Consider the following 72,089-nt stretch of genomic DNA (forward strand, 5'->3'; position numbering starts at 1 on the left):
AGTTAAGATCTTCTTTAAGATATACCCCAAGATATTTAAAACTACTCAACCTTTCAACTGTGGCCCCATCGATCTGTAATTCCTAACTTAAATCCTCTCATAGTCAACGATCATCTCCTTAGTCTTAGCAACATTCAAAGAGAAATTATTAATGTGACACCATGTGGAAAGAGCATCCACTTCCTCAAGCCTTCTCATCGTTTTTACTACCCTGCTAAAAAAAAAACAATAGAACCCTGCCCAAAACACAATAGAAAATGTAATGGTTTTAATGGTTATAATGGGAATTGTATTGGTTTTAATGGAAACTATGATGATGTCTACTGGTATGTGGTGAATTCTATTAGTGGGATGTTAAAACCTATTGGAAAAATGCCCAAAACACACTACAAAAAGGAATTTTGTAATGGTTTCACTGGAAAAAGCTAATGGTTTATAATGGTATTTTAATGGAAACCATTGGCATTTCTGTGATGGTTTCTATCGTTTCATCAGCGCCTCATCAGACTTCACCAGTTTGTTAGAACTGTGCTTGCTTAGCTTAGGGAGTAAAGAAAGGGACTGAGGACACAGCCCTGAGGGGCTCCGGTGTTGAGGGCAAGTGTAGAGGAAGTGTAATTTCCCTTTCTAACCACTTGGGGGCGTCCTGCAAAAAAAAATCCAAGATCCAGTGACAAATAGAAGAACTCAATGCAAAACATGGTTAATAGCGTCATCTGTAGACCATTAGGCCTAAATGCATCCAGACCACTTTCATCACTATGGAAGTGAATGCCACATTCAGAGAGGCAGGACAAGGGGTTTTAGAGACTGGTAAAATAATTGAAGATTGTATGAAGCCATTTTAGTCGTTCATGTTACCGGACTGCAATCCTACATTTAGAGGCTTCCTTATGGATCGATCTCCCCATGGCTTCTGATTAGGAAACAACTTTACAGAGCGAGTGGGAATAGTCCCTCCTGTAAGAAACTCTATATAACCAACCAAGCAGTGCTGCTGCTGTATACATGCTGATATCTTTAGAACTCCGCTGAAATCTCCCCAGTGCGTCTTTTAAAACCGCTTGTGATTGGTCGGTCCAATGTCTTTATTTTTGATAAACTCACTGGATACCTGTATGCTATTTTAAAGAATTCAGCTAAAGCAGGTAATCACAATGCACAAATCAGCTGACTTAGCAACAAGATGAATTCTGCAATAATATTAGATCATATCCATACCCAACAACAGATCCATTACGTAACTAAGCCTAACTTTCTATAAAGAGTAAACAAATCAGTCTCCCCTGTTATTTCCATCTTTTGTTTCCTTTGATATCAACATAATAGTCGCATCACATGTTGGAGTGGAAACTATGAATTTTTGCTCTAGATATTTATTACAAAATCTTGTTGAAGGAATGTTTATGTTCATGATTTCTGTAAATAAAAATCAATCAAAAATCAGTTCCCTTTTATCCACAAGGGGTCATTGTGTACCATCAAGCGTACAAGACCTTTCTCATACAGAATCTGATGTTCAGTGTGGTGCAGTGTTCGAATTGTGTCAAAGCTCTTGGGGGTTACCCCCCAAAAAGAAATAATTAAAACCTTATATAAATAAGATTAATATATATATATATATATATATATATATATTTTTTTTTTGTCTTGTCTTTGTTATCGTTGAGAAAATCTCATTTAAAAGCGTATTTTATGATAATCAGTGAATTATGTGTACTAAACAATCACTAAGCAAAAAATAATTAAATATCTAGCCTAGGGGTGTGACGATATTTTCCTGAGTGTGTCGCGCTGCAGGACTGCCGTGGACAGCTGACTCCTATAGTTTTTTATATTCTTCATATTCTGTGTGGTCAGTTCACAGCAGTGACAGAAATTAATCTTTTCCAACAAGTTTAAAGTGATTTTTATGTTTTATGGGCATTTCAAAGCCTTTTTTTCTAGAAATGTGCATTATTGTGCGTCAAATTCTTATATTTAATCAATAAAGTCAATTAGAATAAGACATTTGGGGCTGTTACCAAACAAATAAGATCATTATCAACAAAATTCATCTTTGCAATGCAGAGGAAACAGAAGCTGCATCTGAAGAGGCGTTTAGATGTATTTATTTATACACACACACTGTAGGACATGAGTGCATTTAACCTGCAGTTTACAACTGCATAAATAATGTTTTGATATTTTAATCCTAAAACGTTGAATACTGATATTTGAAATTATAATTTTTTTAAATGAAAAGGTACTTTAAATATGAAGTATATTATTTTAGTAGGTGTCAGTAAGTCAGTGTTAATAAGTGAGTCACAGCGATTGAACCGAATCATTTAAACAGTTGATTCATTCAGGAACGAAACACCTTCATGTTCCTCAGAGACCGAAACCGTGCTGTGTTTGGAACCATGTTTGTTGGCGAAATAGAGCAAAAATAGGCAATATGGTGTCTAAAACGTAAGTCAATTAATATTAACTTCTTGTTTATTGAAATCAGTATCACATTTGTGATCCCATATCTTGAATTTTGGCAGCATTCTAAATGCATTTCATTAGACTGAATCATGCAGTGAAAGAACACACTCTAAGTGAGCAGTTAGTCTAGTTAAGCACTCAACTCCTCTTATAATCTTTATGATAAATGAATCTCTTTTATCGTACATACATCTGCACTTTTGTTGCTTATGAGGGAATTCGCGAGTTTCAGTCTAAACAAAATCCAGCGATGACTAATCTGAACGCCTCTGATTGGCCACTGCATTCCTAAGCTCAACAGAATGGTGTGTGATTGGTTATAATGAGCAACGCTGTAAAAACGCGTAAAAATAAAATATGATGTAACACGAGCTATTTTTCGTCTAAATTTAATCCTTTCATTTTCACTAGTTTCATGTTTCAAGTATTATAGTTTTATTGAAGTATTTTTTTTGGGTGTTATGGGAGGTCCGGGAAATGCAACAATTAAACTGATGTTTCTTATGCAGAACTGGTTAGATTTGGAGTTACAAAGGTTAAAAACTACTGATCAAAACTGCTGCTTTGAAACTGAATAAAGCTATTCAAATAATTCACAACTCAATCTCCCAGCACTTTTATTATTATTACACAAAATGTATTGTTTGAAAACTTGTTATAAACAAACAACAACAATAATATACAGGTGCTGGTCATATAATTAGAATATCATCAAAAAGTTGATTTATTTCACTAATTCCATTCAAAAAGTGAAACTTGTATATTATATTCATTCATTACACACAGACTGATATATTTCAAATGTTTATTTCTTTTAATTTTGATGATTAGAGCTTACAGCGCATGAAAGTCAAAAATCAGTATCTCAAAATATTAGAATATTTACATTTGAGTTTGAATAAATGGCCATCCCTACAGTATAAATTCTGGGTATCTCTTGTTCTTTATAACCACAATAATGGGGAAGACTGCTGACTTGGCAATGATCCAGAAGACGAACATTTACACCCTCCACAAAGAGGGTAAGTCACAGAGGGTCATTACTGAAAGGTGTGGCTGTTTACAGAGTGCTGTATCAAAGCATATTAAATGCAAAGTTGACTGGAAGGAAGAATTTGGGTAGGAAAAGGTGCACAAGCAACAGGGATGACAGCAAGCTTGAGAATACAGTCAAGCAAAGCAGATTCAAACACTTGGGAGAGCTTCACAAGGAGAGAACTGAAGCTGGAGTCAGTGCATCAAGAGTCACCACGCTCAGACGTCTTCAGGAAAAGGGCTACCAAGCCACTTCTGAACCAGAGACAACATCAGAAGCATCTTACCTGGGCTGTGGAGAAAAAGAACTGGACTGTTGCCCAGTGGTCCAAAGAACTCTTTTCAGATAAAAGTAAATTTTACATTTCATTTGGAAATCAAAGTCCCAGAATCTGAAGGAAGAGTGGAGAGGCACAGAATCCATGTTGCTTGAAGTCCAGTGTGAAGTTTCCACAGTCAGTGATGATTTGGGCTGCCATGTCATCTGCTGGTGTTGGTCCACTGTGTTTTCTGAAGTCCACAGTCAACGCAGCCATCTACCAGGAAATTTTAGAGCACTTCATGCTTCCTTCTGTTGACAAGCTTTATGGAGATGCTGATTTCATTTTCCAGCAGGACTTGGCACCTGCCCACACTGCCAAAGGTACCAAAAGCTGGTTCAATGACCATAGTGTTACTGTGCTTGATTGGCCAGCAAACTCGCCTGACCTGAACCCCATAGAGAATCTGTGAGGTATTGACAAGAGGAAGATGAGAGACACCAGACCCAACAATGCAGATGAGCTGAAGGCCACTATCAGAGCAACCTGGGCTCTCATAACACCTGAGCAGTGCCACAGACTGATCGACTCCATGCCACGCCGCATTGCTGCAGTAATTCAGGCAAAGGAGCCCCAACTAAGTATTGAGTGCTGAACATGCTCATACTTTTCATTTTCATACTTTTCAGTTGGCCAAGATTTCTAAAAATCCTTTCTTTGTATTGGTCTTAAGTAATATTCTAATATTTTGAGATACTGATTTTTGACTTTCATGAGCTGTAAGCTCTAATCATCAAAATTAAAAGAAATAAACATTTGAAATATATCAGTCTGTGTGTAATGAATGAATATAATATACAAGTTTCACTTTTTGAATGGAATTTGTGAAATAAATCAACTTTTTGATGATATTCTAATTATATGACCAGCACCTGTGTATATACATATATATATATATATACACAGTGAGGAAAATAAGTATTTGAACACCCTGCTATTTTGCAAGTTCTCCCACTTAGAAATCATGGAGGGGTCTGAAATTGTCATCGTAGGTGCATGTCCACTGTGAGAGACATAATCTAAAAAAAAAAAATCCAGAAATCACAATGTATGATTTTTTAACTATTTATTTGTATGATACAGCTGCAAATAAGTATTTGAACACCTGAGAAAATCAATGTTAATATTTGGTACAGTAGCCTTTGTTTGCAATTACAGAGGTCAAACGCTTTCCTGTAGTTTTTCACCAGGTTTGCACACACTGCAGGAGGGATTTTGGCCCACTCCTCCACACAGATCTTCTCTAGATCAGTCAGGTTTCTGGCCTGTCGCTGAGAAACACGGAGTTTGAGCTCCTCCAAAGATTCTCTATTGGGTTTAGGTCTGGAGACTGGCTAGGCCACGCCAGAACCTTGATATGCTTCTTACAGAGCCACTCCTTGGTTATCCTGGCTGTGTGCTTCGGGTCATTGTCATGTTGGAAGACCCAGCCTCGACCCATCTTCAATGCTCTAACTGAGGGAAGGAGGTTGTTCCCCAAAATCTCGCAATACATGGCCCCGGTCATCCTCTCCTTAATACAGTGCAGTCGCCCTGTCCCATGTGCAGAAAAACACCCCAAAGCATGATGCTACCACCCCATGCTTCACAGTAGGGATGGTGTTCTTGGGATGGTACTCATCATTCTTCTTCCTCCAAACACGTTTAGTGGAATTATGACCAAAAGTTCTATTTTGGCCTCATCTGACCACATGACTTTCTCCCATGACTCCTCTGGATCATCCAAATGGTCATTGGCAAACTTAAGTCGGGCCTGGACATGTGCTGGTTTAAGCAGGGGAACCTTCCGTGCCATGCATGATTTCAAACCATGACGTCTTAGTGTATTACCAACAGTAACCTTGGAAGCGGTGGTCCCAGCTCTTTTCAGGTCATTGACCAGCTCCTCCCGTGTAGTTCTGGGCTGATTTCTCACCTTTCTTAGGATCATTGAGACCCCACGAGGTGAGCTCTTGCATGGAGCCCCAGTCCGAGGGAGATTGACAGTCATGTTTAGCTTCTTCCATTTTCTAATGATTGCTCCAACAGTGGACCTTTTTCACCAAGCTGCTTGGCAATTTCCCCGTAGCCCTTTCCAGCCTTGTGGAGGTGTACAATTTTGTCTCTAGTGTCTTTGGACAGCTCTTTGGTCTTGGCCATGTTAGTAGTTGGATTCTTACTGATTGTATGGGGTGGACAGGTGTCTTTATGCAGCTAACGACCTCAAACAGGTGCATCTAATTTAGGATAATAAATGGAGTGGAGGTGGACATTTTAAAGGCAGACTAACAGGTCTTTGAGGGTCAGAATTCTAGCTGATAGACAGGTGTTCAAATACTTATTTTCCTCACTGTATATATATATATACAATATTAAGTAGCCTACATGACTTAATAATAATATGAGGAGTGCTGAAGTTTTTAAATGCTTCACTGTGTTCGCTTTATAGAATTCTTTTGTAATGTTTTCAAACAAAACAGATACTCCATCGTTAAACAATGCTGTTGGGCCGATTTTATTGAGTTAACCTACATCAGAGTTACAATGGTCAAAGCCCTGTCGTCAAATAGCTTTGTCACGCTTCCACAAGAAATGTTTATTTGCTTTATTACGCAACTCGTTTGCTTTATTACGTTTGAACCCTCGGGAGGGACGGCCAGTTGTCAGAGGAGCAAACAATGTAACTCAATAACAATACTCCACCCTCACGAGAATACTTTGTTCTCTGAAAATCTGATACGTTCACTTGATGATAACAGAGCCACAAACGAGCCGCGTGCGCGCGCAGACCAGCAGAACCGGTTCACCCGCCTCACTGTGTTTGACCATCAATCAATGTTACTGTACTTCACAAACAAAATGAGCAGACAAACATGCTGCAAATATATTTTAATACAAAAAGAAAAGAAAAAAAAAACCCTTAACAATGCACACAAAATTTACTTAAAATATATCTTATCAGTTATTACGAAATTAAGGCTGGTTCACACCATTACAAACATCTGTACTGAAAATGTAAGTGTTCCCTCTTCATATTTACATATCAAACTTGGAACAGGAGATGACAACATTGATCATCCTTTGCATGACTATCAAAGGAAAGCTCTTATTTCACAGTGATATAAAATCAAGTTTTAAGTCATCCAAAGTATTTGAGATTTGAACGCAGATGCTTTTTTAGAGCCCATTTATATATTTTTATTATTACCATGTATAGTTATATCAATTTTCTCTTTGGGAAGGCGATTCCTGTTACAGAAAAGCTCTTAAGGCAACCCTGGAAAAAAAAAAATTAGTTGGCAAGTTTCAGATACAGAAAACTGAAACCTTACATTATTAAAAAATAAAAAATAACAGGAATATAATAATTAAAAAAAAAAATAATAATAATAATTTATTCACCCTAATGTTCCAAACCTGTATTTTCTTTATTTAAAAAACAAAAGGAGATATTAGGAAGAATGTTCAAGCCTCCATCTTCCACACTGTAAAAAAAAAAAATAAAAAAAAAAAGTTGAGCCAACTTAAAATTTTAAGGCAACCAGCTTCAGCAGATTTTTGAGTTTTCTCAACTTGTCGTTTTAAGTTTATATAACAAAAATTTGAGAATCTCCCACAAAAATAAGTTGAGCAAACTCAAAAATCTGCTGAAGCTGGTTGCCTTAAAATTTTAAAGCAACTCTCAGCTTTAAAATCCCATTTGCAGTCACATATTTTGAAATGTCCCATATGTTGTTGGTCACAAAACATAATATTAACCACGTTCAGTGTCAAAAATGTCAATCCTGGTGCAAGGCATCTAATGGCACCCATTTTATAATTTAATATAAGCATGAATGAAATTTGTCAACTCTGAAAGAGATGTACTGTCTATATTTTCTTGTTGAGAAAATATGTGACAGGAATGACATTAGGGTGAGTAAATGTCAAAATGATTGTTTCTGAGTGAATTATTCCTGTAAAGTATTGATGTTAAAGCAGTGGTGCCAGTGAACACTAAAATTCCTGCTCATCCACGCGGCCTAAGAATTGCGCTAGTCGATGCTAACTGAATCTGAAAAGCTTGAGGGAAGGGAGGTGCTGGTGTTTATTGGCAGGCCTTTACTCGTCCTGTGAGGCACCGGTGAAGTCAAGAAGAGTGCTGAGGCATGTTCACCTGATATTTCCTTCGCTGATGAGTCTAAAGTGCTGCTAATCAAATTTCTGCAAGAAATCTAACACAGACGGAGCTGAAACACCTCCACACTGATCACTGGCAGCGCATTGTGACACGGCGTGCGGTTTGAGGCCCATCCGGCCGACAGCTGATGGAGCGAATGACTGTCATGCCAGAGAGGATTCCTCTACCACATGCCATGCTCGCACGCAATGAGCTAACAGCACTGCAGAGGCCGCATACTGAGCGTTCCCTCTGCCTAAACTAAGTTCAGATGGGATATTCATTCATAATCAAAACCATCTCTCAGGAAGGGGCTGTTCAGACTGAAGCCTCCGCCATCAGCAGTCTGAAAGGCAACTGTATATGAAATTCCCATGAAACCAGTCAGATCATATTTCTGTGGAGCCCCGCACATGATATGTGGACAAAATTATATTCATTGTGGCCACGAATGAAGCACAAGGTAACAAATGAGTACAACATGGCCACAAATTACTAAAACGAGGCAACAAATTAGTACAAAGTGGCCACAATTTACAAAAATGAGGGAATGAATTAGTATGACATGTCCATGATTTACTAAAAAGAGGGAACAAATTAGTACAACGTGGCCACAATTTACAAAAACAAGGGAATTAATTAGTACAACGTGGCCACAATTTACAAAAAAAAGAGGGAACAAATTAGTACGACGTGGCCACAAAAGACTCAAACAAGGGAACAAATGACTACAACATGACCATTATTTACTAAAAAGAGGGAACGATTTAGTACAACATGGTCAAATTTTACTAAAAAGCGGGAACAAATTAGTACAAGGTGGTCGCAATTTACTAAAAAGTGGTACAATGTTGCTACAATTTACTAAAATGAGGGAACTAATAGTACTAAAATTGACTAAAACAAGTGAATGAATTAGTATGATGTGGCCACACTTTAATAAAAAGAGGGAACTAATTCGTGATAAAATTTAGCACTAAAATTGACTAAAACAAGGGAACGAATTAGTACAACAAATACAATATTTTTTCCTCGCATATCATGTGTGGGGCAACGTATTGTTCACACCAAAAAAGAAAAATTTTGGATAAAGAAACTGATGTTCATTTGTTGGATCATTCGGGTTTTTCTGCATTAAAACATTTTCTTGACAGTCGTTTTCCTCACGATTTTGATTGAGACAGGTTTCGTGAGATTCATTAAGTTGAAGTTGGACAAGGCACCTTTGACCTTCTTGCACGTAACTGTCAGTAATTTAGACTATTTGCATTCGCTCATGTGAGATGAATCAACAGACTTAAGATCTGATAAGACTTGTGTGACAAGTCTCATTCCTGTTTATTCCTGTACATTTCACAGTGTCAGTCTAGATGGTGGTGGAAGATTAAACCCGAGATCCAGTATTTGGGTTTTTAAAAATAAAGGATGATTAAAAAAAAAATATGAGTAGAAATTAAACAGGTGTGTGAGAAGCACTAGGCCAGTGCATTGCGAGGCACTTGTGTGCTTTCAGAAGATGCTGTCTGTGTGTGATCATATGATCCTTTCATTGTGGGAAATGGCAGAAACAGGAATTTAAAGTTGCATTGATTTGTGTCAACAAACATGTGACATAATCCCATGATCAAAAATAAAGCTTCCTCTTTAAAACATCCAGAAGGCACACTTTGAAGTTACTTGAAGAATGAAATCTGAAAACTGAATCCAGTACAGTTATTGCTCGGAGATCTGCACATCTTATTCGCTGTCGTTTAAAGTGCCGCAAGATAATTTTGCGAGAATTAAAGGCCACCCGACAGTTTTCTAGAGTATCCGTTGCTGGAGGGAAGGACTGTGAGATAGCGGTGAGTTGTTAATGGAAAATGGATCTTGTTGTTCAGGATCTGAACACGTGCACTGCCCGCACCACATACTGCCGGCAGATCGGACATTCATTCATGCGCTTGCCGCACTTTGTGCACGTGACCATGTGTCCGCACTCCAAAAGAACACAGTCAATGGGTGAGTCCATACAGATCTTACACAGGTTCTCCTCCACGGCTGTCCCAGGTCCGGCGTCTATAAAGAGAACAAGAAGTCATCACAAAACAAGAAGAATGACAATCTTGAAAAGAAACTAAAGTGTGCACGTGTCAATATCATGACATTTTGGTCAGGACATTAAAAATGCAATTTATAACATTCACTTAACAGCATCTTAATTCTTTTTAAACAAGTTTTGATATTTTTTTGGATGGGTTAAGTCAGAATGTCAATTTGGTTCAACTGTGTAGCTAGGCATAATTTTTTTTATAATTATTTCTTTAAAAACAAACAAACAAAAAAAAATCAGCCAAGTTTAGCTTTTAAAGTCATGTGGTGCAACCAACTTGTAAAAATGCACTGGAGAAAGAAAGACCGAAGTCATAACATTTATTGACCTTGACACAACGTGTCAGATAATTTGATCTGATAGGGCAAGTTGTAAAATGTCACATGGTAAAACTCCCAAATTATTATTTGGGGACAAAATATATAATGTATAAACCTTTTGAAAATGATTGAGATTGCAATTATGGTCACACCACATGAACATTTTAGGTCAAAAGTGGTTGAAATTGTTGAAAATGGTATTACAGTTTTTCAAAACATTATTGAACCAACATGAAAACCAATTATATTTCTATTAATTTCTATGAATTGGACACATACATATTCATGAATTCCACCTGCAGGCTTACCGATTATGTGCACTGTTGACTGATTAAATTATTCATAGCTTCACAGTAAAATGGACATAAAACTTGACAAATTAAATGAACACTTAAAATATTAAACGAGGTCATAAGAAATAAACCCACCTGTGCCTTCTGTGGCGATAGACACTGTAAAAATGAAATACAGTCCATGTTAATGTAATCAACAGAAATAATACATTCAACTTTTATATTTAAGCCTACTTTAGAAAATGTGGTCATGTTTGCCCAGGGCACTAACTGCAATACCACATTACCCTTTAAAAATATGCCAAACCTACAGGTTGCACTGGAAAAACAGCGCAAACCAAACTATAAAAAAATAACACATCACTGTCACAGTGCTGAGCTGAACACTCAACACTGTACACACTGAGCCCTCATTCTCATACTGATGCATCGGATCACACAGAACTCTTTACCCATGTTCTGCAGGCCCTTCTGGTCGTGGTACAGACGCGTGACTCGCTCCATCAGCTCCCATTTCTCACAGCAGCCCTTATAGTCGACGAAGTTCCTGGCGAGGATCTCCTTCAACTGCCGGACACTCAGATCCTCAATGTCCTCCACTGACCGGAGGTCAGAAAGAGATGCCCGTCGCCCTGGAGCCAGCACTTCCTCAGAGTCTGAGGACTGACACAGAGAAAGACAGCATGCAAACATCTGTTTATCTAGGCCTGAGAGGTAAATGATCTCTTGGCATCCCAAATACATGCAAATATCACTCCACTAAGAGTCAAAGCCGACTTCAGAGAACAAGAATCCGCCAAATCAAGGACAAATTCTAGAAAATGAAAGCGTGTCATTTTACTTTCACTTTGCTGATTTAGAAACCGGTTTAACCCCAACCACAACACAATCCAGAGATGAGCAAAAAGCCGTGGTCTAAATTAGTTTAGCCGGCATAACAAACTGACACTATGAACAGAAAGATGTGACATGCCAAGATAGATGCAGAAGGAGATACACAGATTAATCGATTAATGCAAGGCAGTGTAAGGACAGTGTCTGACTCCACATCCTGTTATTATGGTCAACATTATATGTTAATACTAGAGTACAGATAACATGCTGAGTGATGATTAACATCATGGTTTAAAGGTCATGTTTAGATTACCTCTAAACGTCAGCCTTTTTATGATGATAAGGAGAGGTATTGTGTGTCAACACTGGTAAATGTTGCGCTTATCTTTCTTATTGTAGCATTGAAAGACAGAGCATCCGTATTTGACCAACAGAGAGACTGTACATCAAATTCATGAAAGAAAGAACAAGGGGAGCCACCTTAGGGTTGTGCTGATAGACGATAGCATCGACGATAGTGTGGCTGAAGCCTTTGACGATATCAAGACTATTATTATTTTTATTATTGTCCAATTAATATTAGGGCTTACTTGTCTCATCATATTTCTTTTTACGCTTTTTTTAGAGCTTATGAATGCAATGGCCAATCAGAGGTGTTCGGAACGAGTCATCGCTGAAAGAGTGGAGTTTTGTTTTGTTGCTCTGATTGAATTCTGCTCCCTTGTGAATTCTCTCATCATAAACCACAAAGCGCAGATGTATGTGCGATGCAAGAATAGGAGATAGCTTCACTGATTATAACGGGAGTGTTTTTTAAAGTGCATAAACTCATGCTACACTGAAGTCAGTATATGATAATGATAATGTAAATGTTCTTTGCTCGTTTTCTGTAGCTGCTGTTTGAATAACAGGAATTGTAAGCATTATAATTAGTAACTTGCAATGTTTTTATTAAATTGTGATCTTGTTAAATGCAGGCATACTAAATATATTTTATGACATGACATCCACATGCTACAATAACAGGGTGCAGCAGGCACAATATTACGCAGCGCTGCTTGCACAGGCAGCAAGCCTTGCAACCATGGAGACATTTGTGAGAGACGCTGCGTAACATCATTGCGCCTGCTGCACCCATGGTACGGCAGCAAAGTTCCTTGTTTATTACTCCGGAATGAGAGTATAGTTCCTAGCCATATCAGCCTAGAAAATTGCAACTTTTAATTTTCCGTCAGTCTTAGTACACAATGAAACCACAGAAGAGTCAAGTTTTAAATAGGAAAAATATAGAAACTCTTTGGTCATTTTTGAGCGAGATGCTAACGGTCTAATCAGATTCAATGATCTATGCTAAGCTATGCTAAAAGTGCTACCGCCAGACCCAGAGATCGGCTGAATGGATTCGAAAACGGTAAAACTCAACTGTTTAACTCTTGGGGAGTTGGAAAATGAGCCTATTTTCAAAAATAGTGGAGTGTTCCTTTAAGGGTTTATTTATTTGAACTTGAACTGACTGACTGAGCCGAATAATGACACTATTGTCTTCTGTAGAGCTGCTTTACCGCTGAACCGACTTTGTTTCATAACTGAAGAACTCGACATATTTGTTGAACTGAATGGAACCAACCTGCACTGAAACAATCAGTATTGTATAAAGAGCTATAGAAATAAATGTGACTTGACTTCTCCAATCATTTAGTCAAGACCCCAAAAAAATCGACTGCAAGCACGCATTCAGTTTTAAGTGCAACACCCTCATCGATGAGTAGAATCAAATCCCAGACCCCCCTTTTTTTTTTTTATAACCCATTGTTTGTCACAAGATCTGTTGCTACTTTTCACACTAGTACTTTTCACCCCACATGTGAAAGATCAGTTGATCTGATTCACAAAAAAGGTCTCAATGGCTTCATTCACTGGGGATGGATTAATCCCGATCTTTACCTAGTTGAAAGAATCTTGACAGAGTCTTAATTTATGCATGAACTATCACTTTAAGATGTGAAAAGAGTAGACTTGAAAACAGACTTTCAAAGAAGCAGTGATTCATCCCAGCCTGCAGCCAAGCTTTTTCCCACACTCGCAGCACCCACATGGAAGCAGAAGACATTCTTTAAACGGACTCTGCTGAGAACAGCATAAATCATCTTTTCATTGCAGAAGAATAAGAGAGAGATTCCTAGGCATTCTGAAGTGTGACAGGTAACTGTTCTGTCCTCTGCCCCATTTAATGCCACAGACAGCGCAGTAGCAAGAAGAAGAGTAGAGGTGAGGAGTTTCAGGAGGTACCTGCAACTCCTGCTCCACCTGCAGCTCAGCGTCCATCTCGCTTTCAGCTGTCGCCTCAGCCAAGCTCTAAGGGTCAAAGGTCACAGCCAACACAGTTTAACACAGCTGTGCGCCCCATCTAACTCACTTTAAGTTACAACAGATATTTTGCACACTCCGTAGTGTTCTTAAGAGACCGTCTGTGTCAAAAGTGAGTCACACAAGTCATTTTAAAGCTGTGCTTTACCGTGCTGTGTGAACCAAACCGAGAAGTGAAGCACATGCAAGCGGGCTGTGTGCACAGATGAATTTTAAAGTTCAATTCAAAAACAGATGAATGCTTTCCAAAAAAAATATTGAGCAGCAAAAACTGTTTTCAACATTGGTAATAAAAAAAATGTTTCTTGATCAAATTAGCATATTAGAATGATTTCTGAAGAATCATGTGACAGAAGACTGGAGTAATGATGCTGAAAATACAGCTTTGATCACAGAAATAAATACAATTTTATAATATAATCACATTAGTGCTGTCAAAATTAGCGTGTTAACACAGACGATTAATTTTTCCAGTTTAACGGTGTTAAAAATTTGTAACGCAGTTAACACAGGGGTGGAGCTAGGTTTGGCCACCCCGCTCACAACTGCTGCTTCTGTCTCTTTTTTTCTTGACAAGGATAGCGTTTATTTAGACGCAGAACGTCTTTATGAGCACATCAAACAGAAGACTTTTCAGGCGCACGGTCCACTCCACCGCAGCGCCAGGCGCTAGTCAGACGAGTGCGGAAATGTACAGGTGACGAGGAGCTTCATTAGAACAACAGTGAACTACAGTCAGATGAAATGCTGTTAGTTATACGTCAGTAAAAACTAATTTTCCTGTCCTGTCAGCTGTTGTTATACTGTGCTCATAGCGCAAGCTCTTCAATTGCACGCACAAATATGGCAGCATGCACTGTAGCCTGTATCATTTCATAAATCATTAAAGCGCAAGTCAAACTATGAGCATGCGTGTCAGATCTGTGTCACATTCAGCAGTGGCAGCTCTTAAAGTTATAGCAGCCAAATAACCTAATAACCCAGCTGCTGTGAGGTCTGTTGATCAAAGAACAGAAGAAAAAAAAAAAAAAAAAAAAGAGGAAATCAATAACTTCTGTAGCTTTAAGGATTCATCTATATTTAATTTTGGATTAAATGTTGGATAACTTTATTCAATTTCTGTACATTTCATACTTGCTGAAGGACAGGTAAATATGACATTTATAATAATGGGTTTATGTGAAGATTGTTTTAAGTTCACTTAAATTGGAAGCTGTCATTTTTAAAAGTCTAATAAATGCTCAAATTGATAGCTTTCAATTATACTGTAATGTTGAATAGCTATAGTCAATGGTTAAATATTAGGAAAAAAAGAATTTCCTAGAGACATTTTTATGAAGAGTCATAAAAAAAGATGTCATTAAATACTAAACATATACTGTCTTCATGTTGTTTCTACATTAATTTGAAGACTGAAATAGTGGTTAATTTCAGAAAAAAAGTGTGCGATTAATTAGTAATTTTTTTTAATCGATTGACAGCACTAATTCACATGGAGATTAATTATTTTAAATTCTTATAATATTTCACAATATTACTGTTTTTACATTATTTTTCATTAAATAAGTGCGGCCTCTTTCAAAAATATATATAAACAATAAGTTTTCCTAACCTCTGACCAGTAGTGGAAGTTTTTTTTTTTTTTTTTTTAATTATTTGTTTACCTGTCCATCTTCTGTTGCTTGAGACTGAGGCCCCAGTTCTGTTGTGCCGTTGTTCGTCGATGGGCTCACGGTTATGACTGGAGTGTTAGGTTCCTGTGTGGTCACTGGGGGTGGAGGAATGTGCGTGTCAGATGTAGGTGTCTGCTGGCCGAGAACCAGCTCGACCAGCTCCTCCTTCTCGCGGCACATCTGCGTGGGGATCTCGTGCAGGTGGAGGTAGTCCCTCAGATCCTTTACCTTGAGCTTCATCAGCTCGGCTCGCTCGAACAGGATGCCCCGGAAACGGTGGCAGGTGTGGCACAGCCATGGCTGGAGGTCCTGCTGAGTGGAGCAGTGGCTACAGTAGTTTTTCTTGCAGTCCATGCACATGTGCTGCAATGAAAAATGGGAGGGTTTAAAGCCAGGTTAAGACTGGAACACAAGGTCTAATCTTACTTAAGGAGTGTGTAACACCATTGAGAACATTGCATTTTGTAACTGACAAGGGCATTTGCTGGGTCAAAAGCTACATTCTATTGCATCATTCTAAGCACATCCTCCGTTTACGACATTATGTCTGATAAACAATGAGCTGCACTGGATAATGCCAAAGGAGTCTGGGAAGTCTCTTCAGGAAATATTGACACAACAGAACTCAAGTGTAGTGTTCTGGAAGTCACAATGCCATTCAGTCAGAGCTGTGGAGCTCTGCACACAATCTCATTTCCTTCCACTCACTACTACTTTACTGCCTAAAATCCATATTCCTGTAAAATAAATGCACCCCAAAATCATCCACTCTCATTCAATATTCAGATTCACTCTGAAAAAGTAAAGTCAGTCGCAACTAGGTGCAGTAAGTGAATTATGAGAAACACTGTTTATAAAATGATCACACTCCTATCCATCTTTTTGCGCTACGAATGCTATAATAAGCATTTTCAAAAACTGGGTACAATGAGGTTTTTTTTTTTTTTTTTACTCACCCTTCAACCATCGATCATTAAAAGGAAGTTTATAAGTATAAAAGCATTAAGAACAACATACAATGAATAAGTCCTAAATTATGGACGTGTTAAATAGATATCATTATAGTAATGTCTATATTTTGTAAAAATCACATTTTACAGCAACCGTGTGAAAACTAACCTGGAAAGAGATGTGAGGATTTGGGGAGAAAAATGAAAGATTCATTCCAGGGAATTATTCAGTGTTTATATCGTAAATTAAATCGGAAGAGTGTCTTCTTTCATTTACTTAAAGCAGAATACAAAGGAAACATAGAAATAATCAGGAGGAAAATGCTGCAGCCGGCTAAAAAGAGCTATTCTATAGGCTAGATGTTGTTATATCACGTCACATTAATATACCAAACGTAATTTTATTCTAACTTCTGAAAATAGAAAACGAATGAAAATTTACAGCCCATTCAGTCAAAATGATGGATAAGGATTATTTGTAGCACAATCTTATGATCTGAAATGATTTTGAGTGGAACCCCAAACCGGAAGTGCCTCCCACAATTTAAAACACAGTAGGAAAAAGGTGGATACAACAAGCACCTCCCACGTCACATTGGTTACAAGTGTGTTTTGGTGCTCTGTTCGATCCACTTTGAACAGTGTTTCTGTTCTCAAATCGTTTGCTGCACCTTTAAGGCCATGACACAAGTCGGCCAAACTTTTGCTGTCACTAAGCATCAGTCGGCCTAGTTTTTGCCACCAGTTCTTTCATGTTGGTTTGGTGTGTCACAGCCTTTACGTAGGTGAAAGATTTTCTGAGGTCTAAGCCTGGTTTCTGTAGAAGCAACACATCAATGCAATTCCAGCTTAATTTATGAGAAACTCTTTTCATTACCAAATTACTGGTGAAGCATTACACCACCAACAATTTTAAAGTGAAGAGAAAAAAAGCCATTAGTTTTCTCAACAATAGGGGAATTGATTTTTAATGATCACCTATAGTATAAACTTTTAAAGACAAACTTACTGTGAGTTTCAAGGTTGTTAATCAATGGTATATGCTTTTGTTGAAGCCATGATGCCACATTATTTAATACTGCCAGTGAAAACTACATTGCCCATGATTCTGCATATGAAATGAAATCTCCAACAATCAAGCAAATCACAAAAAAAAAAAAAACACTTTAGCCTCCGCCCACTCCCATGAAGCAAATGACAGAGTCAGTCTTGCTACGTTCTCAAGTCTCAAACTACTTAAATGTGTGTGTGTGTGTGTATGTATATGTATATATGCATATTTTAGAACAAACTTAAAATATATTTTTTTTCTAAATGCATAATTAACATTTTAAAATCAATAGTTTTATATTTATCCATTGGTTTTTATTGCAATGCTTCATGGGACTGTAGTCCTTTCCCTCATTAAAGCCATTAAGATCACAGTGTTGAACCTTCATCTTTTTGTCCAATTTTGAAATACGTTTGTTTTAAGCTTTAAATCAAAGTTTGTAATGTTGTGATTCATCTCCAGCTGCTTGGTTTAGTTAATGGCTTATTATGTGTCATGGGATGAGTAGTTATCAAATCAGTTGTTGTAATACTGATTAATAAATGGAACTACCTGGTTTGGTTCAAGGCTTGGAAACTTTTTTCCCCCTTGTTTTTTAATGCGTATTATTGACATAAGAAAAAGCTTCTGCTGGAAAAAAAAAAAAAAAACTGTGTGGTCACTACTGAGCTCTGTTCAGATAACAATACTGGATGTGCTTTGTAGAAGTCCTACCCACTAGTAGGTCTACAAACAGCTTGCGTTCAAACATCAAAACCTCCCATATCTTCAAACAAATCTATTCAGGAAACCAGATCCCAATGTTACTCTACTCTTACGTAAGGTGTGTGTGCAAGGAATGCCATGAACGTGGCATGACAATGCACTACAGTAAAGAAGCGGTACAATGGCTGTGACATCGATATGCATCATCGTACTGTCATTCGAGCCACAGTTTACAAAGTGCATTCTGGATAATTCACGCTGGATGAGGAAGCTCACACAATGACTCCAGTCACTCACTCAAATGTGAAACAGACGATGTATGGCAGCTGTAAAGTGCAGCTTGATTAATGTTAATAATGGTGGCTATAAATTGTAGCTCAAGCCCTTTCCTTGACATGAGGATGATGGGTAACACTTTAGTATTAGGGACCAATTCTTACTGTTAACTAGCTGCTTATTAGCATGCCTATTATTAACATTTAGGCTCTTTATTAGTACTTGTAAAGCACATATTCTGCACGACCGTATTCTATATCCCTAATCCTTCCCAAAACCTAAACTTAACAACTACCGCACTAGCTATTAATAAGCAGCAAATTAGGAGTTTGAGGCAAAAGTCCTAGTTAATGGTTTGTTAATAGCGACAATTGGACCTTAAAATAAAGTGTGACTGGATGATGTTAATACAAATCATCAAGAGGAATCCAAAAGGCTCTAGTAAGTGCAATATATATTACCAATAATGCATATTTGATCCCAAATTTGGCAAAACTTAAAGTGCAGCTTAATTTTAAATTTAGCAGATAAGTTTATTCAAAATATTAAAAGAAAGTAATGGACTTTTAGAGTTCTCTCTGGTTGTCTTTGGTTTTGAACTCTATTTAGGTCAGAAAGGCCCCTTTAGTGCTTTAAAATGCTGCCTTAGTAAGCAGCTCACAAGGTGTAGGATATTTTGAGTGTCTAGCAAAATCGAATTCACCTGCATATGGTTTTCAGTAGCTTAAGACAGTTTGTGGTTTGTATTAACATTAAACACGGGGGAATCTCCAGTGAAACGACTTGATTATGATCTTAAGCAGCACGGCCAGTTAGAACTGGAATAAACTCAACTAGACATTCTGACCTGAGTAACTGTGAACCTTCACTTGTGAACATCTAAAATAGTGTTAAGATCTGTTCACAGGAATGTTAAGGCTTGCTTCGGTGTGTTGCAACTGGGTTCAACTTCAAATTTGATTACAAATAGACTTTCACACATTATATAAATCACGGTCATAAGTAAGCGCAGTGGCAAAACTGTAGTGTGCCATCTGTCGCTGTGTTCTGTGTTTACTTTTGTATTTTTGGTATATGCTTAAATTTTGTACAGCACTTTGGCCAACAGCTGTTGTTTTTAAATGTGCTTTATAAATAAATATGACTGACTGACTGACTGACTATAATCAGTGCAATTTATGTGTCAACAGGATAAAAGTTCATCCGAAAATGAACATTATATCATTGTTTACCTTCCTGTTGTTCTGTGGAACCTAAAAGAAGATGGTTTTAAAGAATGGTTTAAATCTTTTTGTACAAATACAATACTACAATTTCACTGACACTTAAACTGAAATTTTGTAACCAACATAGACAATCACAAACATTGTGTGTTTATGCGATCCATTTGAAATAATTAAACTATGTCATTTTAATTATTAACAGTCAAATAATTCCTGATAGCTTATCTGAATTGTTCTTATTTTTCATCAAACAGTTACTAGATTAGTCTTTAACGAGCCAAAAAAAGCACACGTCACACCTCTCTTTATCAGTTTGCACTGTCTACTAGTGTTGTCACGGTACCAAAATTTCTGTATTCCGTACCAATACCAGTGAAAATCCACGGTTCTCGGTACCAATTTCGGTACCAAAGCAATACACAAAAACATGCTAATTAAAAAACACACTATTTCACACTATAAGTCAAACAAAAATAAAATGTACAAAAATCAATGCCATTCTTTATGCTTATTTAAAATTGTGTTTCAAGTTTTTCCACAAGTAATAAGAGTATGGAAAACTGTAAACAAGATTCACCCAAATTTAATTGGTCTTTTAATTAATGAAATTTAAACATTTTATTTTTTGGTAGGCCTAAATAAAGGGGGTTTACTATTAAAATTAAAATATGGAAGAAATATTGTGTGATTATTTATTTAAAAAATTAAACAGTAGTAGTAGTAGTAGTATGACATACATTCTACTAATAGTAGCCTAATATATTTCTGTCTAAATCGAACTTTTATTTTGACGGGTTGCCGTGAATACCTTTACCTTTTTGTGTGTGTATATGATATGACGCTGGTTTTACTAAAATGAAACCGTAAAATGCTCGTGAAGTGACTCTCAGAGCAGTTCTGGAGATGTTGTTTATGTATTTATGTCCTCATTTAGACGGCAGACGCTGAAATCACCTCGACAGCGTATGTAACAAAACCGCACGTCTCTGCCATTCATTCATTCACACTGAGACTCGCAGAACATGCGGGACTGCGGGATTCATATTTGAATCGACTTTTGCGGCTTAATATTTACAGATACTAGTCCATATCGCGATTTGATTTAAGTGTAATGACCTACTTTGACAAATTTCATGACATTCCGTGTTAAACTGTAAATTCCGTTTTTAAACTAGGTTCCGAGATTCCGTCCGCGTTTTCTGCATCGCGGAAATCATCGGGCGTACGCGTCAAGAACCGGGTTGACCGGCTACTCGGTACCACCGGTACTTAAAAAAACCTGGTACCGTGACGTTTTCATTTTTTTAGTACCGACTTGGTACCGAAGTACCGGGTCTTTTGGCAACACTATAATGTTTGCCTACAAAACCACCTCTGGCCTCTGCACCCTTTTACCTAAATTCATTACTTCAGACCTATGTGCCCTCTATAAGCTTGCATTCTACAAGTGAACGTCACTTTATTGTTCATCCCAATGAGGCACAGAATCATTTCACAGACTTTTACATTAAATGTTCCCTCCTGGTGGAATGATCTGCCCAACTCAATCCGAGCAGCTGAGTCCTTAGTCATCTTCAAGAATCAGCTAAAAACACATCTCTTCCATCTTTATTTGACCATCTAACTCTAGCTCTCTCTATTCTAATTCTATTCTACTTGTTAAAAAGAACTGACCCTTTAACACTTGCATTTTCTATTCTATTTTTATTCTAACTACTTGTTTTCTTTTTATTTATAAAAATGGACCCTCTAATGCTAGTGTTCTCTATTCTTTTGACTGTTTACTTTTTATTTATTTAAAATAAATTTACCCTATACACTTCTCTATTCCTTTGCTATTCTAACATATATATATATATATATATATATATATATACACATATACACACACACACACACACACACACACACACAGAGAGAGAGAGAGAGAGAGAGAGTGGGTACGGAAAGTATTCAGACCCCCTTAAATTTTTCACTCTTTGTTATATTGCAGCCATTTGCTAAAATCATTTAAGTTCATTTTTTTCCTCAATGTACACACAGCACCCCATATTGACAGAAAAACAGAATTGTTGACATTTTTGCAGATTTATTAAAAAAGAAAAACTGAAATATCACATGGTCCTAAGTATTCAGACCCTTTGCTGTGACACTCGTATATTTAACTCAGGTGCCGTCCATTTCTTCTGATCATCCTTGAGATGGTTCTACACCTTCATTTGAGTCCAGCTGTGTTTGATTATACTGATTGGACTTGATTAGGAAAGCCACACACCTTTCTATATAAGACCTTACAGCTCACAGTGCATGTCAGAGCAAATGAGAATCATGAGGTCAAAGGAACTGCCTGAAGAGCTCAGAGACAGAATTGTGGCAAGGCACAGATCTGGCCAAGGTTACAAAAACATTTCTGCTGCACTTAAGGTTCCTAAGAGCACAGTGGCCTCCATAATCCTTAAATGTAAGACGTTTGGGACGACCAGAACTCTTCCTAGAGCTGGCCGTCCGGCCAAACTGAGCTATCGGGGGAGAAGAGCCTTGGTGAGAGAGGTAAAGAAGAACCCAAAGATCACTGTGGCTGAGCTCCAGAGATGCAGTCGGGAGATGGGAGAAAGTTGTAGAAAGTCAACCATCACTGCAGCCCTCCACCAGTCGGGGCTTTATGGCAGAGTGGCCCGACGGAAGCCTCTCCTCAGTGCAAGACACATGAAAGCCCGCATGGAGTTTGCTAAAAACACCTGAAGGACTCCAAGATGGTGAGAAATAAGATTCTCTGGTCTGATGAAACCAAGATAGAACTTTTTGGCCTTAATTCTAAGCGGTACGTGTGGAGAAAACCAGGCACTGCTCATCACCTGTCCAATACAGTCCCAACAGTGAAGCATGGTGGTGGCAGCATCATGCTGTGGGGGTGTTTTTCAGCTGCAGGGACAGGACGACTGGTTGCAATCGAGGGAAAGATGAATGAGGCCAAGTACAGGGATATCCTGGACGAAAACCTTCTCCAGAGTGCTCAGGACCTCAGACTGGGCCGAAGGTTTACCTTCCAACAAGACAATGACCCTAAGCACACAGCTAAAATAACGAAGGAGTGGCTTCACAACAACCCCGTGACTGTTCTTGAATGGCCCAGCCAGAGCCCTGACTTAAACCCAATTGAGCATCTCTGGAGAGACCTAAAAATGGCTGTCCACCAACGTTTACCATCCAACCTGACAGAACTGGAGAGGATCTGCAAGGAGGAATGGCAGAGGATCCCCAAATCCAGGTGTGAAAAACTTGTTGCATCTTTCCCAAAAAGACTCATGGCTGTATTAGATCAGAAGGGTGCTTCTACTAAATACTGAGCAAAAGGTCTGAATACTTTCCGTACCCACTGTATATATATATATATTTATACACACACAGTGGTGTGAAAAAGTGTTGGCCCCCTTCCTGATTTTTTTAAATTTTTTTGCATGTTTGTCACACTTTAATGTTTCAGATCATCAAACAAATTTAAATATTAATCAAAGATAACACAAGTAAACACAACATGCAGTTTTTAAATGAAGTTTTTTTATTATGAAGGGAAAACAAAATCCAAACCCACATGGCCCTAAACCTAATAACTGGTTGTGCCACCCTTTGCAGCAACAACTGCAATCAAGCATTTGCGATAACTGGCAATGAGTCTTTCACATCGCTGTGGAGGAATTCTGGCCCACTCATCTTTGCAGAATTGTTTTAATTCAGCCACATTGGAGAGTTTGAGCATGAATGGACCGTTTAAGTTCATGCCACAGCATTTCAATTGGATTTAAGTCCAGACTTTGATTTGGCCAAAACCTTCATTTTGTTTTTCTTGAGACATTCAGAGGTAGACTTGCTGCTGTGTTTGGAATCATTGTCCTGCTGCATAACCCAAGTGCACTTGAGCTTGAGGTCACAAACTGATGGCCGGACATTCTCCTTCAGGATTTTCTGATAGAGTGCAGAATTCATGGTTCCATCAATTATGGCAAGTCATCCAGGTTCTGAAGCTGCAAAGCAGCCTCAGACCATCACACTACCACCACCATGTTTGACTGCTGGTATGATGTTCTTTTTATGAAACGCTGTGTTGGTTTTACACCAGATGTAATGGGACACACACCTTCCAAAAAGTTCAACTTTTGTCGCATCCGTCCACAGAATATTTGCCCAAAAGTCTTGGAGATAATCAAGATATTTTTTGGCAAATGTGAGACGAGCCTTTGTGTTCTTTTTGGTCAGCAGTGGCTTTTTCCTTGGAACTCCCCCATGGATACTGTTTTTGCCCAGTCTCTTTTTTATTGTTGAATCATGAACACTGACCTTAATTGAGGCAAGTGAAGCCTGCGGTTCTTTAGATGTTGTTCTGGGTTCTTTTATGACCTCCTGGATGAGTCGTCTTTGTGCTCTTGGAGTAATTTTGGTAGGCCGGCCACTCCTGGGAAGGTTCACCACTGTTCCAAGTTTTCTCCATTTGTGGATAATGGCTCTAACCATGGTTTGCTGGAGTCCCAAAGCCTTAGAAATGGCTTTATAACCCTTTACAGACTGATATATGTAAACTATTTTGTTTCTCATCGGTTTATGAATTTCTTAAGATCGCAGAAAGATGTGTTGCTCTTTGGCAGTAATCAGGCCTGGGTTTGGCTAGTGAAATTTAACTTACTGTAGCTTTCTAAAATAATGTGGTTAATCACAGTTCTTTCATGATTTAATAGGAGGGGGCAATTCATTTTTCACGTAGGGCCAGGTAGGTTTGGACAGCTTTTTTCCCTTAATAAATGAAATCATCATTTAAAAACTGCATTTTGTATTTACCTGCATTATTTTTGTGTAATATTAAAATTTGTTTGATGATCTGAGTCTTTTAAGTGTGACAAATACGCACAAAATAAAAAAATCAGGAAGGAGGCCAACACTTTTTCACACCACTGTGTGTGTATGTATATATATATATATATATATATATAATGTTTTGGATAAAAGCATCAGCTAAATGACAATGTAAATGTAGGTGGCACTTTTGGACAAGCAGAAATATAGCAGTTACCATGTTTACTCCTGTAAACACATGAAAAACTGTCAATAAAACCTTTTCTGAAGATGTTTCCCCCTGGTAACTGGTAAATACACTCCCACACTTTACTCATCTTCCACTGTGGACATTTCTCTGAGACTGCAGCGAGCATCATGAAGAAAATGCATGCATGCAAGGTCTGAGGTGAAATTAAATGATTTTATTTTCGCTCCAGATATCCACTTTTCAAAATAATATATTATTTTTTAAAACATGACTACATTTTGACTTGTTTACTAGTATTCCCAATGTCAACTAGCATGATTTATATAGTATTTTACGTTTTAAGTACAGGAATCGATTTTATAAACTCTTTTTGGGGTCAACTATCCCCTCAAAGACTTTTTAATCAAATGAACTTCCACGGCCTTAACGGTCATGTGTGATTGGATAAGGATCAAGTTCGAGTTCAAGTCAGGGCCTGAATTTCGTTTTTTAAACTGGGGGGGAATTCCCCCCTTACATGGGTCACATGGGGGGGGCCTAAATTGACATCGGGGCTAAATTAATCGTCTTCATTTATTTATGTCTACAAATTTTAATGTATGGTTTTTAAAACAGCTTAACAAGTTTTGATGCTCTCCTCCAAATTGACATTAGGAACTGTATTAAAACTATTTATGAATGCCTTTCAGAATCAGTGTATTTCATATATTCCAGTTCAATTACTTTTTTTTTTTTTTTTAGTATTTTTTAAATTTTTATTTTATTTTATTTTATACAAAACACATCATGATCTCCTTCAAACTGACATTAAGAACTCAACTAATATATGTCACTTAATGTTTCATTATTTTGAGTTGCTTTCAGTTTTATGCCTTCTGAATGAAGGAATGTCTCAGCTTTCTAAGATATGGGCTAATTATTTTTTTCTAATGTTTAATCAAAAATTGTGATCAAAAATTAGCCATCCCATTACAGGGTGATATTTGACTCCTTAAAGTGATTTACAGAATTTTATTTTTATGGCATTTTTCTAACTTTATTAAAAGTATGTCATCTTTTTTGTTAAATTTTTAAAAATACATATTTATAAGCTTTTTAAAATTTCTAATTAGAATAAGAATAATAAGATATCAATCAAATTAATCAGTATTAACAAAATTAATTTGTACAGAGGTGGAGCAGAAGAACACAAAAGTGGCTTGTAGGTGTATTTTCAGACGTTTAATGAGCCTCAGAGTTGGTATGAGTGCAATTAAATTTATAAATTCATGTTTAAATATACAATTTGAATAGGTTATAGAAATATTAAATTATTTGAATAACTGAAAGATACGTCAAAATTTAAACAAACTGCCAGCAGGTGGCGACAAGTCACTGGTTTGATCACTGAATCATTCATTAAATTGATTCGTTCGAACGGCTGATTCATTCAGGAATCAAGGAAGTGACTGTCTTTATGAATGGGTAATTGAATCATTGACTCACTAGATACGTTTAAAAACGCCTGTTCATTCATAAAGGAGACACCGCTGTGTTTGAATGGAGATGCGCAGCGGCTCAGCTGTGGCTATGATTCAAACTATTTTCATCGAGGAAATAGAGCAAAATCAGGCAACAGTGTTATAGTCAGACAATGTAAGTCACTTAATATTAACTTCTTGTTTACTGAACTGTTGTATTAAATCAATATCACATTTACAAACTCCCTTACTAATCATTAAATCTGTCACTCTCCTTAGTTCATCGCGATCTCACAAAGTTCCATTATAATCAACGAAGCTCTCTACACTGCATAATGAATCTCTTATTTACATTGTGTCTACTTTCTTCGTTTATGAAAGGATTCATGAGATATGTCTGTGACATTACTCAACTCTGCAAAACTAAAATAAATATTTTTTCATAGTCGCACGCAGTAGTTTTCAGTCGCATTTGCGTGCGGCTCAGAATATTAAGAGCGCGTCACACAGCATTGTGTGAATAAGATCAGAGCGACGCAGGCCGCGGAGAGCACGCCGATGCTGCAGGACTCAGCCACAGTCAGAGAACACCGGTGCAGCGCTGTTTGTGGAATTAAATTCTAAATTAGAGACGGACTGTTTGAACCGGTGATTTCTTTTTTCGCTGCTGTGGATGTATTTCATAATTTGATCTGAGATTAAGCAAATATTGTGCGGGAATTTCTCGCATTATAAAAGTTAAATTTGCGGGAATGGTTTAAATTATGCGCAATCCCGTGCCGAAATTCAAGCCCTGCAAGTTCAAAGTTTATTATAAGCCCAGAGGGCAATTTTTGGTGCAGCATCAAGTTTGTTGACATATCATACAGAACACACAAACAAAAACAGCAACCACAACATTCTGACATCCTACAAATTTAAAAGCCTTACAGCAGTGGGAATAAAATAATACCTAAATCGGTTACTTTTAAGTTTAGGCATACTATAATGCCTACCAGAAGGAAGCATTTTAAATTCATGGAACAGTGGATGAGTACAATCAGCAACAATAGCTCAAGCTTTCTGTAAGACAAACCGATCAAAGCATTATGATAACCCAGTCTGCTTAATGCCTATTATCTTACTACCTTGGTTGACAATGCCATTCAATGAATTTCGGTGTGTAACATTTACATTTACCATACCAACAACATATAGAGAAGCAGAGCACCGATTCAATATAAGATTTATATAATACATGGTCATAAGAGTCCTACTGATATTAAAAGTAGAGAGCCTCCGAAGACAGTGTAACCGTTGCTGGCCTTTTTTACATACTGCTTCAACATGAGTATCAAAACGTAATTTATCATCAATGATAAGCCCAAGGTACTTGTAACTACTGGCCCATTCCACCATTTGACCATTTACACTAGTTGGTTGAGGAGACGAAGGACTGGATCTAAAATCAATTACCATATCTTTAGTCTTTTTTATGTTTACTTGCAAAAAGGCACTGTCGCACCATGTCATAAAATCATTCACCACCGGACCATGACAATTTAAACTCTGAAATTAATTTCTTTACTAAAACATGGGGCTGAATAGTATTAAAAGCTGACGAAAAATCTACAAAGAGCAATCTAACTTGGGTTTTCCTTCCCTCCAAATGTTTCGTAACCATATTTAACAGGGTGGATGAGGCATCCTCAACTCCCCTTCTGGCCTGGTAAGCAAACTGCAATGGATCTAAAAGACTTTGAGTTTTTAATAAAAGTTCATCCCTGACAAATTTCTCAAAACTCGCTAAATGAAAAAAATCATTCACATACAAACTGATTCTCTTTCATTTTTATAAATATCCATGACTTTTCCAGCTCAACATCATTTTAAAATTCCCTGTTATTTCCAGTGTTTCCATGACCATGTGAGACATGTACTACAACACTAAACTTTGAGAAACTGCCATTCACAAGCACTTGATATCATCATTTTGTACTAACGTCAGTATAAAATTGATTACCTTTCTGGCTAGGCTGTCGAAGCGACCTCCACAGGCCTTGCATGTCTGTTCTGGAGCGGTGGGAGATGGGTAACTGCTGAAGCCTGAGTTGGTGAAGGCCTGATGACGTGTGCTACTTCTGGTGTCCTCCACGGTGGAATCATCCAGACAGAGCCAGCCGCAGCAGCTGGCCCACATACTCCACACCTACTACTGTTCGAGAAAGAGACTCTTAGATTACAGCTAATCGCACCACAAATTCAATCAACTCAGTCTTCAAATACAATCAAACCACCTTAGTCTGAGAAGACAAAGGATGTACTTTCTTAAAAAGTAGATCAGTCTGCTCCAATCAATACCCTCAGAAGTGAATTAGCAGCATGAAAAAGTTCTTCCAGCATCAGTCAGGACGGCCGGCAAGCTCTCAGCTGGAGTCATTTGGCTGAAGAAGTAGGACTTCCATCATTTATTCAAAGGCTTGGTGCCTAAACCACAGGAGCTGTGCAATACTCCTAATAGGATGACACTTTATCCGTCTCTCTCTCTCTCACACACACACTCCCTATCTCACTCACAGCCAAATAAAGGCTGGCTGATCCAGTAGCACTACCATGGTTACACCTCTCATGGTTTGGACACAGTGTTTGAATGAGCTGATAAGATGAATCATTCAGGATTGTAAAAACAGCAGATGTGGGTAACTCCCTCCATACACCACTGTCCAAAGGATATTACCATGATAGCAATATTACTCCAGTAAGATGTGCTGGTATAAAACGGCCTTGACCGAAAGTCACATGCAAAAAAAGTACTGAAATTAAAAACCTGTATGACTAGCATTCACACAATACAATGTAGTTATTGTCAACATTGAAGCAAAACTGACACCTCTTATTTTTTTGTCTTATTGTGCAGTGTTTAATTAAAGGACATTCTTCCTAAAAAATAAATAAACAAATAAACATTTGTTTTTCTAATTTTTCATCAAAGCTGCCCGACCTCAAAAATGATTTTTGGTAATCTGATGGTGCTCTAAACATGCATCATATTGAAGTCTTGTCATTAAAAAGTTCAGAAATGCTGTTTTTTGGTAATACAATATAGTATGGGTAACGAACATGGACGGTGTTGTTATAGGCACCTTAAAAAAGGTGAATAATTCAAGATATATTTTCTCATTTTTGCACATCAGGTTTTTTTTTTTTTCTCCATCAACTGGTTAAAAAGCTGGTTGTGGTGGTGTGCAATTTTCTGTTTCTGACACAGGCCATGTTCATTTCCATGTTCTTTATTCTCAATGGTGCTTATTAAACGACACCTAATACTTAAAGACTATTATTTATTAAGACTATATTTAATTCTAAACATTTGTTTACACTTACACATTTCAATCTGGACTAAAACATTTGAGTCCAAAAAAAAGAAAGATGATATCTAGATATTGGTTTAAAATGTTCTGATTCTTTGTTATTGTTCTTCATAGTTGCATTCTTTTGCACTTTAATCTGTAAACATTTGTTTTATTTAACTTTTGTATTGTGTTTTATCTTATTGTACTAATTGACCTTATTCAGTTATTTTTGTTATTTGAAAAAAGTTATTATTTGTTTTTAAGAGGACACCACTCTTTTCAACCCATTTTTGTAATGCAAAAATCACCAGGATAATACAGTTATTGTTTCAAACAACATCAAGACCTTCAGTTCCATTCATCTGCAATCTAAATCTAATCATCTTCAGAGTGCTGACCGCAAACGGCAGACTGAAAGTCAAGCGTGAACAGTGTTGATGCAAATTAGTGTCTGATGAACAACAAACAAAAACAAATGAGTTAAATCATGTGATTGTGTTTTCATGATTAATCATTGCCAGGTACTCATGTCCTTCTCTAGTTTTGCCAACAGTGGCCGATAAAGAGAGAATATTAAATAATATATTACTTTTGGGACATGCTGCAATGCTCTTTGGTGATTGTACAGACAATGTCATGCTGCAAAACTTAAAAACATCAAGAATCATGAAGAGACTACAAAGCAAAGCCAACTGAGATGTCAAATAACAAGGAAGTCAAGACACCCAGCAGGACTGGCCAGACTCCCCTGTGGCGCTCTATTCACGGCCTACAGTGCTAACCGGTGCATTACACACAGTTACTGTCATGGTGACCCAGCCAGATTCTCCTGGCACTGAAGGAACAAGCAATCAGGTTGATATCTGCCTCAAAAAGCAACAAAGCCCTAAGAAAGAGACTAGCTAACAGTAGGATCCTGTTACTCTGACAAAACCTGGGGAAAAATAAAATAATCTCCCTTAGAGCAACATCCAAAACCTTTCTTATCAGCCTGAAGATGCTAACAGAACCTCCACAATGACAAGAAAACTCTGAGGTCAAGTGGTGCAACCATCAAGTAAAAAGAATTGTCATTTTGCTTGAACCTCATGCAAGCTTACACATCTTGAGAGACTTACTGGTTTCGACATGCATCATGAGTCTAAGATAGCAGGATATGAGGGTTTTATTTGTCACAAGAACAAACTGGTTTCCTGCATGTTGGTTGCACCACAATGACTTAATGATTTTAAGACAAAGTTTGTTGTAAATTGTTGTTATCTCAGGATGGTTATACCACCATAACATCTTTGACAAATAAATAAATCGATATACCCATCTACATTTTCCAAATCTCTTGCCCTATGCGTTGGAGGGATGCTGGAGCCTACCCTAGGTTAAGTAAATAAATGTCTACAGTTAATGTTAATTTTAAAACATGTTAAATCACAAAAGAGTTGCACTGAAGTCACTGTGTATTGTCAGTTGGCGCATTACTAGAATATTAAAAGGTTAAAATAAACTCAAATTTATATTTATAAATGTAACAAATAACATAAAATCTGAGTTGTATACAAAAATTGAAATTGCACACAAAGAAGATTTTATATTAACTTGTTAATGATATAATGTGATTTTGATATGTTTATGTGATTATGTGATGTTAATGATATTCCAAGTCACTGTTGAAATATAAACGGTAGCTGTCATAACTTGTTTTCATGACAGATTTATTCAAACATACAATAAATGAGATCATTGACATAAAATGAAATGTAGTATATTTTTATTAAAATGTGCCTCTCTAAACATATTTCAGAAACACTTTAGATTAAGAAACTATTAACTAGTTGCTTATTAGCATGCATAGTAGCATACTGGCTGTTTATTAGTGCTTATAAAGCACATTTTAATGCATGACCATATTCTAGATCCCCTAACTCTACCCAATACCTAAGCATAACTACAACAATAACCCTACTTACTATCAATAAGCAGAAAAATAGGAGTTTATTGAGGGAAAACTCTCAGTTGATAGTGTGTTCCCTAATCTAAAGTGTTACATATGACTAATAAGTAGTGCTGTCAAAAGATTAATGTGTGTACTGTGTATATTTATTATGTATATATAAAGACACACACATGCATGTATATACTTAAGCAAAATATGATTTTATATTAAATATATTTATATATAATATAAATTACATTACTATACATACATACACAAAAAAAAAAAAATATATATATATATATATATGTAAATATTTTTAAAACATATACTGTATATGTGTGTATTTATATATAACATCATAAATACACACAGTGCACACACATATATTATGCAAATGAAAACTTTTATTTTGGATGCAATTAATCGCGATTAATCGTTTGACAGCACTACCAATAAGTGGTTTCATTTTTAAATAAAATTGACAGAGCTCAGACTTTATTTCAAGAGTAACAAATCACAAAGTTTATTGTGCTTATTGGACACGATTATTGGATGGCAGATGCACTAAAAACAATGTTTAGTGTAGTTGATAACACATCAACTTAAAACAGCATAGACTACAAGAACGACTCTTTGGATTTAAGAATCGATATTGGTGCATCAAAATAAAGACTGATTAAAATCTATAGTGCCAACCCAGCCCTCGTATACTAAATATTTCACATTTTTTAAATCTGTCATTGGCTCTAAACACCAAAGGGATTTCTTCCATTTTAAATAGGAAACCAAAACTTGCATTCACGTTGAGAAAAAAAAAAATCCCCACAACAAAAACCATCCAATACAGATTACTTGGCGTCAGCAAACATGGCAGCACGTGCAAAGTTCAAAACAACAAATGCTCTCACAGCCCTCACTGACCAGCTGACTGGACATTGTTACCGCTGGGCTGTCATAAAATACCCCAGCCCCCCTTCAACCCCGGCCCGCAGTGTCAGTACACCCAAACGCTCCCTAGAAACAGACCAATAGCTGCACTGTGACTAGACAACAACACACACCGAGACCGATCTCTCAACAGCAGGAGGATACTCGTAATGGTGACAGGTCATGTGCTTGAGGGCAGACTGGAATTATAAACGACCCATTAGGTTTGACGGAATTTGAAATGTGGAAAGGATCTGAAGGTAAAATGACTGCAGGTCTATGCAAACTGGTGTACATGTCACACACACGTGTGTTAATGGGTTATTTTTGTTTGCTTTTGAATAGAATGTTTGAATATAGTTTACTAGAATGTTGAATCTGGGTTTAGCTCTTTATTTGCAGAAGAGTTTAACACCAATTACAAGTTCAGCACCCAGGAGAGCCGCCCCATAAGTAACCAACCGGTAAATAACCCAAGTCTTACCAGCAGCACTGGAAACACTGCTGCAGAAAGTAGAACAAACTCAATTTGCATTTTCTGAGGGAAATGCCAACGCTTGCAAAGCAGAAAAATGCGGGTCACGGGGAAAGAAATCTAACTGACATCAGCAGCAAGACATAATGACATCATCATCATCATGACATCACACTTCCCAAATTTTGAATGGCACAAAAATAAACAACAGAGACAAATATTTAAAAATTCTAGTTTAAAACACGTGTGCCAAGTTCTTAGAATTTAATCTTTTTTTATGCTGGGTTTAATTGGTTTTGAAAAACTCTATTGACAGTTTCGATTGAATGATTTTAAAAATGTAATGTGGTGTAACCATCAGTGTAATACATTTTTGTATTTTATTTTACATCTTGAATACATGTTCACTTTTTAAGTACCATCTTTACAAATATCATGAATTATTCATTTATAAATATCAAGGAGTCAAACTATTTTATATGACATTTTACAACTTCAAATAATCTTGCCATGTTATAAACGGTCAAATTAACCGACATTTTAAAGTTTAAGCCTCTATGACAATTTCCTTTTTTTTTTTTGCCTGCATGTTAGTTGCACCATATGACTTGATTTGGCAGACAAAAACAAAAATCTAAAATATGATGAAGCTGTGAGCAGAATGTTCATTTTTTTTTTTGCTTTGTTTAAGAAACCATAAAACATTATGCCAAACTACATTTTCTTTTCAAGAATTTCATTATTTTAATGAGACTTTTTTTTCTTCTTCATTATGATTTCAAGACAATGAATCCACCCTGACAAGTTTTACATTATGCTCTTGGAAAAATACCTAAATGAACTTTAATTCAACCTTTAAAAAAAACATGTTCATCATGTTTTAAATGAATAGGTGTATTCAGGTAATTGAATGCATGAATAGCATTGTAATTTTATTTTTAGGATAAAAGAGTGTCCGTTTAATAGGTGCTCTCACCTTGAAAATGAGTCAGTGACTTGTAAAGTGTGAGGTTCAGGTACAGACAGCCTGGGATATAAAATTCAAGCCATTGACATCTATAAAGAGAAACCAAACAAAGTAACACATTTATGAGTAACATTTACTGCTTCTGCTGTTAACAGCACGTTATCATCTCCTTTGAGGCAAGAAGCAAAGAACCTGAGGATCTGGACATTACTCTGATCAAATCTTCCTCTTTGTGCAAATCAACTTCTCAATTCAAAGCTCACACTATGACCTGGAAACCTCAAACATCCGTGTGCGAGCTCACTCTTCTAAAACTTCCTCTTTAAAACAGGAAAACTTTTGTTTACCAAGACAATCGTGTAAGGTTAGCAGAAAAGTAAAACGAGCATCAAGGCGTCACAATGAACTGAAATTGTACAGTATAACTTATACAAGCATTGTATCAGGATTATATACAGTTAAGTTATACATGTATAGCCCTTTAAAGCGTATTATCAGGATTATAAAAACACAGTTCACAGTATAGTCAACATAATAAAGTATTAGCATATTACAGACTCAAAGTATTAGTAGTTAGTGTCACACTTTGAAGTTTCACAAAGTATCATGCGACCAAGATATTAATGGCGAAAACTACAGTGACGAAGCTGACATTAAAGCGTTTAAATCAGTGAAGAGATACATCAATGTGAGGGAAAGTAAAATACGGCAGAGTTTGTGTAATTTCTACTCTCTTTATTCTGTCGCGAGGACGATATTAAACTTACCTCGAATGAAGCGAAGAGAAGCGCTCGCAAACCGCAGCCACATATGTCCAAATCTCTGAACTGATCGATAATCCTCACCCAACAAATCAAGACTTTCAACAAATCATCCGCTTTTAATTTTACGGTTGAACTTGGACAAACTCGCACACTTCTGATGTTTAGGTTTCTGAGGTACTAGAGTCGTTAACAGGAGCGCGAGCACGTCGACTAGTTCAAAACACGAGAACGCGCACGTCGAATGTCAACGCGTTTGACGCACCCATAGAGTTACTAACCACTGGGCCATTAAATAATACAAAATTAAATATAAATTAAATATAATAGTATAGTCTGTAATAGTAAGTATAATATGGTTATTTTTTAAAATCATTTTTATGTCAAAAAAAGGTTAAAAATAAATACATGAATTAAACTAGTGGGCGGCTCAGAAACAGAATCGAGTTTCTTATTCTTTTGGAACATTAAAATGTATAATAGATTAAATATACAACAGGAAACGTTACCTACCTCTTAAATCCCGGTTAATCTCAAACGACTGTGATTGGTCCATTCTGACCAGCATTGAGAAAAATGACAGGTATCATATGATCACGTCTAAATAATGATACTGAAATCGCTTTTGTTGTTGTTGTTGTATTTTTTATTTTTACTCTTAAACATTGTAGCTTACCAACTGGCCAATCCTGAATGCATTTGATACATAATAAAAACATTAAACGAACTCAAAAAAGGAAATCATACTAGTTTTATTTTCTCACATTGCTTTTTATTTTTCATAATTTATAGATTTTTTTCTCATATCCCAAATAATACTTTCCATCTTGATTAGCCTTATTATATCCCTATCAGTTTTTTTTTTTTTTTTTTTTTTGGCGGTAAGACAAAAGTGTTAGAAAGCAATCTTTATTTTCATCTTTGTGTGTGTGTGTGTGTGTGTGTGTGTGTGTAAATAATCAGCTTATAAATTGAAGTGTTTGAGAACAACCAGAGCAAATTCTTACGGAAGTATTTTACACTAGTCAGCATCTGAAGTGGATCAAAAAAAGTTGTCCTGAGACAAGAACGGGTATTGTTTTGGTTTTAGGACACCTTTGATGAAAGGTTTTGATCCACTTTAAACGCTGACTAGTGTATATTCTTTCATAGAAATCTCTTAAATTACAAAACGAGTTAATTAATTCGTTTACAGTATAGTACAAAAATAGCCCATAATAGAAATTACCCATTACAGGCAACGTCCTGAACTCATTGACTGTTAATATAGAATTTTAAGGCTGAAGACAGCGACCTCTGCTGGAATAAAACATACCGTGACTGGAGAACCTACCTTGTTTTGTTACCTTTGCTCGAGTGATACAATGTCACTTATCATTTACTCAGGTTTATTATCGTAGTAGAGTTGAGTTTGTAAAGTAGTGAAACATTTGACTGTATCGGTTAGAGTCCATATTTCAATGCCTCGTTTTCGTTTACTTTAAATCTCATTGATTATATTGATAAACTGAAGCTTATGGAAGACTCAAAGTCACCACAAATATAAATAATTGCATTCTTTCACTCCACATTTTTTAAACGTGGACATAGAATTTAAAATAAAGCAAACATTTTTTTTTTTTTTCCCCAAAGCATGAGTATGATCCATATTGACTACAGGCATGTTGTTCCAGCGCCAAGTATTAATATATTTCAAATATATTTACACATTTAAGCAGTCTTTGTTATATAGAATTTATGTTACTTTTTCACAATACTAGACCGTAGTCAGGGATGACAGCATATTAATTTTTATGAGGCTCGACAGACTTTTATAATGGTACGGGATTCAAAACTCATCTTTCAATCAATTTTGTGGGGGTTTTGTCTAGTGAAATTTGTGGGCTGAGCTCTTGGCATGTTGTTAAAGTACAGTATACATCAGTGGTCTCAAACTCAATTCCTCTGCAGTTTTGATCCAACCAGCTCCAAATCACACCTGCTTGCAAGTTTCTAGCAATCCTGAAGACCTTGATTAGCCGGATCAGGTGTTTGATTAGGGTTGGAGCTAAACTGTGCAGAGCTGTGGCCCTCCAGGAACTGAGTTCGAGACCAATGGTGTACATCGAACAGCCTCGTTTTTATTCGTCAAACTTCAGATTAATATGGCGCTGCTCTGACTAAGGTCTGTAAGAACCGGTGTCCTTATCAAAACATTCACAATTAAATACAAGTCATTTGTTTGTTTTCAGGGTGAAATGTGAGATACTAAAAGGACAGTTTCCCTCAAAAATGAAAACGGTCATCATTTGCTTAAGTTGTTTCACACATGCTTGTAGTCTTTCTTCTGTTGAGCACAAAATGCAGGTACATTCTGAAGTGTGTCGGTAACCAAATAATAGCCAGTAGCCATTGCCATAAAATAGATAAAAATAATATGGGAGTCAGTGGCTACAGTCACGTTTAGTTATCAACATTCTTCAAAATATCTCCTTGTGTGTTCAACAGAAGAAGAGACTCACATGTTTGGAAGAAGTGGAGGATGAGTAAATGATACAATTTAATTTGTTTTGTGTGAAATCCCCCCCCCAAAAACCGCCTTGTATTTAGATCACTTGACACCCCAAACCCAGGGTCTCCTCTTCAAATCTTTTATTCTTTACATATGCAAAACAATCACTCTTCACGCGTCTCCTATGTTGAGAATAAAGACTTCCTGTGTTTGACTCAGTGTATAGACCATTGTTAACCCAACAAAGATAAGACTTTGTGTCTTGAATTGACAAATTACCTTGTTCTCGAAGCTTACAACACAACTTCTGCGATAAACCAACTGCCAGGTTGAATTTAGATCAAATAACTTTTTTTGTTTGTTTTTTTTGTCCTTCAAATGACTCAAACACCATTTAGCTTCACAGGACAGAGAATAAATTCATCCCGTTATCCTGTGTCAACACATTCATTTCAAACACTGTAAGATGATACAATTTATTGCCATAAACGGTGTAGGAAAATGAAAAAAAACAAAAGAATAAAAACAGCTGACCTCTATTGTACAGTAAGAAAGAAAAAAAATTGTTGAACTTCCTCATTTATATCCAGTAAAATGCAGAGAAGGGTTTCCCATGAGGACTCTATACTCGATCCACTAGGAGATGAAACTACAGCGCCTGGCGTGTCTGGAAAATGTGTGAGCAGTTCATTTTTGTTCAATTAGCTTCATATGGAAAGGCAGTACTGTGATGGTGTTATGGTTCATAATTTCTACTATATTTTCGTCTGGAAAGAAATACATTGCCGTCAAGCCGTGGATGTCGCTGTAGACTGTAGACCCTTGTGTCACCAACCAAACCTATCATGCATACTCTTCTAAATGAATGAAACATGTGGCACATTGTTCCCGAAAGCTCTGGATGAGCCAGGATTTGGTCAGGTCGGGAAAATCTTTCGTAAAGACGAGGCAACAAGAACTCAAAAAGCTCTTCACTTTGAAATGGTTTAATTAAGAATCAAGCTCAACGTTTTAATCCTCAAATACAGTAAAGAAATTTAAAGAGCAAAATATAAAAGGACACGGCGGCAATTACGTCCGCGCGTCTACAAATTCAAAAACAAAGATACTTTGGGAAGGGAAAGAGATGTCGAAGTCCTTAAACGCAATCAACCTGGAGATGCCATCCTCCAAGTTTGGGTTCTTTGAGGCGTGTGGGAGGAGCCAGCGAGGACAGGCAGAGGCGGAGTTAAGACTATGCCCCACCCCCTTTCTAGAGCCCCCACATCCATCTTTTTAAGCCAATCGGATGAGGGCTTGTTTGGATTCGAAAGGAGACCAGCACCTCGTGCCCCTGCCTGCATGTCACTGAAGTCTTTGAAAGATTTTATGGTGATCAAAGCCAGTAGAATCCAGTATAGCCTTCCGGAATAATGCAGCCACACTGACACAGATATTAATTCTTTAGAAAACGGAAACATAAAACAAGAACAAAATGGTTACACAGGATCCATTGTAGGAGACGGTGAAATTTGCACATGAACATTTTAACAAAGCAATATTAGAATCAATTCAACACAAACAGGAAGATTGCGCTGTGTAGATCTACTAAGACGAGCGGCTCCGAAACCGAACACTGACTGTACAGCTGGACTACGTTGTGCTTTAACGCCAATTTACACACACCGTGAGGACTAAGGAGAGGAGAAGCACCACATGTACAATCCAGTGTGCGTTCGAAGGTTTGCGTATGTGAATCGGCTGAAATCGTGAGGGAGCTCGTGCCGCTGTCGGAAATCACGCCAAAGAAAAATAATAATAATAATAATAATCTTCATAAGTGCAGTCCGTCAAAAATCCAAAGAACAAAATACAAAACAACGGTCGTTCAATCCCATAAACCTAATACTGCTGTTATGAATGTCAACTGTGGAAACATTAGCTAGCTGCCCCACAAGAAAATCACGCAAACCAAATCAGTGTCGTCATTTTTCGCACGATAAACGAGCTCGACGCGTGTAGTTTAGTCTACAGCTATAAAAAGCCAGAAAACAAACCAACAAACAAAAACATTTAAAATCAGTTTCCATTCCATTTAAGAGAGCAGCTAAAAAAAAATAAGATATTAGAAAAAACCTTTCGGATCTCACCAAGGATGTTAAAGAACTTTCCCCTGACGAAAACTACAGTACAGAGCAGGCACTAATTACAGGGAAGCAAAGGTGGACATAAAACCATTGTTAAACAGTTTTGCCATGCATTCACGAGCTGCTCGTTGGTGTGTGCAGGTGTCATGACGATTGATCGATGTGGGCGTGGTCTGTGTGTTTTTCCCCGTTAAATGAATATATATTAATATTTTTGTAGTCGTGCGATCTGAATTCGTAGAGACTCCGTTCATCTCTAACAGGTAGGAACGATGACAGAGGCTTTATCGCATTCCCGTTGGCATGATACGTTTTTTTCGTCGTCCCCGGACCTCGCCCTTCCCTCCCCGTATATCCCTCCCTTTCTTTCTCTCTCTCCTCCTCCCTCCCTTCCTTCCTTTTGGAGCGCCGAGGGAGGATGCAGTCTCTTAGTGTTTGTCTTTGGGAATTACCTCCTCCCTGGGTTTGGCACCCCCAAAGATGGCCGAGTTGGGATTGGCCACTTGGTTAAGGGGAGCTGCCACTGTACGCGGCTTCAGCTGTAACCTTGGTCTCTGCGCTCTTTCCTCTGCAAAAAATGAGAAATCGAGATATTAGGTGTGATTCTTTAAGTCACGCAAGTGTCAAAAATATCATTTAAAGGTATTGCAACCCATTTTACTTCTGAAGTTGGGCCATCAATTGGAAATTGACCGGATCAAAAATAAAATTGGCCCTTCAAGAACAATGGCCACATTTATTTGAGCTTCTGACTGAATCCATTTCTTTGCATTGATTATTTGCATTAAATTATACTATATTCATTTAAGTGATAGATTTCAGCTGCATTATACCCTAAAACAACACTCAAATAGTCATGTTGCTATGGATGCAGCAATATTACACTAACATAGATAACTGATATGGTAAAGGTCTAGTTAACATTAACTCTAAATTGCTGATATTAACAAATTGGTTTATGTTGGTGTACAGCTGGAAGTCAGAGCATTTTACTAAAACATGGCAAAGATTTTTTTTTTTCCCCCTTTGAAATAATGAATTGTCCACATCCACAAAACCAACCATCTGTATACACACCTTGGCAACAGAATCACCATTGGCCAATAAATGTGTTCGTATGGAAGCTTTTTACATTCACATGATGTGATTTGTTTTTTTAAGTTGTGCTTTCAAGTCATAAGAAAAAATATATATATATTATCCATGTTAGAACTTGCAGTGTTTCAATCAGTCAATTCTGTAAAAAAACAGCAACAATACTACCAATGAAATACTACTACTAATACTATATAAAACAATCTAAGGTCTGATAAGCTGCTCATAAATATTAAATGCATTATCCGTGTTCGCTCGAATTGACTTGCAGAAATTAAAATTGTGAGCATTAGCCAATGAAATCGATGTTTGTGCATTAGCCCCGCCCACTACTGAAAGAACCAGCCAGCAATGGCTTTTGCTTGCTTTTTAAGACTAAATTCTGAATGAACCCAGTCATTTTGAAAGCTATGCAAGACTCTAATGACATAGTGAAACTTTTAAGTGCCCAGTCAGTGTGTTCAAGTGCAGGTGAATGGAGAAAAACTTACTCTTAGCCTCTAAAGCCCAAAGTATACTTTGTTTTTGTTTTTTAACGTGTACATAAGCATATGCCTTCGGACAAACACGTGGCACAGGCGGTCGACACATGAGCTCTAGAAAGCTTCATCTTTGTCCAGCTCTACTTTTAAGTTATAAACAACAACAAAAAAATCTTTGTACTCTTTTTAAACTAAAGTTGCAGCTCTCTCATAACCCTCTCACAAGCACTCGTCAGCACGGCCGTCTGTTGTTGTTCAGTCTCTTTAGTTTGGTTTTCTACTGTGAAACAGCAGCCCAGGCCAGTGCTGCCACCTTGTGGAACAACTGATTCGTGCAAAACACATTCAATGCACATCGCAACCTACAAGTACAAAGTACATGCGGTTACAAAAATCAGGTGGTGCTTATTATTCTGGTGTTGAAATTTGCATCACACGTGCTGTACACGGTACCTTGCGGACGCATAAAAAACAAAACAAACAAAGTACACTTTGAGCTCAACTCAGACACTGGCAAGTGAAATCTACCACTTTAGTAGCCAAAGGCTAACATTAGACATTTAGTCACCTAAATTGAAAAATTTTTGCTTATGCAAATGATTTGCTTGCACTGTAGAGGTTTGAGCAGGAACATGTACAGAGTAAATAGGGTCCATTTTGATTTCATGTTGACTTTAAGGGTGCTTTTACACTTGGTTCGCTTGCCTGGTCCGAACCAGAGTTCGATTGCTCCCCCTGCCCCCACTGGACTGCGTTCATATTTTATTTGGTTCCGAACCGCGGTTCGTTTGCGTCATCAAGCCAGCACCGTTTACCCCGTTGCTTAGTAACAACGGCGCAGGAGGCGGCGGCAAAATGCATAACATTGCTCTCTGCACTTTTATATATTGACGTTTTAAACCGTTCGTTTTGTTTAAAAAGCTTCAGTACATAACGGTACTTACGTCTGTCTTACGAATGTACTGCAACTGCACTAGAGAACGCTGAAGGCGAACGGAAATGAGACATACAGCTCACAGCGCGTCAGTCACGCTCATCAGGAAAGTGAGCAACACACACATTTTTAATCAAATAGTGCGCCATCAATAGCGGTTCACTTCTGCGATTTGGTACGATTGCGTTCACATCAGCAGCGAACCGCACCGGAGTTCACTTGAACTGTACCCCAGACCACCCTTTTTAAGCTGAATCTAGTACGGATCGCGGGTGCGCACCCGAGGTCGGAAGACAGCGTTCACATCATCCAAACCGAACTCTGCCGCGCACCAAAAGTGTTAGTGTGAAAGCACCCTAAAGCACATATATAGAGGTATCTTTTTTCAGAATAAATAAATGTGACACCGTCAGAGGGTTCTCTGAAGTCTGTCTGGCCTCCGCGAGGAGGTCCATCTCTGAAGCGTCCCATGCCTCCACCTCCGCCGCCGCCTCCGCCTCCGCCCCCCCTTCTGTCGCCAGGGCGACCGCCTCCTCGACTCCTCCCACCCATGAAGTCATCATCTCTAAATCCTGTGGAAAGAGGAAGCGTCAGTAACTGGTCCGTCATTCTCCCACTCCACAGCGAAGTTGCACCAAAATACTGATCCAGGATTGGCTCTGGGCAAAATATCACAGTGCTTAAGAAAAATGATGTCTGATCCCAGATCAGTATCTACAGGCAACTTCAATCTGGGAGGAAATCTGACTGCAGACCAGCAGGGAGACTCCACTGACAACATGATTGATGGCAATGAGATGGAGTCCCTGAGAGATCAATGTTCAAAAATTAACTAAAAATATATGAAAAAGCCACAACATAAATATGCAATACCAAGATCCCTGCTGATAAAGTCCTGCAACTCAGGTTAATGGAATATTCTGGGTTGTTTTCAACAAGGTTTAAAACACTACTTCCTCAGTTTGTAAAAGTGGGTGAGAAAAACCATTTACTGTAATAGGGTGAATGTCACAAAAACAGCCACGTAGCGTCAATTATTTTACCCCAAAACCAAATAAAAATAAGCAGCTTAATTTGCATATTGAAAAAAGCCTATTACAGTCCATTATGATATTTTTCACTGATATTTTAAATGACAAATAATTTGCTTAAAATATATTTAATATTTTATGTACACATCATGGGATTGTGTTGTTTTGAATGTATGCTGATTTTTGTAACATTACACATCCCCCCCCACCACCCCAAAAAAAAAACATCGAATGAAGTAATGAAAATCTTGTCCAGTAAATTTATTGCAAACATGTTTTCTGATCATTTTTACAAAATGAGGAACACATCTGAATTGTCTGTGGTCGTATCATACCACAGATGTGTGCTATATCAGATTCTTGCTAAAATCTAGAGCTAACTGTCCAAAGGTTCGAGTTCTTGCCCATTTCACTCGGCGCACCTCCTCCAGACTGGTCGAAGTCGTCTCTGGAGTCACGTCCCCCTCCTCTGGCCCCACGTGAGCCACCACGGCCTGAAAGGGACAGGGGGCTGTTTAATAGGGGCAACAATTCAAAGCGGAGATCAGGGTGAAAGAGAGGACCACCCACAAAACGGCTCAACTGAACCAATCAGATCATCTGCCAACAGCGCTAACAGGAAAACACCAGCAGGACAGGCAAGTTTAGCCTATAGGAAAGCACTTCATTTGTTAGAGGGGAAGGAAGAGCAGCTAGAAAGGCTTTTGTATTGAGGGATGAAAAAACAGAAAAGCACAAAAATGTGTGAAAATGAAACATGTACATGAACAATGACTGTGAGAAGCCTGGCTTAAAGGGACAGTTCACCCAAAAAAAGACATTTGCGTCATTTACTCACCCTTGAGTTGTTCCAAACCTGTATGAGTTTCTTTCTTCTGCTAAACTAAATATTTTGAAGAACGTATTGGGGACCAGAAACCGTTTGATTACTCGCATAGTTGGAATAACTTGTGTGAGTAAATTACAACATTTTAATTTTTGGGGTGAACTATCCCTTTAAGAAGTGCTGTTTTTGTGTAGTATGAGCAGTGAATTAAATATTTGTAGCTATATGCAATTGCAATATAACCAAGCAGAGACAGTTCAGAATAAGAGACAGAAGACACAAAGTGAGCACAAGCTAATATTGAGCATTGCTAAGGGTTTGGCAGTACAACCGAAATCCTAGTTATGGCACATCACAAAGAATTTATTACAACATCATATTTTCTCTAAAATAAAAGATAATAACGTCTAATAGCAGTCAACTGTGGCTGGGCAGGTCACAAAAAGTCTGTCTTTTTCACCTGAAGATCAAATTGCCTTTTATTGAATTAAAAAAAAAAAAAAAAAAAAAAGTTGTGTAACTGAGCCTTTCACAGAATAAATTCTTAATAAACCATCTGACTCTATAGTTTTTTTTTAAACATGATATTACTGGAAGTATTTACTTGCATTTTATAAATAAACCTATAACTATAAATGCTAATATACATGACAATATATTTTATTTTTATTTAAAAAAAAAACAAAACTAGAATATTTCTCTAGAAAACCTGATACACACAGTTTAACAGAATCTCTACTAGGTTGACAATTATAATGTAAATACAATGGGAGCGGCCATCCCTAGCATTGCTCATTTCTGAGAATATAAGGACCACAATACAGGTGCTGGTCATATAATTAGAATATCATCAAAAAGTTGATTTATTTCACTAATTCCATTCAAAAAGTGAAACTTGTATATTATATTCATTCATTACACACAGACTGATATATTTCAAATGTTTATTTCTTTTAATTTTGACGATTATAACTGACAACTAAGGAAAATCCCAAATTCAGTATCTCAGAAAATTAGAATATTACTTAAGACCAATACAAAGCAAAGATTTTTAGAAGTCTTGGCCAACTGAAAAGTATGAACATATGAACACAAGCAATATACCGGCAGTAAAAAAAGAGACAACAGCACTAATGAAAGCACAAGATAAAAGATTGCGCTAATGCACGACAGTAATATTTTGATATATTGGCGCACACACAGTACCTCTGTCGTCTTTCCGGAAGCCGAAGCCTCCGGCGCCACGTTCTTGCTTTCGGCCCTCTGCGATATCCACCCTCAAAGATCGGTCTCCAAGCAGCTGTGGAAGAACTTCATACTTAACACACCACATATCAAACAGTACACCAGCGTTCAAAAGTTTGTGGTTGGTAAGATGTTTTTAAACTGTTCTGAATGAAGCCCCTTATGCTCAACCTAGGCTACATTTATTTGATAAAAAATACAGTACAATCAATTTCTATTGTAATGTTTAAAAACATTTTCACAATATCTTTCCATATTCAGCATCACATGATCCAGTTCAGAAAACATCTAATATGCTGATTTGGTTCTCAAGAAACATTCATCACTAATGCTGAAGTCAGCTGTGCTGCTTTTTTATTTTTGTGGAACTTTTGTTTTGATTCTTTAATGAATAGAAAGTTCTGAAAATCTTTGGTAACAATTTAAAAATCTTCACTGTCACTTCTAATCAATTTAAAGGGATAGTTCACCCAAAAATGAAAATTAGCCCAAGATTTACTCGCCCTCAGGACATCCTAGGTGTGTCTGACATTCCTCTTTCAGACAAACACATTCAGAGTTATATTCAACATTGTCCTGTCTGTTCCAATCTGTATAACTGCAGAGGCGGTTGAGCGCATGACGTAGGCGCCACGTAAGCTCTGGGGAGTGCGTAGTGTCACGAGACTTGCGTTGCGCCTTTCTTGAAAAAAAAAAAAAAACTGACATGTTCCCAGAATTGCGAGTTTATCTCACGCAATTCTGTGAAAAAAAAAAAAAGTCAGAATTGCGAGATAAAAAGTCGCAATAACCTTTATTTTTTATTCAGTGGCGGAAGCGGGCTTCCATGATTACCTCTGCATTAAACAAAACAAAGACAATACTAGAATAAAGTGTAATTAGGTGACTTACAGCGCCATCATACGTCAAAGCCTCTTTTAGAGATTCCAAGTCTTCAAACTCTACATAACAGAAACCTGGAGAACGAAAGCAGATTAAAAAAAACAAACATTAATTCAAGTTACATTTAACAGCGTGTGGTTTCCCTGAGGATCAACCCCAGGGCCTTGGTGTTGCTCGAGCCACGTTCTACCCGCCGAGCAACAGAAAGAGAAACTAGCCACACATTTTGAGGTTTGATTCTGTCCGCAGCACAAAGTTTAGTACTAATAATAAGCAAACAATATCCCTCAGTAATCATGCGAAGGTCAGCCCACCTTTGAACTTGTCTGTCTCCTTGTCTCGCACTAGTCGAATGCTCCGGATGCTGAGGTCTTTGAAGATGGCATCTATGTCTCCTTGCACTGTGTTGAAGGGCAGGTTGCCGACGTACGCCGTGTAGGGCGGCTCTGTGGGAAGCTCCTTCTGCTTTCGGGGCCCGCCTGAGCCACCGCCGCCTCGGGGTCTGCAGTCCAAAAACAAACAACCTGATCAGCTCTACACCTTCTAGAAATAACACCACGCAGGTAAACTATTTTTCTCGATGTCGTGTGATTCCAGCAGGACTCAAACGCTGCAAATAAAAGACGCACACTGACTGATGAAGCCCACCACGACCACTCACTCGGCTGCTTGACAGAAGAGCGCCTCTCCGTCCTTTCAAAAATCTACAATGAGTCGCTTCAATCAATCACACACACTTCTGATGGTTTTGTGTCACATAACATCCCGAAAAACCTCACATTCACAAGAACACATAAACCTTGCTTCTGATAGACATTTGTTTTCCCGCCATTTTTGTCAGCAAAAAGAATGCATTAATAAATTGTGGTTGACCAGTAAGTGTTTTTCCCAATGGCACATATTTTCAATGTCATATTTATATCAGTAACAAATTAATTTTTCCATTAAGGGGTAATTTTATTTAATGTTTACTTTATTTAAATATATGCATCATGCTTTAAGGGAAATTGTTACATTTAATCAAATGCATTTAAAATACCAAGACACTAATCAAATCAGTATCAACAAATGTCCATCTTTGTATTACAGAGGCAGTGCAAAAACTGCATTTGAAGTGTTTTTAGGTGCATTATTGCTGCTTAGAGATGAAAAAATGCTTTTACAGTGCAATTACAACTAAATAATGCTGAGATGGTTTCAAAAACATTTAATGAAACACTTTAAACATGAAACTGCCAGAATATTTCTTAATGAGTCAGTCATTGAATCATTCACTCAACCAATTCATTGAAAAACAGATTCATTCAGCAGAACGGTTCAACTGCTTTTGTTTAGAACGGTTTTCACTTGTAAAAGAGCAAAAAATATACTATAAAAAGATACTGTAGATTTATAGAAAACTTGTATAACGTCACATTTAAATGTCAATATAAAATATCACATTGACAATTGTGCTGATATTGTGGATGAACGGCACACTCTCTCTCATGTGATACAGCTTAACCATCTCATGTATAAATATACAAAAACTCTAATGTTACTGGCACTTAGCCCCAAGTCCCTATTAATTTCTTACCCTGATATAATCCCCCTCCCCCCATTATAATAATTTCTGAAGTCAAGCCAACACTTAAGACAAGCATGCAGTAATCAGTGCTAAAAAGTGGAAAGGGGATTTACAGAGATATCATGTAAAATAGATCAAATGTATGGCTGTTTCTACACACTAAGAACATTTTTCAAGAGTGATTCAGAGAAACTAACCAAGAAAAATAGTGCTGTCAAATCATTAATCGTATCCAAAATAAAAGTTTGTTTACATAACATGCAAATGTACCGTTTATATTACATATATATAAATCCACTCACTCATGCATGTATATATTTAAGCAAAATCTGAAACAAATGATAAAATATTATAATTTACATGAATATAAATACACGTAAATATTTTCAAAATATATACTGTATGAGTGTATTTAAATACACAGTATTGATTAAATATACACAATACATACACATATGAACAAAAACGTATTTTCTGATGCGATTAATCGTTTGACAGCAGTAAGAAAAAAAAAAATGAAAATGCCTCTTTTCTTGCATGTGAAATCTATAAGTCACAAATGATTTTTGTGTACAGCTGAATGGTTTCAGATCTCCGCTTGTAAAAGCCCCCAATTAATGTGTTGAGCATATAACAGAGCACCAGTTAACACCCAAACCCTTCACTTGAGAACGGCAAGCAGCAAGAATCGCTTAGACTTCCAAATACCTGCAGTACTTCGACTCTGTGCCACATGAGGCCGTGCGTCCATCTGCTTAGACCCTGATGTTGCACAAAGCACTTTTCACATCAACGACCTCTTCATAAATCTGAAGGTTGGCATGGATTTTAGCGTATGCATACACTAAACTCAAATCTATGTGCACACGTTTTATAAACGAGGCCTCTGAAGCTAAAAATGATCATTGACGAGGCTGACTGTTTATTGTGAAACTGGAATGTGGGTGTGCGGTCACTTCAGTTCGTCATCAGCTCATAACGGTCCAGTCAGTGTGCAGACAGTAATCTTAAAAATCACCAGTATCATATTGGTTTAGCCCAGACATTGGTCTATCATTGGTAACGTTATTGTGTGATGCTACTGGACAGACACAAAGTGCTTTGGACAGAAATATTGCAGAAAGCATCTTCTTAATTTGTTCTCTGTCTGTAATAGTAGATTAAATCCCATGCAAAGCGAATCTGTGAGCTTCCGCTGGGATCCAGTATACTACAGACATTCCTCTGGTGTCAAGAGCAGGCCTGAGACGAGTGTATAGCATGACATCTCCGCTCCGTCTGAATGATACGTGACTGCTCAGAGTTACTCAGAAACATTCATCATCAACCACCGCAAAAACCCACGCGACCTTAAAATACTGCGGCCGTAGGGACCAGATGGAAATACCATGGCACCATCATACATAGATGATGTTTGTCATGCCATTAATCAAGCAAGATTCGGCTGTTTTAAGCTTGTATAGATCATCTAATCACTGTACAACTGCTCAACCTGCCCAATACCTGAACTTGACAGCCTTGTCAATTAATGCACAATACACTTTTGAATGATTTTTGTGATTAATAGAAATCATTATAAATGTCTTTAATGTCACTTTTGATCAATTGAATGCATCCTTGCTGAATAAAAGTACTAGCCTACTCTTTCAGATCTCAATCTTTTGAAAAGTTGCTACGAGCATTCAAAAGTTCGTGCTCAGTTCACATTTATAATACTGCAAAAGCTTTCCATTTCAGCTAAACGCTGTTCTTCTGAACCTTCTACTCAAAGAAACCTAAACAAAAAAATTCAACATTGATAATCAGAAATGTTTCTTGAGCAGCAAATCAGAATGATTTCTGAAGGATCGTGTGACATCTGAAGTAATGCTGCTGAAAATTTAGCTTTGATCACAGGAACAAATTAAAATATATCAAAATGAGATTACAGTTTTCACTATTTTTGTTAAAATGAATGCAACATTAGTTCTTTTAAAAAGACTCATTCCAAACTTTAGAACAGTAGTTTGTGGGGTTTTCCCCTCATTAGCAATAATGCAGCATGGTCAGGGAAGGCTAAAGTACAAAACAGAACAAATTCTACCAGGTTTCCATACATCAAATAAGCACGTACTTTCTGTTTCTATATTCAATAACTGATAAATGCCACGCACGTCTGTGAGGCAGCGCGCCGGTATGCAAATAAAGCCATGTGACATGTGCATGCCATCAGGTCGATCTGAAGGACGGAAAACACAATAAATCTTAGTTATCGTATGGACTCATGCTGTTGATCCGAGAACAGCGTGAGCAGAGGCTAAACATTCATTTGTACGGACGTGATTATTTCCATGTGCACTGCATTTCAACGATACCCCGAGGTACTTCAAATAATAACGTTACTAACGTGCACGTCCAGAAAGATGGAAGCACCAAGGTATTTTTGTGGAAATGAGAACAATTCCACTCATAAGCAGCAATGCAGTGGGACTGAAAACAGCAGTCAAACCCCTGATCGAGGCCCAGTCAGACCGCGCTAAAACACGCCAACACACTGTCGCACTGATCATTCACCCCGATTATGACACTAATAACCATATTCAGTAGCGATAAACGAGCAGCAATGCTTTACATAAGGTCTGGGTGGACTGAAATGCTGAGTACGCCGTGAGACATGAAGCCCATGTGGGCTGAGTTTGGTGGCCGGCCTTCATTCATCATAGCGGGAGCTGCTGCGTGGCCTAGCCCCGCTCGATGTCCCGCAAACCCGCGCTCGCACGCGCCTCGCCGCCGCCTCCCGCCACTCACGCGCCTCACCGCTTCCCTCACGCGGCCTTCCTTACCCTCTTCCCCCGCCGAAGCTCCCGTAAGCCCGATCCCGGTCATCGTAGTTATCGAAATCCGCCATTGACGAAGATGCTGTCCAGAGAAAGCAGCAGTCTGACGCTGAAGGACCCCAAAATATACGGCTGCGAGGTTGAGCTGCCCTCTGCGTGCCTGAGACGTTGCCAGTTGGAAGTTTATAAAATACATTTGAGTAGTAATATAGTAAATAGGTTTAAATTATCAAATTATGACTTATGTATATTCATTTTGGAGTTTGTATGCAAAAGCATATTTTTAATCTGAGTAATGGACGGTTTTTCAATCGGGCAACGGCGAGGAGACTCGAGATGCGATTTAATGAGTTAGTAACACAGCTAACTCTTTTTGGAGGAACGCATCGGTGGGGATTCAGTGTTTCGAATGTTTTAAACGAGTTCACCAAAAAGACTCAGTGAACCTTTCTGTTCTCGCACCAGAACCAACCCCTGGATAAAATTATGGAATCACCACACTTAGATGTTGTTTACCTAAATGTTTTACTTCATAACAAATAAACGAATCACAGATATCACACAAAACAATTTTTGTTTAATAATTCAACATACTGGTTATGTGAAACATACCTCATAATATATATATATAAAAATGGAATCATCTACCAAAACACACAGTTAGTACTTTGTTGTTCCTCCTCTTGCTTTTATGACGGCCTGAAGTCTTTGGGGCATGGACTTCACTAATGAAAAACTATATTCTTCATCAAGCTGGTTCCAACTTTGTCAAATAGCGGTTGACAGATCAGCTTTGCAAGATGGAGCCTTGTCACCCTGCTAAAAAAAACCCAATTGAAGCCCAATAGAAACCATCACAGAAATTCTACTGGTTTCCATTAAAATACCATTATAAACCATTAGCTTTTTCCAGTAAAACCATTACAAAATTCCTTTTGGGCATTTTTCCAATAGAATTTAACATCCCACCAACACTCTCAGAAATAAAGGTACAAAAGCTGTCACTGAGGCAGTACCTTTTCAAAAGGTACACTTTTGTACCTATTAAGTTCAAATATGTACACTTTAAGAACTAATATGGATCTTTAAGGTACCAAAATGGACCCTTTAGGTACAAACATATACCTTTTGAAAAGGTACCTCCCCAGTGACAGCTTTTGTACCTTTATTTCTGAGAGTGTATAGAATCCATCACATATCAGTAGACACCATTATAACCATTAAATCCATTACATTTTCTATTGTGTTTTTTTTCTACATTTTCTACAGCGTTAACACTCTTTGCTCTGTGGCAAGGTGCATTATCATACTAACATCATTATCATCAAACTTCTTTTCTGATGATGGAATGAGAAAAGTGTCCAAAATTTCAATTTACACTTGTGTAAGGATTGCCATTTCCCCGGGTCCTTCACCTGACATGCAACCCCATATCATAAAGGAGTTGGGAAATTTGGTTGTTTTCTTCAGGCAGCCATCTTTACACATTTCATTAGAACGGCACCAGACAAACTCTCCAGCATCATCTCCTTGTCCGATGCAGATTCATCACTGAATATCACATCTCCACACGACGACTTCTCTTTAGCCCTCTGTAACCTTGTTTTCTTCTGTTTAGGTGTTAACGCTGGTTTTCATTTGGCTTTTCTATATTTAAATCCCATTTCATTCAGCCGGTTTCTTACAGTTTTACATTTTCTTACATTTCTTACATTTTCTATTTTCAAGGCAAATTGCTTTGAGTTTTCTATCCTGACGCTTTGAGGTCTTCTTTGGTCTGCTTGTATGTTTTCCTTTTGTAACCTTTCCTTTTTGTTTTAATAATTTTTTATAATCCTTTCCATTGTTTCAACAGACAGCTCTCTTGTTAGGGCCATGTTTCCTTTCGATTAGCCAAGTCCAACAGCTCGTTAAGGTCTGGAACCGCTCTCTTTTAACTGCTGTGCTGACTAATTAGCAGTTTAGATATTTGCCGGTATTTATTTCAGAAATGCAAATTACAAGCTGATTCCATTTTTTTTCTCAACATTGAATGATTCCATAATTGTATTCTCTACTTGATATGGTAAACAATTTTCCATTAATTAAAATGTTTTAATTTTAATTTGTTTGAGGTATGTTTCACATAAACAAAGTGTTGAATTATCAAGCTAAAAAAATAGTTTTGTGTCATAGCTGTGATTTGTTTATTTGTTATAAAGTAAAAACTTTGGGTGAACATCTTCTAATTGTGGTGATTTTTTGCCTGGGGTTGTATGCGATAGGCGTGTGAATCTTTGAGTAGCCAGAATCGATTCATAGGTGTTCGATTCGATCCAGGAACAACAGTGAAATAATTACTTATATTTTACAAATCTTGGTTGCACATGCTTTTGAGGATGTTACCATTGGATTGATTGATTAATTATTTATTTAAAGCCACCTTGTCACCTTAACAACATGTAGTTCTATACTAAACATTTTCTGAAATAATTTAAACTGTTTATTGTAATAAAATGCTTTGAAGAGTTTAAATATTAGCATGAGGCTGTGACACTGTTTTCCCTTAATATGTGTCTCATTAAGGGAAACGCTAGTTATTTTTTTTTCAAGCTAGGCATGATTATTACTTTAAATCCAATCATTTCAGATACATAAACACAGCTTTACATTTTCTGTTATCTGTTACGTCTACAATTTGTTCCAAACCTGTATGACTCTCTTTTGTTAAAAAAAAATATGGGTTGCTTTCATTGTTACTTTCTAAGTGTCCGAAATACAACATATTAATAAATGTACACATTTTAATTTTAGAGAAATTTGTTGTATAGACAAAAAAAGTGCGAGAGAGGGATATCGTAAAGGGATAGTTTACCCAAAATAAAAATTCATGAGAAAGACACTGAAGAAATGAAGAGAAAATTAAGACACAATTTTCATTTTTGGCTGAACTATACCTTTAAGGTTTATGGTGGCCCTTCAAGAAGGTCTGCTGAGTAAATACTGCTATGACCTACTGCCCTTTTATATTTAAACTAAACAAAACACCAATATTTATAACCATCATCCAAGAAATCCCATTTACAAAACAAGTTGTGAGAAAAGACGAGAAAAGAAAGAAGCTGAAAAGAACCAGCCTATACATTAAACAGGCAATTTCTGAGATTTAGCCTGGTGGGAGGATGCACATTAACCGCAAGTTTTCCATCAGCCACTTAAGATGAATGAAACGGCCGGTGAGAAAAGCTTTATTGAGCAAAAAATAAATGAACAATTACAAATAAATATAAATACAGTGGGGCAAAAAAGTATTTAGTCAGCCACCAATTGTGCAAGTTCTCCCACTTAAAAAGATGAGAGAGGCCTGTAATTTTCATCATAGGTATACCTCAACTATGAGAGACAAAATGAGAGAAAAAAATCCAGAAAATCACATTGTAGGATTTTTTAAGAATTAATTGGTAAATTCCTCGGTAAAATAAGTATTTGGTCACCTACAAACAAGCAAGATTTCTGGCTCTCACAGACCTGTAACTTCTTCTTTAAGAGGCTCCTCTGTCCTCCACTCGTTACCTGTATTAATGGCATCTGTTTGAACTCGTTATCAGTATAAAAGACACCTGTCCACAACCTCAAACAGTCCAACTCCAAACGCCACCATGGTCAAGACCAAAGAGCTGTCAAAGGACACCAGAAACAAAATTGTAGACCTGCACCAGGCTGGGAAGACTGAATCTGCAATAGGTAAGCAGCTTGGTGTGAAGAAATCAACTGTGGGAGCAATTATTAGAAAATGGAAGACATACAAGACCACTGATAATCTCCCTCGATCTGGGGCTCCACGCAAGATCTCACCCCGTGGGGTCAAAATGATCACAAGAACTGTGAGCAAAAATCCCAGAACCACACGGGGGACCTAGTGAATGACCTGCAGAGAGCTGGGACCAAAGTAACAAAGGCCTCAAATCCTGCAGTGCCAGACGTGTCCCCCTGCTTAAGCCAGTACATGTCCGGCCCGTCTGTAGTTTGCTAGAGAGCATTTGGATGATCCAGAGGAGGATTGGGAGAATGTCATATGGTCAGATGAAACCAAAATAGAACTTTTTGGTAAAAACTCAACTTGTCGTGTTTGGAGGAGAAAGAATGCTGAGTTGCATCCAAAGAACACCATACCTACTGTGAAGCATGGGGGCGGAAACATCATGCTTTGGGGCTGTTTTTCTGCAAAGGGACCAGGACGACTGATCCGTGTAAACCAAAGAATGAATGGGGCCATGTATCGTGAGATTTTGAGTGAAAACTTCCTTCCATCAGCAAGGACATTGAAGATGAAACGTGGCTGGGTCTTTCAGCATGACAATGATCCCAAACACACCGCCCGGGCAACGAAGGAGTAGCTTCGTAAGAAGCATTTCAAGGTCCTGGAGTGGCCTAGCCAGTCTCCAGATCTCAACCCCATCGAAAATCTTTGGAGGGAGTTGAAAGTCCGTGTTGCCCAGCGACAGCCCAAAACATTACCGCTCTAGAGAAGATCTGCATGGAGGAATGGGCCAAAATACCAGCAACAGTGTGTGAAAACCTTGTGAAGACTTACAGAAAACGTTTGACCTCTGTCATTGCCAACAAAGGGTATATAACAAAGTATTGAGATTAAATTTTGTTATTGACCAAATACTTATTTTCCACCATAATTTGTGATTTTCTGGATTTTTCTTTCTCATTTTGTCTCTCATAGTTGAGGTCAACATGATCTCATAGAATTCCGTGTAATGTTCACGGATTTAATTAACCCCGAATCTGTGGTGGCATCACGGAATCGCCGAAAATTCCGTGATGGGCTCACAGAAAAAATTCCGTGATGGGCTCACAGAAGTGATACCAATGTAAGTCAGTGACAGGCATCAGCCGTGCTCCACGCACGGAAACCCTTAGCATCAATATGCCGATGCGATACTGGGGAATTTATCGTCATCATTATTGTTCAGAACCGGGTAGGTTTAGGGTAGGGGTACTCCAGTGAAAGTATAACTGCATCGGAGTCACTCTTTTTACGTGGTCTGATGCAGCGCTGGTGTTGAACCAGTGAATCCGTGCATGGACCACGGCTGATGCCTTCTGTGAGCCCAGCACAGAATTTTCGGCGATTCCGTGATGCCACCACAGATTCGGGGTTAATTAAATCCGTGAACATTACACGGAATTCTATGAGATCAGGTTGTTGAGGTATACCTATGATGAAAATTACAGGCCTCTCTCATCTTTTTAAGTGGGAGAACTTGCACAATTGGTGGCGGACTAAATACTTTTTTGCCCCACTGTAAATAAATAAGATTGTTTTTGTTGGTTTCAAAAACTTGAACATAAAATTATGATTTTTATAAGTTCTGTCCTTTAAACTGAAATTCTACAATATTATGTTTTGTAATAGTATTTGAGTAAATACATACTGAAAAACATTCAGACAAGAATGAACTTTTGTGTATTACATGTGTCTACAAGTATACGGACAGTGCAGCCACTCTGAAAATTTATGTCACTGCATTAGATAAATGATCGTCAAACCAAAATTTACAGTTTTTTTACAATCATTTTTGCACTAATATTGGAACCTTCTTGTCATTTTTCAAAACTCTCGACAAATACAGATGACAAAAATGCACATATTTTCAAAACACAAAAAGCGGAGGGAGGAGGTGAGTGTGTGAATGGGGTCGATCATCCTCGTCCTGATGAGACGCCTGTGGCCATGGGTTTAGGGAGAGAGAAAGGAGAGAGGGCCAGAGAAAACAAAGAAGAAGAGGCAGAAAAAGAGGTTTCAGATGTGGTTTGCCTCTTTATTCACTTGTTTCTCTCGCCCCAAGTCCACCAAGGCTCACTGAAGAGGCCCCATCCAGGAGGTGCACGACGATCAAAACGTCTCTTAATCACTTACATAAAATATGAAATAAACCCATCTCACTATCTCACCGATTAATTACTTTTTCCCACAACATGATAAATGTTTAATATAGAAAAACATAAAGTGGTTTGATATTTCAAGATCTCAAGTAACAAAAAGTTCCCTGCATAATATGATTATGCAATATTTTATTGATATTATTTGATTAAAACAAGGTTTTGGTTGATATTCCTTACCATTTATTATGCTTTATTGCAGTTTTTTTTTTTTTCATAATTTTAATCACCATTTGGCTTTACTTTGGCGTTAAAATTAAATTAAATTAAATAGTCCTGTAGTGTGACAAATGAGTTAATATAAACTATTACAATATAACTAATACAAACAATTAATATAAACCAATTAAAAGTACAATAATTATATGAGGATTAGAAACAATGCTGAAATAGTTTTAAGAATAAGCATGGCATGCCACACTTTAGGACACTGATATTGTAAATAATAATAAAAAATAAAATAAAAATGACTACAATTATGTTTTAATAGACTACATTTGCTGGAAATGCATCATCTGCAACCAGATGGGGGAAAGGAGGATGCGGCTCCGTCTTTGAAGGCACCCGCTGTGAAGACGGAGAACGAGCCGTACACCAGCCTTGTAAGTAGACTGTGATGATCTCTTTGTCATCTCCTCTCATTGCAATCAATAACATCTTAGATTAATATAAATGACAGAGTCCAAGTGTTTCAATAGAAACAGCCATCTATGTCCATCTAACCATCATAAAAACAGTCTTTCTTCTAGCCTGACCATCCCAGACCAGTACCTCTTGAGGTGGCTCTGACAGTCATGGCCAATCAAGGCTCCAGCTGTCCCCACATCATAAAGGTGCTGGACCGGCAGGACTATCCCGACCAGTACATCGTGGTCCTAGAGCGGCCCTCACCCTGCGTGGACAAGCATGATATTTGGGAGCGTCACAGTGGCCTCTTCAGAGAGGATTTGGCGCGTTATTTCATGTGGCAGGTGATCGCCGCTGCTGCCGTGTGCTGTTCCCAGGGGGTCATCCATCGGGACATCAAGATGCCCAACATCCTGGTCAACACGGAGACCCTGGAGGTCAAATTGATTGATTTCGGCTGTGGAGACCTCCTGAAAAGCTTGTCCTACATCACATGCTCTTGGTTGCACATGGTTTTATTTTTGTTGAATAAAATTAAATGCCATTACAGTTAGAGTAAAGTGAGAAAAGTGGTAAAGCAAACTTGCACATGCGTCAAACCCTTTCCTTCAGGGACAGCCCTCCGGAGTAGTTTGAGAAGGGCGAGTACTATGAGAAACAGGCGACGGTGTGGTCGCTGGGGGTGCTGCTGTTTAGGATGATCACCAGCCTTTTCCCAGACAGCAGCGACATCGGATGGATGGACGCCGACGTGTGGTTCCAGCCAGGATTCTCAGATGGTGACACTTGCAATTCTCAATCACACAAGACAGAAAAAACTGTGGCTTTATAAAAGATGTTCTTCTGGATAATGCAGGAATCTCTCCCAGTTTTTCAGTTTAGAGAGCAAGTGTTATGTTAAAGGTAATAATCAGACTTCTCTCCATCTTTTTTGCACAGAATGCTGCCGTTTCATTGGAGGTTGCCTGAAGAGTGACCCAGAGCGGAGGATTCATCTGGAGGACATGCTCTTCCATGACTGGTTCAAGGTAAGCTAAAATGATTTTGAAGATATTTTGCCGTTTGCTTGTTTGTTTATACTTTGGCTTTTTGTTGGTTTGATTATCTGAATGTGGATATGAGCTTCTTTACGTTACCTTTCGATAACTGTTGCAGCTCTCATTTGGTCAATCCTAATATACTCCACAGCTGACAGATGAAGTTGTATATACAAATTAGACAAACATCCTTCATAAGTTTTAAATAATTTCTAATTGTGTTGCAGGTCCCCCCGTAGGTGATGGAGTAGAGGGTCAGCTTTGCGTCTGGCGGGCTGACAAGAATGACCCCTCCATCTCTCCAGCCTTAGCGTATTGCGGGGTTGGCTGGCCTCGGTTGCGTCTGGCACCTTGGCTTGAGGTGGTAGTTTTAGTGTCTTGCAGAACTACTTGCCTAGGGATTTTATTTAAGTATTGCACCATCCAATCACATTGTTAGTAATGGAGTCACCCTGAGCTCCCTGTCAAGCTCCTCTCACTGCCGCTCCAAAGTTTCCTGCCACAGGCAAACGGGTCTCAAAGATCCTGTCAGGGTGGCTCCAGAAATCACTGTGAAAGCCACCCTAAAGATTCCTGATGCTGCTGCTTCAGAACCTACTGAGACAAGAGAGGTTAAAATGACCAAAGAGGTCACTTGACAGGGTGCCTTTTCAGAGCAACCCTGGTCCCAGAGCTTCCTGTTCCAGTTCTTGCTGCTGCAGCACTAGAACATGGAGCTCCAGCTGCATGACCGACCGGGTCACACTGATGCCCACCACAAAGGTTCCTCTCGTGGCAGTGCAGAGATTCATGCTGCCAAAGAAACTCCAGCCAAGGCTGCCCCAGTGTTTCCTTTCATAGCCTCAGGAAGATCTGGTGCTTCTCTCTCGACCTCCCTGGTCCCAGAGGTTCCTGCTAAAGCTGCTCTGGTCCAAGAGGATTCTGTTACCGCAACATCAGAGGATCCTCTCATGGCCCCACCTGTGTGCCACATTAAAAAGACTTTGTGATTATGAAAATACACAATAGGTGTTGTTTTAATGGGAAAAATTTGATCATCTCAAAATATTAGCCATTGCTGTTATGTTTCAGTTCTAGTGTTGACTCAATAACCGCAACTGTTCTTAGCAATAACACTCTTTACTGCCCCATCACGTTCAACCACAGCAGCTCTGTATACAGGACTGAACTGAACTAAAAAAAAAAAAAAAACTGCGCTAATCCATAAATGGTGCTCTTCGCACATGCGCAGAAGATAAAACATAACTTAACAATATTTTTTTCTTTTAAGATGAATAGTTCAAGTTTAGAACAAAAAAAAAAACTTTTATTTTTTCATTTATAACAGGTTAACCTTAGAATTTTAGTTTGAATGACTAAACATAGACTGAAAGGGTTTAACAATGATTTACTTATGTTTTGTCAAAGATAGCAAACGCCTGCGGTGAGAGCTTTCAGAAGGCCAAGTGCAGATGCCCCCTCTTTTGTCAAGCAGTTAGCTAGCTGCTCTTTGGTGGCTGACCACAAGATCTGCTGAATAGTTCCAGAGTGTATAAGCTCCTTCATACTGCTGATTTCTAGGCGCAGTCTCTTTTCGGTGTAGATTTGAGAGCATCGAGAAGGGAATGATTGTCTGTCATACACACAATGGGCAAGTTGCAATCCCATCTGCAAGTCTCTCCTGCTAAGATACTCCGTACAGCTCTCCTGATGCATTTTGACTGCCAGGATATAGGTGAGAATTTTCCATTTTCTCCCATAAGCATGATGAAATGTCCACCCTGTGTGCCACCATCCAGAAGGTTTCCCATTGAGGAATCACTATATACACCACTAATTTAACAGAACTGTCTTTCCCTAGGTACTGGAACCTCAACGTGACCTCTTCTGACTTTAGTTTTCTGATTAGTTTATTTGCTCAATGCAGGGTCTGAACACTAGCATGCTTTGTGTTAGATGCCAAGATGGATATGTCACACATTATGTCAGGTCTGCTTTGCCTGGCAACCCACAATATCTGTCCAATCTTTGATTTTAGCATGCCAATCTCATCGTTTGTCAACGAAGCTTCACGTTGTGTTGCTCTGGTGGAGTCCACTGGAATGGGTTGCAGATTTTTTATGTACGTTCCTTGTTGTACGTGTATTTCGTCTTCCTGAAAATGTACTTCTGTTCCAATTTAGCTGAAACTGTCATGCTCTTCCCTTCCAACAAAGGCAGCTTTCAACTGAGGAATGATAGTTGTGGAGAATGCATCTGTACCACCCCAAATAAAGTCATCCACATGAGATACAAGAGCCTTGCAGGAATCATCCAGCCATAAAATACTGCTGATGACACTGTAGCTCCCAGTTGTTGCATCACCCTATTATACCAGAATAAAGAAGCATCTGTTAGGCCATAAACACATTTTTTAACTTCCATATAGTTTCTTTGCTCTGCGCTTCTTGTGGTGGGCGAATGTAAATGTCTCTGGTAAACTCTTTACCTTGTAAAAAGGCTGCTTTAATGTCCATGGAGTTCAGCTGCCATTTATTTGGACGTATGACTGCCATGATCATTTTTAGAGACTCTGAACTACATGTAGTTGAGTCTTTGGGAAGGTCTTGAGTGTTTGTTTCTTCAAAGCCTCTCGCAACAAGTCTAGCCTTGGGTACAACTCCAGCAGTTGTTTCTTTAAGTATGCACACCCATCTCGTGGAGATGCACTTCTGCCCTTCATCTTTCACGTCTTCGAAGACGTTATTTCTCTTCCAGGTGCTGAGTTCTGTATTTTTTGCAGACATGAAGAGATCATTATGTACTATTAGTGTATCGTCCTCATTGTAGTCAGTGCTCAATTTAGCATGTTCGGATGGAATCGCCTGAACACTATCCATTTGTCCTAGATCGACTGATCCAGTTGTGCCAGCAATTTCCTCAGGCTCACTGTACTGCAGATTATACCAGTTCTTGTGTTTTCCAGTAGCCTTTCCTGCTCGGCTGAGGATTTTCCCAGTGTGGGTTTGTCCACTTTGATTGTCTGTATATTTAACCGTTTGGCCAATTTTCAGCCTTAGGCCTTCAGTGGGTTTGTGTCGTCTGGGATTGATCAAGATGATCCCCTCCTGTTAGCACTGATGCAGGAGGTTCACGGTCATCTTCAGCATTAAGAGGTTCATCTGCTGGTGTCACTTCCTCATTTTCACTTTCAGTGTCACTGAGATCTGGCTGCTGGTGTTACTGTGGGATTTTCATCGGTTTCCTTTCTGTCTCCTCCAGTTTTGTTTGTGGGTCATCCACCTTTCTTAGTCTGGAGCAGTGATCAGCTCGGCAACAGGCGGCCCGCAGGCCAAAACCGGCCCACCAGCAATAATATCCGGCCCGCGCCCGCAGCCATACCATTTTAATAGCGGCTGGTACTTAAATAGATCTGTCATGATTGTTATATTGATTGTGAACATGAAACAGATTGTTATATTCATCACAAACAAAAATTGCACTGCAAAAAGCAGCAATTATAACTTTTAATGCTGACAACCATGTCATTAGCTTGTCATGTGGTAGGAAAAAAAGTTTGCACACTAGTGTGCCAATAAGCCACTTTGAAACTCTACTGTTATTTTCTTTTTTAAATATACGTTATGAACAGAACTGTGATATTTCAAACCTACTGAAATACTTTAGATGCGGAGCGCATATCAGGGAGTGAGGAGTGGAGCGGGAGCGAGTGGTTATTAAATGCTCGGAGCGCGGAGGGGAATTGTTGACGCTCCACTCCGCTCACATACTCTGCTGGACACCGCCACACAAATTAGGCTTTTTGTTAATGACTGTCCTACTACAGGATTTAACACAGAGTAACAGCTCACTACCAGTTACAAAAGACACTGTAACAGTCTGTCAGGAAATTGTAGTTGCATTTATTTTTTAATCAATTAATTTCTTAAATTATCCTTTGACTATGTTCTGGCCCCACCATCTAGTGGCAAAAATTTTTTGGCCCGATGCCAAACTTACTTGCCGACCCCTGGTCTAGACTGATGCACCCAAACATAGGTTCCGCCATGCCTGACAAATACAACCACGCCATCTTGGCCTATGACCACACCTGGACCTTTCCGTTCATTATAATCTACTCACTTTTACACTTTGCCCCCCCATTTCATATTTATCATGAATGGGCCACGGTTGCTTACGAAGGGCTCGTCTGATTCTCTCCGAGCATTCGGCTTCAGTGAACGCTTTTCTCATTGCATGTAGTGTTGTGATTTGCTCAGCTATCCAAGTACTCATACTTGTTGTTATCAGTGAGGACAGAGGGCAGATTTGGGTTCTACCCAAACACTAATTGGTGGGGACTATAACATGGACATTGTGCAGATAGTTCTTTGCCATTAGTGCCCAATCCAGTCACAGTTGTTGTCCATTTTCACCCTCAGCAACATTTCAGTGTGGGTCTGATTGTGCCTTTCTAAAAGGCCATTGCACCATGGGCTGTATGCTGCAGTTGTTTTAACTTCAATGTTAAACTTTTCAGCCATGCCCTTCATCTCGTCATTGTTAAATTCACCTCTATTATCACTAAACAGTCTGCATGGAGGACCATAAACACTTATCCAGCAGTGAATAAAGTGCTTCATTATCTCTTTGGGCTTTTTGTGGTGACAATACTCCCTGCACTGAAGAGTGTGAAGTGGTCAGTAGCATGCAAATAACAATCCCAGCTCAAGCTCACGCAAGCCCACAGCCACAGTCTCATTATAGGCTGATGCCATAGCCAAACCCACTACAGGCTTATGTTTTGGCTTGCTGTATCTGCTACGTGTATCACAGTTTTTAACAATGTTCTTGATTGTGCTGCTTTCATCATCATGATTACCTGAGCAGTCTATCAGCTGAAGCATGTCCAAATTGTCTGTGTAGCTTCAACAGGACTCTCTCCTTTTCTTTTGTTGTCATGTTTTCTGTCACAGCAAGAATTTCATTTTCAATTTGTGTTTTGCTCTCACTCGTCTCCTTTTCATCTAGATTACTGTCATCTCTCAAGTTCACTCAATAATGTCCTGAAGATGTCAGTTCGAGTTTAACAGGTTGTTTAAACGTTTGCAATGTCCAGAACTGCACTTGCTCTTTTCAATGAAGCCTTGCTTAAGAGCATTGGTATATCTGCAGGAACAACTTCCGTCTGTATTTTGCATCTGGCATGTCCTATCTTACCTGGAATGATAACTTTCCTTGTGGAGTGAACAACTTTGCCATCACCAAATCTGAGAGGTCTTGCACTTTGTTGGTCATCTATTTTCAGTAACTCACTCTGTGGCAGCCCACTTGTGTGATCCTCAAGCCATTTTTCTCCACACACAGTTCTTGTGCAGGTTGTGTCAATCACAGCTGATCCTAAAACCTCCATCATGAAGATTCGTTTGAAAACAAAGTGATGTTACATTCTTCAACTTCATCTTTTAGCCCTTCATCTTTTGTCAGTCTCACGTGTTCCTTCTTGTTTGGACAGTCCTTTGCTCAGTGATAAGTGCTTTGGCAAATTGCACATTTCGTTCTTCTCCCATATTTATCAAAGGAGGTTGTGCCTGAGCCACGGTTTGGGGTTGTTGTGTGGGGTTTGACTTATTTCCCGGTTTGCCTGAGTATGTAGTAGGCAGTGAGACACTATCCGCGCTCTGCAGCGCACTGCCGCCCTCTCGTGGTGAAGTAACGTTATCTCCAAAAAACCTTTTCAAGGCTGATTTCATATCAGTGAAAGAGACGCCGGGGCAAGCTGTAAGCGCTAACTGTTTATCTTTAACCGCAATTTCGCTATAAGTGTTTGCGTTCCAGTGTCAGCATTAAAATCCTCAGCGGAAATTTCCAGTGCACTGTCCCTTGCTCTGCCCGTTAGTGACAACTGCCGAGGCTTGTTTCTTTCTGTCCAGGTCGGTGACACGTCTCCAAATTTTATTTTTCCAACTTTCCAACAACTCTCGTCAAACGGTGGGGGATTTTTGTCATTTCCAGCAGCAGCCATCCTCTGCTACCAATGTCGAGTCAATAACCACAACTGTTCTTAGCAATAACACTCTTTACGCCTGTTTCACACATCCTCCGTTTGCAGTGTTTTCACACAGGACGCGTTTGCAGTCCGCTCCTGATCCGCGGCTGTTTACCAAAGACACAACATTTATCCATTATTTTAAATTTCAAATCCAAATGTTGTTAGCATACTTAAAAGAGGATCACTACAGTGCTTAAAAAACACTTTATCACATCAATTACACAATCGTTCATAGACATAGGCTATTCAGGTTTAAACTCAATTAATATAAACAACGTAGCCTATTAAATGCATTTGGCTATATTTGTATATTAAGTTGCTCAAGCAAGTGGAAACACATTTAAACACAGCATGTAGCCTACGTTGTGTTCCGCTATCACAAATATTTTAAATTAAAACTTACCTCTGACAGAAACAGTCGGCTCTCGTGCCTTTTACATTTAAATCTTTATTACAAACAGTCCCACGGGTCTTAAAGCACATCCAAATGTTGTTAGCCTATACTGAAAGTGTCTTCTCAGCATTGTGATCCTCTTTTATCACAGTACAGTTACACAATCTTTCATACACAGTAAAAACCTCCAGTGTTAAATCAACACTCCCAGTGTATATATAATCCACACTCAGAGTGTTAAAAAAAGTAACACTGAAGCAGTGTTAAAGTTAATAAGATGATTAGTTTAGTAATTGAGTGATGATTGAGCATTAATGAAGAACACCTGCTGTTAACAAACTGAACCATTGAAAGAAAGAGAAAGAAGAACAGAAAAAAAGAGACGAGACGAGCAGAAATACAAGAACTACAACTGACTTCAGTCACAGCCTTAGATGAGATCAACACAAGATAAAAGAAGACATTAAATCTCTCAAGATCTCAGCAGAAGATGATTAAACAACTCCACAAACAGTATTACCAGCTTCACACATTACTAACCAGATTGACTTTAGATGTTGATGCTTTAGTTTTGTTTGAATTACCATTATCGAGGTCAGTGTTTGCTTTAGTTGGGCTCTTGACTTAAAACATAATTTCTTTGGCTGCCATAACTGTGTGTTTGTTTAGACATGTTAGTTACGGCAAAAAAGAAAAATATTTTTTATGTAGTGGAAACATTTAAACACAGCATATAGCCTATATTTTAAATTAAAACTTAGAAACAGTCGGCTCTCATGCCTTTTACATTTAAATCTTTATTACAAACAGTCCCGCGGGTCTTAAAGAACTTTGTTTTTCTACCTCCACAAGTGCATTATGTTGCCTTGTTTATCTAAAAGTGCACTTTTCTTTGTTTTAAACCTAGCCAAAAAGCCTGTGAAACACAGTAGACTCTATTTATATCTATTTTTTGTGAAATTACTACATTTCCATGTCAATCCATGTTCATTTGTAACGTGAACAAAGCGCTGTCACTTTAATTCAGCGCGTGCTGCACAGCAAAAATAGACTCAGTGCATGAAAACGATCTCTGCACTGCTGCAGACGCACCGCTCCTGGAACGCACTGCCGGACCGCAACCGTGTGCAGTGTGAACGCTCTGATCCTTTAACATGGGTGCGGAAAAAAATACACACCGCAAACGCACTGCAAATGGAGCATGTGTGAAACAGGCATGAAACAGGCGTTACTGCCCCATCACGTTCAACCACAGCAGCTCTGTAAACAGGACTGAACTGAACAAAAAAAAACAAAAAAAAAAAACATATGTGCTACAGATAGCCTATTTGCACTTCAGACAGGAGCATGGACCTCTCCAGGCCAGCAGAGATGTATGTTTAGGGCAGAGATAAATTATTACTCTGAGCTAAATACTTGTACGTATAAATAAATAGCAAATTAAAGATTCAAATATTAACACAATCTGAATAATTTTGTTTCTCAATTACAAGTTGACTATATTTAGGTCACGACAACCTAAGTAACACTTTTTGATGCCATTGGTGTAACACAATCAATAATGACAGCATACAGGCAAGCTGTCCGCTGGGCCTATGGCATTCTGGGCAGGCACATCAGGCAATGGCTGTTGTGTCAGCCATTAGAAGACTTTATAAAGGAAGGAGGACTTTATAAAGGTTTTGAACGGCCCCATTTTGGTGACAATAAAAAATAATCACAATCACAAATGGTCTTACAGTATAAAAACTTGTTTATGAAGTTTACATCAGATATATATCAAGCAGATCTGCATTTATGGTTAATTCAATTCAGTTTTATTCATACAGCACTAAATCATAAATATTATTTCATAGCACTGTTAATACCTAACTCAAAACACAACATTTCAACTGTTATTATATATATATATATATATATATATATATATATATAGTGCTGTCAATCGATTAAAAACAAAAACAAATTAATCGCACATTTTTCTGAAATTAATCGCGATTAATCTTGCCTAACATTAAAGTTTTTAAATATACTTTTATATTGCAATAATTTCACATTTAATCTTCAAATTAATGTACAAACAACATATTTTTAATATTTGTTTAATGGCATCTTTTTTATGACTGAAGGCCAGTATCACTGATACCAATAATACTGGTTTCCCTATAAAAAAAAATTTGGCTTGGTAATTGGCTTGGTGTGTCAGGGCAACTTTGGACCCAGACGCTGCCGACGTGAGCCGACCCTGCAGTCTGCTTTCATCGCCACTAGTTTGTCGGCGTCGGCTTGGTGTGTACCGGGCTTAAGAGCTGCCGCTGCTGAATGTGACATGGATCTGACACGCATTGTATTTTCTCTCAACTCTCATCAGCTTTTCTGACCCATTTCAGTCTCTACTAATGAACTGACGAGTTGAATCGGGTGTGTTAGATGAGGGAGACAGTGCTGGGCTGCTCCAGGACAGTTTTGAAAACCATTTCAGAGACATGTTCTTAATGTAACTCATATTACATATTGCATGCATGCACAGTTTATGGCGTTTATGGCGCTTGTTTGACTTTTATATTTATATATATATATATATATATATATATATATTAGTGGTGGGTCATATCGGCGTTAACGTGCTGCGTTAACGTGAGACTCTTATCGGGCGATAAAAAATATCGCCGTTAATCTATTCTCAAAGTTGGGTTGGGAGCTGGGTCTATACTACGCAAGCTATGATGACTTTCACCTCGGATATTTTAGCGCGGATGTATACCTGGCGAATAGCACTGTAGGGGCGAGAACGAGTCTTGAACCTGTGTGTATGCGTGCTAACATGGATGCAGCTATGAAGCCGCTGGGTTTGCTTCAGGGAAAATTTATTTTTAAGAAGCTTCCCAATGGAAATCGGCAAGTCATTTCTGTCTCTACGTTACATGGTCGCGCTCTCTGTATCGCTCGCACAGCGGAGTTCCGCCCCGGTTCGCACACACACACACACACACACACACACAAACAAACGTAAGCGCACACACAAGTGAGCACACTGCCACTCTTATTTGTAAATATTAAGCTGCAAAACGCCTATTTAAATATGACTTCTGTGTGTCTCTGTGTTAATGTATGGCGCAGACGCACGGGTTTGTTCACTACTCATACAGAAGACCGCGTGACGCTTGCGGCGATATTAACGTCTGTCCTCTCACTAAATGAGGACATAAATACATGAACCACATCTCCAGAACTGCTCTGAGAGTCAGTTCATGAGCATTCGAGCGTTTCATTTGAGAAAAACTATACTCACGGCAACCCGTCAAAATAAAAGTTCGGTTTCACTTGAAGACATTGGGCAGAACGTAATAGGCTACTACTACTAAAACTATTAAAACCTTATCTTTAAGGAATAATCATACAATGTCTTCAATGTTATTATCAATATTAAATTCTTGATGACTGCTACTTGTTTACTTATCTACTTGGCAGAATTCAAATGAGCCATTTTAATCTAGATTAATCTAGATTAATTCCAAGATTACAGTGAGATTAATCTAGATTAAAAAAATTAATCTATGCCCACCACTAATATATATATATATATATATATATATATATGTGTGTGTGTGTGTGTGTGTGTGTGTGTATGTATGTAGATGTACCAAACATATACTACCAAAAGAAATACCATCTGACCCATTTAAAAACATTTAACAATCTTTCTTTGTGGGTATCACACTAAAGTGTTGTTATCGTGTTAAATTGTGAATGCTGTGTTAGATACACACCAACAGCCTCATCTTGTTGATCCTCTGGAGTGATCTGGAAGACAAGGTGTAGTGGAATACAAGACAGTGCCGCGTTCTCGTAGAACCTGTGGTGACCTGCAGTATTCCTCTCTCAGAGACTCTGATGATGCATGATGCATATGCTGGGAGAAGCAAACACAAGTTTAGATCACATTCATTGCTGACCATGCTTTTCCACTTGGCCTCCATCACATCTGCATCTCTATTAGGAGTGGAAGCTGGAGTCCTGTAGAGGTGGTTAACAGCTGGCCTTCACTGCTTCAGATCTTCACACTCCCTCATTACTTGCACTGTCTCCTAAAGCCTTATAAACACACCACATGACAAAAAATGACCAATTAGCTGTGCAAACAGTGTCACTAAGCTGTCACTAGACTTGATGGTTATAATATTAGCAGACTGAGGTTAAACTACCAGTTATGCCTTCTCATACGGTAACATTTTTACACGCTTTTTAAAATACATAATGCTTACAAGCTAGCTGTGGTGCTTTACAACAACTTATACTCGTTGTGTCTCATTATTTAAATAATTGTGTTCACTGATTTGGTGGTTAGCAAATGTTAAAAAACAAAAAAACAAACAAAAAAACAAAACTTATGGTTCACAGTTCACGTTTTTGTCGAGCTGCATCTCTGATGGATCCAGGACCATCGTGTCTGGACCCGATGAAGGTGCTGTGTGCATCAGCTCTGAGTCTCACTAGGTTCTTGCTTCTGCATCCCATGTGGAACTCATATCGGCAGGATGATTATCCTCCGGTGTAAAGTGATCACTAAGCTACACACCACCGCGTTTTCTCGAAGCAGATGCATTAGTGAAGTCCCGTTTCTTCACCTGCACAAACGCACCGAGGCTCAGAAGATACTGTCCTATTTCTTGTTAGGAAACCCGTGGACTCGATGTCCTGACAGGCTGGAGTTAGTGCAACCTCCACAAACACAATATTTTACCATGACGATGATAAATTGAAATAAAAATAACTACCGAAAACACACCCGCTCAAAGCAGAGTCAGGCAGACGACTCCTTTATGTGAAGTAATATGACACAATGTTGAAAAAAAGCAGTTTTTGAGAACTGTTAAGGAAACCATCACTTTTTCTTCTAAATTTGTGCCCTCACGTCTTGTAAAACATTTTCAAATCCTGCATTAACGGTTCATATGATATTTTCATACAAGGTTATATATTCATTTGAATTTTTTTCACCTTCCATTTGTAATTTAAGCATTTTGTCCCCTCTAGAAGTCCATTATAAGGAAACAGCACTGATTAGTGTCACGCAAAGGAGGGGTTTGAAAAAATGAATCGCTGAGTGAATCGTTTGGGAGTCGTTGAGCAAATAAGGTAAAAAAATAAATGCATATTATAAGACAATGAAAGTGTTTTTTGACCTTGCATGCATGTCAACCTGTTGTTGGGGACTCCAAAACCAAAATATTGTAATGACCCGGCAGTCAGCGCTAGCATCATGGATATTTGTTTAGAGTTGATTTATGCGTTATTTAAGCTAGATGGTTGGGTTTTTGCGTCAGCAATGTTATGTGTGCTTATGCAAGTGGCGTGGACTTTCGACGACTAAATGCGGTCACCTGCAAGGACTCATACCCACTGCCGCACATTGACGATGCATTGGATTATGTAGCTGGATCCTGTTGGTTCAGCTCTTTGGACTTGCGCAGCGGGTTTTGGCAAGTAGAGCTGGCGTCAGAGGCTCGACCCAAAACTGCGTTTACCATAGGGCAAGGACTGTGTGAGTTTAAGGTGATGCCCTTTGGACTGTGTAATGCCCCAGCCACCTTTGAGAGGCTGATGGAGCGTGTCCTTAAAGACATTCCCTGCACCCGCTGTGTGGTCTACTTGGACAAGCTGTTGGTCCATGCCAGAGACTTTGACCAGGCTGTCCACAACTTACGGGAGGTCCTGACAGCCATCCGTAGTGCTGGGTTGCAGTTGAACCCAGCCAAGTGTAACCTGCTAACCCACCAGACGCAGTTCCTGGGGCACGTGGTTAGCGAGAGCGGGGGACTGGCCCCCACCAATCAACATCACTGAGCTGCAGTGCTTCCTGGGCCTGGCGTCCTATTACAGGAGGTTCGTTAGAGACCAACCTTTCCTTGTGGACACTGACGCCAGTAACTTGGGGGTCGGGGCTTTACTGTCCTAGAGGGGGGGAGACTGGAGAGCGAGTGGTGGCCTACTATAGCTGCAGCCTCAGTCGCCCAGAAAGAAATGGGGAGCTGTGGAGATGTATGGCGTTTAAACAGTGTCAAATCTCGCGCACATAAAAACAAGATGCGCACACATGATATGAGCGCACAGAACAGTATCCGCACGCGGAAATGCGCTCTCGCGAGAACGGCGCTGAGTAGTGCTTGCTCGACCCTCGCTACGCCCTCTCAATTATTATTGGTGATCAGTTATTAATAATGGTTCTCATTATTATGAGATCTCATTTTATCAAGGTTAAAAACAGTTTTCGCAGTTTTGCAGCTCAATACTTTGTGGAAACATTTTAGAGATAAAATTGAAATAAGGATCACAGGACAACTTGCTCACAACTTACAACTTGTCGAGCGAGCAGGGGTTGAGCAGTTGAGAGGGCGTAGCGAGGGTCGACTCGCTACGCCCTCTCAACTTTCCGCGTGCGCATACTGTTCTGTGCGCTCGCGGTGCAGAAATGCTCCCTCGCGAGGATGGTTTTCCGCACGCGGATACTGTTCTGTGCGCTCATATCATGTGTGCGCGTCTTGTTTTTATGTGCGCGAGATTTGACACTGTTTAAACGCCATAGAGATGGGTAACCGTTCACCACCGAGCAGCTGAGGCAACAGCAGGCGAATGACCGAGTGCTGGTGAAGGTGAGGGGCTGGCTGGAGGCCCAAACACGTCCGGACTGGCCAGCGCCACGAAGGCGCCTCCCTGTCTCCGTGCTGCAAGAGCGCCCCCTTGAATCCGCGCTGCAAGAGCGCCGCCCAGACCCCGCACTGCAAGAGCGCACCCCAGTGCCTGCGCTACGAAGGCGCCTCCCTGTCTCCGCGCTGCAAGAGCGCCCCCTAGAATCCTCACCGCAAGAGCGCCCCCAAGAGTCCGCGCTGTCCGAGCGCCCCCAAGAATCCGCGCTGTCCGAGCGCCCCCAAGAGTCCAAACAAAGATTGAAAGCCCCAAATTTCAGCCTTAAAATTTTGGGGGGGGAGCTATTCCCCTGTGTTTCCTGCTCCGACTTGGGCGCCCAAGCTCCTGGATCTTCCATGGGCGCCCAAGCTCCCTGCTCCGCCTAAGCCTCCTGTCCCGCCTTGGCCATCCAAGCCTCCTGACCCGCCTTGGCCATCCAAGCCTCCTGACCCGCCTTGGCCATCCAAGCCTCCTGACCCGCCTTGGCCATCCAAGCCCCTGACCCGCCATGGCCGCCGGAGTCCCCTGACTTAATTAACTTAATTAACTTATTAACTGGATTGGCAAAAACACATAAGGCATTTATGATAATCAGTGCAAGCAATAACTAACCGAACAGCTGACTTTTTGCACTTAAGGTGGAACCAACGCCTGCAAATAACACATAAGATATATTCATCCCTGTACTGTGGGTCACCCTTACATGTAGTTGTGGAGCAGAGTGTCCAGTCCTTGCTGTGTTTACATCTGTAACCGCTGCAGGATAGTGGTGTAATCTGCTGTGTTTATAGGTACTTTTTGAATGATAGTCTCATATGTCTGTACTTTTTTATTATAACTTAGCAGTTTTTCCTGCGAAAGGCCTGACATTTTGCATTTTGCCTCATATTTCTGAATAAGGAAATGAATCCACAGTCTTGCCTTTAAGCTGTTGACTGGACCTAATGGAGAGTGGCTAATGATTGCACATGCATTCACAACAACAAACACACCACAGTCATATCCATTATCTTGTTGTGGAGCATTGACAACATCAGTAACTCTCCAGCCAGAAGCCTAAAGGTTTTCTCCTGTTGAGACTCAGTTTTCTCCATACATGATATGACCTTCATTAGTGTTGGGGCAGCAAGTTTTACAGTTTCAAGACTATGATTAGAATTAAATACAGAGATCTCTTGCTCTCTAAAATTTGCAATTGCTGGAAGCCAGTGATAACCACAGCCTGAAATATTTGTGTTAAAAGGAATTATGAGTGCATCATAATTT

General features: G+C 38.7%; 2 protein-coding genes and 1 long non-coding RNA gene across 7 annotated transcripts in view; 1 reads left to right on the plus strand and 2 right to left on the minus strand.

Annotated features, from left to right (window-relative positions):
* Positions 1–9,268: 9,268 nt before the first annotated feature.
* Positions 9,269–34,892, minus strand: rffl (ring finger and FYVE-like domain containing E3 ubiquitin protein ligase). Of its 4 annotated transcripts, none has more exons than XM_058744507.1 (8): positions 34,646–34,892; positions 33,888–33,967; positions 28,247–28,435; positions 15,536–15,907; positions 13,794–13,859; positions 11,123–11,333; positions 10,806–10,829; positions 9,269–10,023 (listed from the first exon to the last, which is right to left on the minus strand). In XM_058744507.1, exons 3-8 carry the CDS (start codon positions 28,421–28,423, stop codon positions 9,842–9,844), a joined length of 1,032 nt encoding a protein of 343 aa, XP_058600490.1. In that variant the 5' UTR covers positions 28,424–28,435; positions 33,888–33,967; positions 34,646–34,892; the 3' UTR covers positions 9,269–9,841. The 4 variants fall into 4 exon arrangements, with proteins under 4 accessions (XP_058600490.1, XP_058600488.1, XP_058600489.1 ...); XM_058744505.1 differs by having other exon boundaries at positions 28,247–28,438; XM_058744506.1 differs by lacking the exon at positions 33,888–33,967 and having other exon boundaries at positions 28,247–28,438.
* Positions 34,893–37,592: 2,700 nt separating this feature from the next.
* On the minus strand, positions 37,593–50,301 carry eif4h (eukaryotic translation initiation factor 4h). Of its 2 annotated transcripts, XM_058744999.1 has the most exons (8): positions 50,141–50,301; positions 46,066–46,253; positions 45,761–45,825; positions 44,831–44,924; positions 43,203–43,292; positions 42,175–42,339; positions 39,709–39,824; positions 37,593–38,571 (listed from the first exon to the last, which is right to left on the minus strand). In XM_058744999.1, exons 1-8 carry the CDS (start codon positions 50,203–50,205, stop codon positions 38,566–38,568), a joined length of 789 nt encoding a protein of 262 aa, XP_058600982.1. In that variant the 5' UTR covers positions 50,206–50,301; the 3' UTR covers positions 37,593–38,565. The 2 variants fall into 2 exon arrangements, with proteins under 2 accessions (XP_058600982.1, XP_058600983.1); XM_058745000.1 differs by lacking the exon at positions 37,593–38,571 and having other exon boundaries at positions 39,670–39,824; positions 43,221–43,292.
* An 18,889-nt stretch (positions 50,302–69,190) lies between these two features.
* LOC131520593 (uncharacterized) overlaps positions 69,191–72,089 on the plus strand; it is a 4,727-nt gene continuing 1,828 nt past the window's right edge. Inside the window, exons 1-2 of the long non-coding RNA XR_009266095.1 lie at positions 69,191–69,275; positions 72,067–72,089. The exon at positions 72,067–72,089 is cut by the window's right edge and continues 68 nt beyond it. This is a non-coding gene — a long non-coding RNA (uncharacterized LOC131520593). The remainder of the gene's footprint in view (positions 69,276–72,066) is intronic.

This window comes from Onychostoma macrolepis, chromosome 15, assembly GCF_012432095.1.
Source record: "Onychostoma macrolepis isolate SWU-2019 chromosome 15, ASM1243209v1, whole genome shotgun sequence".
In the NCBI taxonomy this organism is placed as follows: Eukaryota; Metazoa; Chordata; class Actinopteri; order Cypriniformes; family Cyprinidae; genus Onychostoma; species Onychostoma macrolepis.

What these genes read in the sequence shown, in the direction of transcription:
- rffl (XM_058744506.1), bottom strand. Translation starts at nt 28,423, where the DNA reads ATGTGGGCCAGCTGCTGCGGCTGGCTCTGTCTGGATGATTCCACCGTG. An exon ending in TCGACAGCCTAGCCAGAAAG is followed by an intron (nt 15,908 to 28,246) that starts GTAATCAATTTT and finishes TTTTCATTGCAG; the next exon opens with CACATGTGCATGGACTGCAA. An exon ending in AGGTGGAGCAGGAGTTGCAG is followed by an intron (nt 11,334 to 13,793) that starts GTACCTCCTGAA and finishes TCTCTGTGTCAG; the next exon opens with TCCTCAGACTCTGAGGAAGT.
- eif4h (XM_058744999.1), bottom strand. Translation starts at nt 50,205, where the DNA reads ATGGCGGATTTCGATAACTACGATGACCGGGATCGGGCTTACGGGAGC. An exon ending in GGAGACAGACAAGTTCAAAG is followed by an intron (nt 45,826 to 46,065) that starts GTGGGCTGACCT and finishes TTCGTTCTCCAG; the next exon opens with GTTTCTGTTATGTAGAGTTT. An exon ending in CTTCCGGAAAGACGACAGAG is followed by an intron (nt 43,293 to 44,830) that starts GTACTGTGTGTG and finishes TGTCCCTTTCAG; the next exon opens with GCCGTGGTGGCTCACGTGGG.